The 72,089-nt window shown below is 36.9% G+C and overlaps 2 protein-coding genes and 1 long non-coding RNA gene across 15 annotated transcripts; all 3 read right to left on the reverse strand.

Annotated features, from left to right (window-relative positions):
- Nucleotides 1-11,785: 11,785 nt before the first annotated feature.
- LOC106380571 (YTH domain-containing protein 1) lies at nucleotides 11,786-14,566 on the reverse strand. Of its 11 annotated transcripts, XM_048747767.1 has the most exons (9): nucleotides 14,363-14,557; nucleotides 13,769-13,863; nucleotides 13,503-13,699; nucleotides 13,170-13,421; nucleotides 13,012-13,088; nucleotides 12,690-12,951; nucleotides 12,325-12,381; nucleotides 12,199-12,251; nucleotides 11,786-12,120 (listed from the first exon to the last, which is right to left on the reverse strand). In XM_048747767.1, exons 2-9 carry the CDS (start codon nucleotides 13,857-13,859, stop codon nucleotides 12,060-12,062), a joined length of 1,050 nt encoding a protein of 349 aa, XP_048603724.1. In that variant the 5' UTR covers nucleotides 13,860-13,863; nucleotides 14,363-14,557; the 3' UTR covers nucleotides 11,786-12,059. The 11 variants fall into 11 exon arrangements, with proteins under 11 accessions (XP_048603724.1, XP_048603723.1, XP_022552758.1 ...); XM_048747766.1 differs by having other exon boundaries at nucleotides 12,690-13,088; XM_022697037.2 differs by having other exon boundaries at nucleotides 13,503-13,863.
- A 9,413-nt stretch (nucleotides 14,567-23,979) lies between these two features.
- Nucleotides 23,980-40,506, reverse strand: LOC125581782. Of its 2 annotated transcripts, none has more exons than XR_007319472.1 (2): nucleotides 37,419-40,506; nucleotides 23,980-24,302 (listed from the first exon to the last, which is right to left on the reverse strand). It is a non-coding gene; the product is annotated as an uncharacterized LOC125581782 (long non-coding RNA). The 2 variants fall into 2 exon arrangements; XR_007319473.1 differs by having other exon boundaries at nucleotides 35,120-40,506.
- Nucleotides 40,507-60,662: 20,156 nt separating this feature from the next.
- LOC106379154 (magnesium dechelatase SGR1, chloroplastic) lies at nucleotides 60,663-62,696 on the reverse strand. 2 transcript variants are annotated; one of them, XM_048747770.1, is made up of 5 exons: nucleotides 61,879-62,696; nucleotides 61,503-61,676; nucleotides 61,338-61,394; nucleotides 61,227-61,264; nucleotides 60,940-61,141 (listed from the first exon to the last, which is right to left on the reverse strand). In XM_048747770.1, the coding sequence occupies exons 1-5, from the start codon at nucleotides 62,167-62,169 to the stop codon at nucleotides 61,135-61,137; spliced, it is 567 nt and encodes a 188-aa protein (XP_048603727.1). In that variant the 5' UTR covers nucleotides 62,170-62,696; the 3' UTR covers nucleotides 60,940-61,134. The 2 variants fall into 2 exon arrangements, with proteins under 2 accessions (XP_013674621.3, XP_048603727.1); XM_013819167.3 differs by having other exon boundaries at nucleotides 60,663-61,141; nucleotides 61,227-61,394; nucleotides 61,879-62,258.
- Nucleotides 62,697-72,089: the final 9,393 nt, after the last annotated feature.

Here is a 72,089-nt window from a genome sequence, read left to right on the forward strand (position 1 = left end):
TGAACGGGTGTGCCCATGCCAAATCCTTGGTTCCTCTGATCGAAGGAAGGGTCCGACAGCTTTGGGATTCCATCGAGGTCTCGGAGGACACGGCGGAAGCGGGAACCGGTGTTGGTGATGAAGGTGCCGGAGTCGCGGATGGAGAGGTGGACCAGCCTGCGAGCTCGTTCGGGGTCTCCATGTCCGGGTTCTTCGACTTTGAGCTTTGAGGATTGTTGGGATTATTTCCCTTAGTTTTATTTCGAGGTTTGATGTATCTAGGCTGAGTGTGGCCGTATTTGATTTATGTGTGTTATGGCCTTGCGAGGCTATGTTAACTATGTGTTTGAGACCGGCCGTTTGGTGGCTTTGGGTCCTAGCCGTTTTTTGCGGCTTTTATATATATGATGAATGATTGACATTCTGTGCGTTTTAATTTATACTTCTGCCAAGTGTGAGGGAAAGATACGAGTAGTCACTTCGTATCTTAACTGTTAGTTTATCGTCTTGTTTGTTTGCTCTTACTGAACGAGGGCGTTCGGAAACGTTTAGGAGTTTCGCAAAGTTTCGTGAGCGTATTAGATATAGACGATGGGACATGTTTTTAAGATCTCGTATCATGTCTTGAGATGTTAGTGGACCAGTAGGACTGGGTTTAGGGCAAGACCTAGGTTTACATTCGGCTCTAAGGCTGTGTGACGACTGATCGGCTCTCGTTTTGCCTGTGGGCGATTTCCACCTGGTTCTTTCCGATTTAAAGTCCGCGACTTGGCGCCGGCTTATATGACTTGTATGGAACAAACCGAGCACTCTCCAGAGACCGTCTGGAGTGCTGGCCAAAATTTTGGATTTCTTGTATAGCGCCCTATGGTATCCTCGTCGGATGTAAGAGAACCTTTACTTTTACGAAAGGTTAGACTACGAGTTCTTTTTTGAGAACGTTTTGGGTTTGTCCGTCGGGGCCAATCGATGGGCAATTTGTTTTTTTTTTTTAGAGTCGCAGACGGACCGTGTGTTTGGATAATATCTCTCAAAAATATTTACGACGTCTCGCTTTTTCCGGAAGGTATATCCTTTGTAGTGAGAAAGTTACGATCTTCGTTTTTAGAGAAGATGTATTTGGTCTTGTTTGACCATTGATACGCAGTGATTGTTGTTTAACTTAGTTCCCATCCAAGGACTGCTTGAAAGGTATGCGTGTTTGGAGACCCTTGTCTTGGGTGTTTCTCAGGTTAATCTCTGATTGTTGTGGCTTATTGCAAGTGAATCGGAAGACCGAAAAAAATGAGTTTTACTGGAAAAGTTTTGAAAATATCGAGTACAAGTGTGGATATTCCGAACTTTGTGGGAGTATACGAGTATACGTACCCACTCCCCCCCCCCCCTTTTTGGAGAGGGGGATAGCTGAACTTGTCAATAGGACAAGCTGCCTACGTACCTCTTTCGAGGATCAAGCCATCTCGTAGTTCTGCTTTGTTGTTGCGGGCGTTCCTACTCGTTGGATAGGGCCGTTTGTGTTACTTCGGCCGTTGAGGCTTTAGTTAAATCGGCGGCCGTTTCGTGAGTCGGGTTTTCCGCTGGTAGGGCGATGGACTCCGGGATCGCGTCGCTGTCCGGAGCCGTTGCCTGGGCGAGTGATTCTGAATCGCTCTTTGTGGAACCTTCGGGAATACTCTGAGTTTTCTTGACTCGCTTCGGGCTAATTGCAGGGGTGTTCCGAGTTTGTCGTAGCTTATGCTCGGCCAAAAAGCAGAGCCTAGATTGTTTCTGGCATCCCCAGATTACTACTGTTCCGTTTGGTGTTGGAAACTTGATGCTAAGGTGGTAAGTCGACGGTACCGCCTTCATTGCGTTGATCCATGGGGTTCCCATGATAACATTATAAATGGCCGGGTTATTGACTACGGCGAAGTCAACGATTTTTGTGACTTCTCTTGCCATGACCGGAAGTTTGATCGATCCGAGGGTCATTGATGTTGTGCCCGAAAAACCGGTCAGGGGTTTTAGATCCGGGACGACTTCCCCGAGTTCGATGTTCATTCTCTGGAGAGTGTCGGGGAAAATGACATTGACCGTGCTGCCTATGTCGATGACCAGCGGGTCGCAGTGAGGTTTATCGAGTCCGATGGTTTCCTCTGTCCATGAACATGGAATACTGCTTGAGAAAATCTGAAGCAAGTTGGAGGAAATTTCTGATGGAATTTCGTTTTAGGTGAGAAAACAATTCGAGCGCGGCTCCTTTGAGGTTTTCGACGAAGAGGAGGCAGTAGCCAGCGTCTCGTTCGCGTTCCTTGAGTTTGCACCTCCCCATCGCGATCTGGAAAGACTGAAGGTGCGCTTTCGGGTCGGTGGTGCCATCGTAGATGGGAATTTTGATCTTCCCTGGGTCCGAGACGTTGGTCTCAGTAATCCGGGCAGTGAACGGGGTTTTGCGTGCTTCCTCGAGAAGTCTGTCGATCTCGGGCGCAGCGCTTGTCGCGTGGTGGATTTGTGATTTCACCGCTTTCACCTCCGCTGCGGTTTTCGCGATGTACTCGCAGAGATCGTGGATCTCATCAGGATTTCTGGCAGCCTTGCGAGCTCGTCTGTGTTGGCTGTGGTGGATCCTGGCCTAGAGGTTTCGGCCAGCTCCTCTTGTTCTACCCAATAGAGGTTTTCTTCTTCCTCGGTCATGGGTCTTTCGAAGGACGCGTCCTGCCGAGCGGACTGGCTTCGCGTTCTTCTTGGGTGGATGTCAGCACCGTCGTCCGAGTGATCGGACTGGTCGCTTATATCCAGATCGATGCGCTCGATTTCTTCTCCTTCGTTGCTCTCGGTAGGAGGTGGAAGTTTCTCCGCATTTGGCTGTGCACCTGGCTGGAGCGTTTCATCAGGGTTTTGGCATGAGGAAGCCTTGTCCGCGTGTGCAGCTCGATTGCCCGGAGTCTCAAAATTAAGTCTTCTACCGCTGCGGGCTCTTGTAGTCCAGCGCGGGGCTTTGCTCCTGGCCTTCGCCGTTAAGGTTTCCACCTGTTTTGCGAGAGAGGCCACGAGTTTTCCTTGTTCGTCCGACTTTTTCTGAGCGGAGGCGAACATTTCCTTCATCTGGCCTAGTATCGCGGTGTCGGCAGTGACCGTTGATACGTTTCCAGTTGGAGTTTTATCAGCGTTGGCATCGACGGGAGTCCCGTCGTGCGTTTGCGGGTCTTTGTCAGCGTTGGTCGTCATATCGGACTGAGCGTGTGTGGTTGCGAGAGAGATAGATCCGTACCCCCCCCCCTCCTTCTAGCGCTAAACTGTGGGAACCGAAATTTGCACCGTCGAGTTTTGTTAATCGGAGCAAAGCCAAGTTAACCTAGTCTTCCCTGAAGGTCCCGGTTATCTGTTGGGCCACAGACGACACGATCAATATGAAAGAATAAAATGAAAATAAGCAGAAAAAGAAAATAAAAGGATCTTATTTCCGAATTCGCGTTTGAGCGTGAACAACAAGTAAAGACCTAGGCTACAAGAGCTGTCGGTACTTTCGCTAGTCTAGCGACCTAAATCTAAACTAGTTGAGTCGCAGCTCGATTAGTAAAAACGGAAAAAGATGCCTAAATTGCTCTAAGTGCTAAGTTGCTCTGATGTGCTCCGATCTCCACTCCCTCTTTGTCCTAGGTCCTCCTTATATACTCCTCCTTAGGTCGGTTTACGTCTTCTTGGGCCGGATTTGTCACGAAGCAGGCTTTTCCATATTTCCTTCTTCTTTGTGATTATCTTCGGAAATTTGACATTTATCTCTTCCCGCGGATGAGATAAACCGCCATACCAGTTTTTGGGCTCAAGTCTTTTGGGACCATAGATGGGCCGTTGTCCGCAATTCGGACCCTCTTTGGGCCGTATCGAGACTTAAGCGTTTTTACGATTTTACTCGCGAAGTAGCCGTTGGTATAGGCATGGTTCTTCCAACGGAACCCTTTTTCTTCGCATAGCCGAGGTAGTTGGTGTTAAGTTAATCGTAACTTGTTCTACTACGAAGAATAGAAAACCGTTCGAGAGATATAACCTTCCCAACTTCCCGAATACTTTCGACGATGTTTTTTAGACGGAACATTGGTGTCGTATCCACGGATCCGAAGACTGAGTTACGGAAACTTCGGACGAAGATGCATGGTTATAGGATGGGACCGGGTTTGGAATGGTCCACGGAGAATTGGCCGCGCTCGCCGGGCGAGCTGATCCGTGCCACGGTCGAGCTCGCCGGCGAGCCGACCGGCAACACGATCGTGCTCGCCGGGCGAGCTGGCTCGTATCACGGCCGAGCTCGCCGGTGAGTCGACTGGCAACACGGTCGTGCTCGCCAAGCGAGCTGGCTCGTGTCGCGGCCGAGCTCGCCGCCGAGTCGACGGGCAACACGGTCGTACTCGCTGGGAGAGCTGGCTCGTGTCGCGGCCGAGCTCGCCGGCAAGTCGACCGGCAACACGGTCGTGCTCGCCTGGCGAGCTGGCTCGTGTCATGGTCGAGCTCGCCGGGCGATCCGTTTCGGCTATTCGTTTTCTCGGCTTTTGAAGTGTTGACCGAGATTCGGTTTTTCTGAGGACTTTCGGACATCGATTCCGTCGTTACCGATTTTGACCCCAACAGATACCATCATTTCTGTACTCAAGTTGTAATCCCAAACATAATTTTGTTTTCCCGAGATCTTTCATCTTAAATTTTTCTTAAGGTATTCAACCGTTTGGGAAATCTCTCCAGAGGTTCCTAGGATATTCAGATCATCAACATACGCTGCTATGATCACGTATCCTTTGTTTTCGAATTTCTTAATGAAAATACATGGACTGATAGGGTCATTTCTATATCCCTCTTTCACTAGGTACTCACTTAGTCTATTGTACCACATCCGTCTGAATTGTTTCAATGTTGTTCTCGAGAACTTTCTTTGTTTTTTAATTCGATACCTTCTGGGACTTTCATGTAAATTTCATTATCCAGTGGACCATATAGGTATGCGGTTACAACATCCATTAACCGTATATCTAGACCTTCTCTTACGGCCAGACTTATCAAAAATCTCAAGGTCGTAGCATCCACCACATGGGAGTATGTCTCTTCATAGTATATTTATGGTCTCTGTGAGAATCCTTGTGCAACAAGTCGGGATTTATACCTCACGACTTCACCATTCTCATTTCTTTTTCTCACAAAAACCCATTTGTATCCAACTGGTTTGATATCATGAGGTGTCCGGATTATTTGGTCAAATACACCTCTTTTTCTCAATGATTCTAACTCCACGTTTATGGCTTCTTTCCATTTAAGCCAATCTGGTCGTTGCATGCATTCATATATAGACGTGGGTTCATGATCCTCATTATCCATAAGTTCAAGTGCTACTTCATAAGCAAATATATCATCCATGTCGACATGTTTTCTGTTCCATTGTTTCAAGACATAGTTTATTGAGATCTCATTATTATCTGCACCATCAGTACCGTGAATCTTGGCGTCCCAAGAATCATTGTTTGGAACATCAGGGCCGGCCACATCAGGTCCGGCCATGTCTAAAGCCGTAGGGCTAGACGCGGCCACGTCACGGGCTGGATCGGCCGCGGCCATGTCTAGTGTATTATGAACCTCGGTTTCATTTTCTGCACCTTTCTTTGTTTTCCGAGGGTTCTTATCTTTGGAACCTATTGGTCTACCACATTTCACACGTTGTCTAGACTCTATAGCAACTTGATTGTGTCCCTCTTGAACATCAATTCTTATTGGTGCATTAGCAGCTGGTATGTATGACTTAGTCACACTTTTCGGGTCAGCAAAGGAATCTGGCAATTGATTAGCTAGCTTTTGTAAATGAATGATCTTTTGAACTTATAGATCACATTCTTGAGTTCGAGGATCTTGCCAAGTTATGGATGTTTGATTCCATGAGATTTCTTTTACCATTTTACTGTTATCTCCCCCTAATGTTGGAAGTTCGGATTCATTGAAATGACAATCCGTGTATCTGGACTTAAACAAATCACCCGTAGTTGGCTCAAGATACTTTAAAATCGTGGGGTCCAACATATATCCTCATCCTCCTTTGAGGTCCCATCTTTGTTCTTTGTGGTGGAGCTATTGGAACATAAACGGCACAGCCAAAAGTCTAAAGATGGGAAATGTATGGCACGTGACCCATGAGTAATTGTGATGGGGAATATTTGTGTTCACTAGATGGCCTGATGCGTATGAGCTCGGCCGCGTGCAGGACAGCATGTCCCCACGCTGAGACCGGAAGTCTCGACCTCATGAGTAATGGTCGAGCTCTGAGATGTATGTGTTTTATAAATTATTCGGCCAGGCCGTTCGGTGTATGTACATGTGCCACGGAGTGTTCCACACCCCCCATGGACATACAATAATCATTAAACGCTTGGGAAGTGAACTCCCCAGCATTATCTAGGCGCATAGTCTTTAAAGGAAAATCTGGAAAGTGAGCTCGTAATCTAACTATCTGAGCAAGTAACCTGGCAAATGCCAAGTTTCTGGTCGACAGGAGACAAACATGCGACCATCTAGTGGACGCATCAATGAGGACCATGAAATATCGAAATGTCCCACAAGGTGGGTGAATTGGTCCACAGATGTCTCCTTGAATTCTTTCCAGAAAGTTTGTAGTCTCTTTAGTCTCTTTAGTGACTTTAACTGGTGATGGCCTAGAAATGAGTTTCCCTTGGGAACAAGCAACACATGATAGGTGCTTAGGGATAATTCGTTTCTCTTTAAGGGATGGCCGTTTGAGTTCAGGATCAGTTTACACATCATGGTCGAACCGGGATGGTCAAGCCGGTCGTACCATAGAGTGAAATTGTCGATTGGCTCTCTATTAAAAATGGCATTGGCCTCGATCATACTGACTTTAGCCTGGTAAAGACCAGTAGATAGTGCGGGAATGGATTCTAAAACTTTCTTATTGCCATGGACGATTTCAAAGATTTGAAGGGATTCTTTGTTTCCTTCGCCCGTGGTTTCAATATGAAAGCCATTCATTCGAATGTCTTTAAAGCTTAATAGATTTCTCTTAGATTTGGGTGAGTACAAGGCATCTGATATCTCAAGATGTGTACCCATAGGCAACAGGATGTTAGCCTGGCCATGACCCTCTATGAGACTAGCTATTCCCGCAATGGTGGAGATGTTGGCGTTTTTCAGAGTTAGGTTTATGAAGTATCTCTTTTCTTTTAAAATCGTGTGGCTTGATCCACTGTCCACAATGAGTACATCCTTGTTCTCGTTCATTTCTAAAACAAGATTCAAAAGGATGCTACTTAGAGACTTCATATAAAATCATTTCATTTCTTATTAAGTTTTCAAGTTCATAGAAATGACAACATAGAAACACCAAAACATAGAATTTTTAGATTACAAATGTCGAAATCAATCTTCAGTCTTTAAGACAATCTGAAGTTTCATAATCCATAAGATCGTCCTTCTCATGATTGAAGTCGTTTCCATCATCTTGATAGGTCATATGGGCTTCAGGATTCTTCCCTTTCAAGCTCTCTTGATAGAGGTCAACTAGATGCTTCGGAGTCCTACAAGTCTTAGCCCAATGATTTCTCATTCCACACCTAAGACACACTGATTTGCTTGAGTTGGTCGAGTGTTGAGATTTGAATGAAGATCCACGGCCGTGACCATGACCTCTTCCAAATGAGCCACGGTCACGCCCATGGTCTCTACCATGTTGATTCCCTCGCCCGCGGCCAAAGGAGTTTCATCCACGTCCACGTCCGTTCCACTTTCCTCGACCACGGCCATTATGGCCATTTCCTTGGACGTGATGGGATTCTTTATTGTCCTCTGTCGTGTGTGCTTCAGGTAGTGGAGCCGATCCAAGAGGTCTCATCTGACTGATTCTCATTAGTAATTCATTGTTCTTCTCAGCGAGTAAGAGACAAGAAATAAGATCAGCATAGGTTTTGAAACCTTTCTCACGGTACTGTTGTTGTAACAATACATTGCTTGTGTGGAAAGTGGAAAAGGTTTTCTCAAGCATATCCTGATCTGTAATACTTTCACCACACAGTTTCATTTTAGAAACGATCTTAAAATTATACTCGTCCACAGACTTATAGTCTTGGATCCTGAGATTCGTCCAATCGAACCGATCTTTTGGTAAGATCACCGTTCTCTGGTGATCATATCTCGATTTCAATTCAGTCCAAAGATCTAGTGGATTCTCAATGGTTAGATATTGATCCTTGAGACTCTCAGCTAGATGATAACGAATGATCAAGATGGCTCTGTAACGATCCTTTTCATTGGCATTATTGTTCTCGGTGATACATTCACCGAGACCCTTGGATTTCAGGATGATCTTAGCATCAAGCGCCCACTGAAGGTAATTATCTCCAGAGAGATTTAGGGCAGCAAAATCCAGGTTATTGATTTTCGACATCTGAAATCATAGATTAATATTTTTTTAAAGATCTTTTTGGGAATAGTTTCAATGTTTAAACGAATAGGTTTTAAGTTCAAACAATTAATCAAATCACACGGCCAAGTTAAGCCACACGGCTATGAGTGCAATTGGTTCACTCTTATGCATTTAGTTTGTGGTATAATTGCAATCCTAACATGGTTTCTATCAGTTCATACATGATGCAATCAAAACACACAAACACTCGGCCAAGCAAAAGAACAAGCCACACGGCTATTTGATTTGATTCAATGCCATTCCTAGAATAAGTTCTAAGTGTAATTGCAATCAATCAATGTGATCAAGTTATGGTATGAATGCAACAAGGCCACACAGCCACGAGTATGATCAGATCTAGAACAATTAACCTAGAATGCAACAAGGCCACACGGTCACAATTCAGATTCGATTTCAAAAATAATCTAGACTAGGGTTTCAGTTTAAACAAGCCAAGCAAACTCAATTTATTCAGAATCAAGTTTAAACAATCTTAATCAATAGTTCTAGGTGATCAATCAATCAATCAATCAAGATTCAATTTTAAACAATAAAAATCGATTTTTCAGTTTTAGGGTTTTAGGGTTTCGATTTCAATTAACAAGCAATTTCAAATTCAGGATGATCAATTCAATTTCAATCAATCAATAAGTTTTAATCAATCAATTTTTTTTGAATTAGGGTTTAATGATTTTCGAAAATTTGATCTTTGATCAAAGGGATTTGATTTGAGATTCAAAACCTTTAAGGTTCTGATTTTTATTGATCAATGGATCAATCTCGTTTTTATGTTTTGGGGATCGAACTTATAGAGCTTCGATTTACTCATCGAACTTTTAGAGCTTCGATTTACTCATATAGGGGCTTGATCTATAGTCCTATGGCTTTATCTTAGAGATTATATTTTAGGGTTTCATTCTTTACAATCAACAAGATTCGATTCATGTTCTTAGAATTCGAATTACCTTAGGTTAGTAGATTGTAGAAACCGGACCACCAAGAGAGAACCTCGAGCTGGACAGCGAGCTGGAATGGACACGAGCTGGCTGCTTCCTATCGGGTCGCAAACGGTGCTGAGGTTGCGAGCGGCTGATCAGGGAACGCGAGTTGTTGCAGTCGGGATCGCGAGCGGCTCTGATGTGAACGGGAAGCTGAGGTCGTCTTGGATCAGGAACGCCTTGGGACTGGAGCTGATCAGGTGGACACGAGCTGGAACGCTTTGCAGGAACAAGAGACGCGATCGGGGATAGGGTTAGATGCGATCGCCGGTTAGGTTTAGGTTTAGGGTTTTATCGATTAGGTTTTAGGCTCAGGGTGTTAGAGCTTCGTGCTGGTAACGTGTTGTGAAACTTAGGATTTAGAGCTGTAAGTTTCTGTGTATTATTAATGAATAAGTGTTCCCTTTATATAAGGGTTACAAGAGAGATAAATGGAAATACAAGAATAGGAAAGATTACAAATCATAAACATAAACGAATAAGGAAAACATAGATGTAGCCGCCTCTCTGTCTCCTCAATAGGCCGACTCTCTCTCATCTCTCTCTCTCTCCTGCGGATGGGCCGGTTTATGGACCGGGCCGGTTATGGACATCCATCAATTGATTTATAACACTTATATCATAAGAGGAGTTTTTCTTTTTTTTTGCTAAATTATATTCTACTAAATTGCATGAGAATAAAAAAGTTTACAAAGCCTGGTTTAGTGGCAAATGCCTTACAAAGAACCAAAGCTATTAGCAGCCCAACTAAAAGTTTACTTGCCCAAGCAAATTAGTTAGCCAGCAGAAAGAAGACGGAGGATTGAGAGAGGATGGGTGATATAGAGTTGCATATCGCCCTAGGAGGAAGTGAAGAAGAGATCAGTGGTGCCATGCTTGGAACAAAGATGAAGAGAATTGTGGATCTTCAATTCGAATTGCCGCAATCCTTAAGTTGATGGTTTTACCAATTTCCTTGATGTTAGCGGATGGGTGTCTGAATCTGTTTCTATGGAGTCGACCGTTTCGTTCTGCCCAAATGCAGTAGATAAGTAGCCTGCCAAGCCAAAAGCGTTAGTAGTCTGATGTGTTGCGGTGATTTCAGCCTTTCCAGATCACCGAGTAATACATTCCAATCTCTTGGTGTAGAGAAACCCGCTCCTCCTGCAATAGAGTGCCAAAGCTCCCAAGAGTAAGAGTAAGCGTAAAAAATGGTCCCTTGATTCAAGATCTGAATTACAGAGGATGCAAGTTGGATCAGTGTCAATTCCCCAGTCCACCATTCTGTTTTTGGTAGGGCATCTGTCAAGGACAAACAACCAAGATAAGAATTTGTGACGTGGAATTCCCTTCGAGAACAAGATCTCCTTACACCAAGGGACTCATTGTTGCCTCACACGCAGAAGGTTATAGATTGCCATTGTTGAGTAGACATTCGATTTATTTCCATCAGGCATCCATTCTAACCTATCCATGTCATTGGTCAGCGATAAAGTAGCGAGATATGATAGAATATTAACATGTGCTTCTGATCTCGCAGGTGGTAGTTTCTAATTGCCTAACTCCCATAGTTCAGCCAAGGTCGTTGCGCCGGAATTCCAGTGGTGCGAGAGCTTTCGCCTCGAAGGTATTTGGAGATGTTTCCAAAAGGTGACCAGTTACTCGACCAGAAATAGCAAGTTTCGCTGTTTCCCACATCGTGTTTGATCCAATCAAAGACGGTGCCGCGTTGTAACAGTAAGTAGTTAGCAAGCTAGGAGTTCTTCTGTATGGTGTTTTTTTTTTTAAATATGATATATTAATTTAATCAGCCCCAAAAATGGGGGATCGGAACAGTACACTTTGCCAGCGAACTGGGAAACGTCACGGCTAGGTTGCATACAAGAAGAGTGTAGCTAAACACTCTAGGACTTCTGTGAGATACTAAGTAGCCCAAATAGAGTTTTTCTTGAAGAAGAGTAGCCAGATCAGCTTTGTCGCAGATGCGGTGTTGCAAGAGACCCAGTTCTTCAAACCTCGTTCCTGTTTTTGGAGCGCAGACCTTGTCCCAAGCAACTTTGGAGGCCCCGCTGCCATCCAGTTTTCCTTTTCATAAGAACTTAGACCACTTTCAATGGGGTTCTTCTCATTGGAACTCTTAATATATATATGTATGTCTCATTTTAAGAACATTTGTCTATGAAGTTCCACAAAAATTGTGGACACAACAAATAGTTATACCTATATAATATATACATACTTATATATATATACATAATACATATTTTAAGAGCTCCAATGGGAAAAACCTCCATCAAGGGTTCTCTTAGAACAAAGGGAGTCAATTTCCAATAAGAGGAGTTTTCTTTTCATAAAGTTATATCAGTAAGGTTCTTGCTTTGTTTCTTTGTACCATGACAGCTTGAGAACTTATCTTTAAAACGAAATCACAAACCTAATTCAGGGTTTAGATTTCCAAAAGCTTTAAGCGTTGCCATATTAAAAACTGTACAAGTTTTGGCCAAAAAAAAAAAGAAGAAACTGTTTAGCTACACTCTTCTGGTTTCTGTAAACCACCAGAATAAATGAACGTGAATACAGCATGACGACAACTTCTCCATCACCATGCTAGCGAAATGGACAAATTCTTGGGCGTTTTTGATGCAATCTTAGTGGTAGAGGTTCGAGCTTGAACACTAGGATGAATCCCGTCCTCTCTTTCTTGATGATGACCGGTCTTTAGAAGAACCATTGCTTCTGATTAAATGCCAGGGAACAGACAAACTAAGAAAAATGAAGCTGCTCTTGATTCAGTAGCAGGTTTAGTAAGCTTACCCATCATCTGTTTTACTTGATGGCTCTTGTGTGGCATGCGATTGTGGAATCACCTGCACAGAAAGAAAGAAAGTCAAGCCATAGGTTTAGAAGAGTGAATATTAAACAACGATGGACAATACTGACAGGAAGACCAAGTTGTCTCATGCATCTGCTGTGGATTTCAACGTATTCTTCATAAGACTGCAAAAACAACAACAAACAAAAGAAGCAATCACAACACTTTGTCAAAGATTTGACAACAACAACAGCAAAACCAGAGCTCATGATGCTTCTTAAGAAAGCCCCTGTTAATGCAAAACTTGAGCTAAACCCTGAGATATATATAAGTAATATAGTTGAATATGGATCACAAATATCCCGGATGTTAAAAAATAAAGTAAAACAACAAATGTCTTCACCAAGTTTCCAGTTGTGTGCCATAAGCATCTTTCAACCAAACCAACAATATGATTTACAAACAGATATGTTACAAGCAGATATGCCACTACCATGTTAAGAAAATCATCATCGGTTAGGGTATTCGCTTGAGGGCTCTCCAAAGGCAAACCCCATGAGTTGAATCGTAAATACTTTTCTTGCTCTACACCATATCCTCCCTGCTGTGCAAGATGGAATCTGCTGAGGCCATCCTGGTTTGAGTAGACCGCAGGAGGGTAATGGCCCCACATATTGTTATTGTACTCTTCGTCTCCTGAGGAAGATGGAGGTTCCACGCGAGACCTTTTTGTTGAGTAATCATCCCTAGAAGAGCTGTCACACGCCAATATCAAGAACAAGCAGATATAAAGAGATCTAAGAACCAAACTATACCTATTCAGCAAACCGTCATCGCAGCTATGCGCATCAAGGAGTTCACAAAGTGCTTCACCAATATCTCCCGGCAACTCCTAGAGAATGCACACATTAAAAATACTTTATTTTTTCTAGCATTTAGGAGAGAGACACTATCTTAGAAGTTAGGGTGTTACCTGGCAATCGCGGCTAATCTTAACAGGCTTGTAATCATTCAAAGGATTCTTGAGATGAAGTGTTTTCTGAAAAGGCAACTCAGTCAGCCTCAACCATTTCACTTTAAAGCTGCGTCCCCAAGGGTTGTTCTTACCACCTCCCTGACTCCATATGTGGTCTCGTCTCCAACCCACAGGAGACAGCATCTCTGCATACCCTTGGAAGAATCCGCTCATGTTCACGCTGAATATTAAAACCACTCGACCAGAGTTCTACAACAAATAATCAGTATATCAAAAACCACTAAATGTTAACATTTATATTTAATCTTTTATCGAGGAGAGGTTTCTCACATGAAAAGCACCTTCAAGTATAGGCTCATTCATGACTTGAGTAGCCCATATCCCTCTCTCAACCGAGAGTTGAATATTGTCGTAGTTTAGACTTTTGATGATGAAGTATCTCGTTTGATACCCTGGTTTACTCTTGTTCTTACTTCCAAGAAAGTGACCTCGTACAGCATTGGAGGGCTTACGATCTCCAGAACTCTCTGTCCATCGTAATTCAACAAACACAGTTAAACAAGACAATGAGAATAAACTGCTAAAAAGAAAGACACCTGGATCATCGGAGTTTGCTATATCTTGTTTCCAATCAGTCAAAGAAGAATCGACAACAGATACATTTTCCTTGGCAGTAGTAGAAGACATGCCTCTGTATATCCACAAAACAACAAAAGGATACCAATCAAATAAAAATCCACACTGATCAAAGAGACCACCACAAAATAAAAAGTCACTTTGAACTTTGAAGAACAAGAGTTTGCTCAGTGCATCACTTAAATCATAACCAGAGAGATGTTGACACAATCAAAATCGACTACTAGAATGAGAAACTAGTGTAGTTTGTAAGATTTTTACCAAATCAAATAGCACTTCTAAATAATAAGTAAGTTTAATTAGTAATCATTAGTCTACCACAAAGAGAAATTAGTGTTCCTGAAGCAAATTAAAGGAAGTTCGACAGTAATTGTCCACAAGAACCAAACAAAAACCCAGAAACCTTAATTCAATGTGATAAATAAAATAAAAAACAATAAGCCATTTCGATACAAAACCACACTGTAATTCTTAGAACGGTAACGAGATCAATTTTAACAGACGACGTTTACAGTTAACAAAAGTACAGTTAACTGTAATTATCGAAAACGAACCTTGATAGTATCTAAAAAGCTTCTCGGACAGGCAGGGAACGAGAGAAACCCAAGTGAAGAAGACACGAGAAGCAATTGACTCTTTTTCCTCTTACTCAAATCCAATGAAAGCCCTAATCTTCTTCTTCTTTTATTTTCTTTCAGTTTTTTCTTTTCTTTTTTTCTGTCGATGTAGTTCTCAATTATGGTAGAGTAACGTGTAGGTGAGGAAAGGTGTAAATTGAACGGACAGGATCCGATTGAAGATTTAAATCTAACGGTTTATCAGGCTTTGGTTATACCGCTGGTGGTGTATTGTATAGACGGCCCACTCTATTAATAGGCTCACCCGTTCGGCCTTCAAATGTAGATAAGCAAACCAACCAGTCTAGCCAAACCAGGTCCTAAAATACTTTGAGGAAAACTCAAGGTTAGCTATGAGTGTTCATAACTCATGTGTATTCGCTTATGGGCTAAGGCAGGACAAGATGGATCAGAGTCAAGCTCAGACTAGTCTGCCTTTTGGGTTCTTTCATATCCGGTATATAGGTGTACCTTTATGTGTTAATAAAATAAAAAAAAATTGACGTTTGGAAAACTAAACTCTCTCCTATGCTGGTAGACTTCAGCTCCGTCCATCGGTTATCAATGGGATTACAAAATTCTGGTCCAGCACAGTCGTCATGCCTAAGGTGGTAACCGATGAGAGAGATTCCATGTGTGGAAAATTCCTTTAGAAAAGTAACTATGAAGCTCAAGCCTCGGCAAAAGTATCATGGAAATCGTGTTGTAATGAAAAGAAGGAAGGTGGTTTTGGACTGAGAAATCTAACTGCTGAACAGCGCTTTAAAAGTTGATTTACATTTTGTGCTTTGGGTGTCATTGTTTATTTGTGAGGTGCTAAAAAGAAATATGAATAATTTATGGGTTATTAATATTAAGAAAAAAACACTCTTGACTAACGAAGAAGATGATCCAATAGAGGTCCTTAGCTTACCCCTAGATTAAATAAAATCATGAGAATGTAGAGACTTGCTACCTCTAATCATGGAACTGGTCACCTTATGGAAACCTTTATGCCTATCTCAACCATCATCATCGTCTCCCTATTGCTATAGATTGTACTCTGGTTGAACTGTGGGAAAACAACTTGTGGATGCCCCCTCCAGCATGGTCAGAAAAGCAGGTAGGGATTCTATCTTTCCTTTCACCTTTGGTCATATATGAGACACCTCAATCCTACTCTTTGGTTACCAAATGGTGTTAACTCCTCCTACTTTTTGACTGGTCAAATCTACACTTCTTTGTGAACCTTTTCAAGAAGTAGACTGGCATCGAGAAGTATGGTTTTCAGGGGGCATTCTAAAGCATAAATTCCTAACATGGCTTGTTGTGCTTAACTTGTGACCGCCTTCTCTAATGGGGGCTGAATACTGACCCATGTGGTCTTTTAAGCAACACTCACTTGGAATTCATCCATATGTTCTTCACTTGTGACTTTTCTTGGTCAATTTGAGAGAGACTTGATTCTACCAATTACTTCTCTCCTGAGAGAAAATAGAACTTGTTACTCGCTTAACTATTTGGTTTCAAAGGACAAAAATTCCACAAAATTTTAATTCTACTCATCTGGCAATAAACTATCTACATGTTATGGAAGGAAAGTAATAATCGTTTTCATCGGTAACATTTCACCTCGTCTCCCTCTTTTGTCAAGACATCAAGATCACAGTCGAAAGAACATGATTTCCAGCATGTACAATGATAGACTAGCGTTCTCCTCTGCTTTGATGCAAGTTTGGTTTACACACTAATACAGTTTCCCATCCTAACCTCGAACTCTCTTGACTACTTACAAGGTTCTCTCTACCTAGAGCTCTTAATCTATCATTACTATTGACATGTGATTCAAGTTGGTTTCTCTATTATGTTAAACATGGGCTATTTTAAACATTTCCAAAAGACACTCTATAACTTCAAATATGAAGTTTTTTGTTCTCCGAAAATGAATTTTGAAATTTCAAATATCAAGTTTTGAATAGTCACTACTCAAAATTTCAAATTTGAAGTTTCATATTTTTATTTGCATTTTGGTCATTTCAATACATATTACATTTTATGATTCTTAAATATATTTTCGTTTATCATTTTAATACTCATTTTTTCATAAAACTTTTAAAATAATATTTTAAATATTTTGAAACCAGATTTAGATAAAAAAATATTACCAAAGAAACTTAACAAATGCACTGATTGATTATATATGGGAGTATTATGAAAATAATTTTATAGAATAACATGCCTATAGAATAATATGATATTTTACTTGTAATTTAATACTAAATTATGTATTACTATGTAAAATTCTATATTTAGTGTACATTTTATTAATTAATATTGTTGTAGTATTTTTATATATGTGCTAGTTAGTTTCATGGATTTAAATTAATTATGACAAATATAAAAGAGCATAGTATAAAATATAAATACTTTTGAAGTTAAGTTTGAAGTTTTGATTTTGGAGAAGAACACCTTTAAACTTCAAATATGAAGTTTTGTACAAAATATGAAGTTTTACAAACTTCAAAATAGAATTTTTTTTTTTTTTTTGAGATGCTCTTAGCCAATGGACATCGCCTTGTAAAAAAATTTTATTCTCATTTTAAGATAGTAAAATTCTTTCTCAAAAAATATCTGAAGTAATACTTGTGTCTCTCTTTCTTGCTAACTTTTGCGATTTTTAATGACTGATATTTTTGTTTTCTATTATAGTTCGAAACTCTCACGGGTCATATGTTCCGCACACTTTACATTGAGGTCTCACCAGGTGGACAGGTAGGTTAGTCTAAATCTTTTGTTTGATGTGTCTATTTATCTTGACTTTCTTGTGTAAACACACTGGTCTTACCAGAGTTGTAGGCTTCTATTATGACTCCTAATGGTGATACACTGCACCGCCCTGCACCACTGTCAATAGTAACTAAAATTTCTATATATACCTATGTTTCTATATGTTTTTTTTTATTACTAGAACCACACTGTAGTTGTTCCACAGCTGTCCCGCACGTTATCATTCGGACCCTATACGATGTTATCTCGTAAATAGAGATATGTCTTTATCAGAGTTGTAAGCTTCAAGAAGATCTTTATGCTTTTTGGCACTCGTGCACGTTATCTTCCCAATTGCATTATTTTGTGTATTTAGTGTTTTCTCTCTTACTTAGTTACTTAAGGATATATTTAACTGAGAGTTTAAAATGATTTGTATCAAAATTACAAATTCATTATTATTATTCATAAATTTTAAAAATTCATTTAAAATTCACTATTATTGAAAATATTTTAAGTTGTAGAGTTTTATGGGCTATACTAAAACAAGAGATTTTAGTATTTCGTTAAAATCTATTTTGTTTAATCAATATTTTAAAAAACTCTTTCCACATCAAGTGTTATTAAACATGAGATTTGTGCATAGCTATTGAAAGTCACTTGTAATCCACTGTTATTCTATTAATAATGTAAATAGTATATCAACTGTAGACAATATTTTGGTTAAAATTTTGTGATGATTTTCAGAGACTTTGCCTAGATTTTTACCTAAAAATAGTTCCTGACATCCCTATATGTGTTATTTGAACAAATTTGAAAGACAAAAATGAATAGAACGGTAATATCCATATTCTCCAAAATAAAATAATAAATAATAATCTTGAAATTCCCATTTATTAACCCTCACAAATAGTCTCCAAACACCATAATTCCAATAAAAGAGATAAATTCTGAAATATCGATAAAAGCATAAAAACTGCAAGTTTGAAAAAGAAATAAATAAAACGCCCAAATCACCAACCCGATAGCAATCACTCATGTTTGCCAGTCTCGCCTTAAAGGGGGAATAAAGGAGGGGGGGGTAACATGGGAGTCACTCAGTGAGGTATGGGATGCTAAACACGCAAACCACTGACTTGAGTAATAGAATTCCCACTATGGAAGTTTAGCTCTAACATGAACACACACGATGCCTAAAGCATCACACAAACACAAACAATGCGATGATAGCACACAGCTAGTCCATACACCCCGCATTTCCTCATAAGGATATAATACTCTGCATCACTAGTAAAGTATGTCTTTGTACCCCCGCACACCATAATATGCGTAGATATGCAAACGTCTCTACACCCTCCCACACACACACAATCTGCGTCGCTAGCTCAGACATCTCTGGGCCCCCGCACACCATATCTGCGTCCCTAACTCAGGCATCCCTGAGCCCCCACACACCACATTTGTGTCGCTAGTCCAGACATCTCTGAACCCCCGTCCACCATATAATCCCTACTATATATATATATATATATATGTATATATATATAACATTACTTAACATCATACAATGCAAACAATAGTTGAATCCTCTAGATCCCTATTTCCAGTTTACATTAAATATCCTAACTATCACACAATACTCAATTCAAACAGACGGATCATGATTCGAAACTAAACTAACATAAGAAAAATTCTACACTTTTACGAGATTTACGGAATAGACCCTCACCTTTGCCACGGGTTCTAAAGAAACCTGAGAAAACACCAAATGACCTTGACTGCTCTAAAACATCAACTCTGAACTCTCGTTAACTTTTTGATCCCTCCGCTCAGAATATAGTCCTATATGTCCTCTGTTCGTAGCCACCGATTTTACTCCGATCGGACACCATTTGATTCGCCAAAATAGGTTCATCTCTAGGCTGGTCGCATACGCAGATGACAAATTTCCAGACTGAAAGCTTTTGTTTTTGCCGACCGTTTCTCACTTACACCGAGAATGGTCAGAACTGTCTCTGCAACTCAACAACTTTATTCTTCGCCAAGAAGCAATGTCAATATTTCATAACCGTACCTCGGGTTGACGATCGGAAAGATGATATAGAAAGCTGAAAACGGGATATTTCCAATGATATAACGCTCGTTTCCTGGTTCTTTCTATATTAATGGGAAAAACTGATGAAGTTGACTGTCGGCGGATCCGATCTCAAAACTTAGTTTCAAAATTCTTGGTTTTGATCAACCGTTCTTCTGTTCTCCCAAAACATGTCTGCTGAGCCTTAATCTCTCTTTTCAGATGGTGTGATGGCTCTTCGTTCATGGTGGATATCTTTTGCTGCTCCGGTGACATTCCAACATGGTTTAGCTATTCCAAAAGTCTCTGCCAAAGGCCACCACAAAATTTTTTTATATATAAGAAGAACTTAGGGTTTTCTGCAATGTAACTGGGTTTTATTAGGCTAAATTTGTCTGAGCCAAGATTTGAGTCGTTACAATTCTTCTCCACTTACGAGGAATTTGTCCTCGAATTCAAATCTTACATGAAAAGCACCTTCAAGTATAGGCTCATTCATGACTTGAGTAGCCCATATCCCTCTCTCAACCGAGAGTTGAATAATGTCGTAGTTTAGACTTTTGATGATGAAGTATCTCGTTTGATACCCTGGTTTACTCTTGTTCTTACTTCCAAGAAAGTGACCTCGTACAGCATTGGAGGGCTTACGATCTCCAGAACTCTCTGTCCATCGTAATTCAACAAACACAGTTAAACAAGACAATGAGAATAAACTGCTAAAAAGAAAGACACCTGAATCATCGGAGTTTGCTATATCTTGTTTCCAATCAGTCAAAGAAGAATCGACAACAGATACATTTTCCTTGGCAGTAGTATCAGAAGACATGCCTCTGTATATCCACAAAACAACAAAAGGATATCAATCAAATAAAAATCCACACTGTTCAAAGAGACCACCACAAAATAAAAAGTCACTTTGAACTTTGAAGAACAAGAGTTTGCTCAGTGCATCACTTAAACCATCACTTACGAGGAATTTGTCCTCGAATTCAAATCCTAAGCCAGTTGTCCAATACCGTCCTAAAAAAATCTCTGGATAGTCAATCTTTATCTGAGTCTCGGTCTCCCAGGTTTTCTCGTGGATCTTGTCTCTCTCTCACAACAAATTTTGACCAACATAATCATCATCCCCTGAACTCTTTTACTTGCCAATTTATATTATCTACTAGCTGGCAAGGTGCATACACTTTTTTTTTTACCATGAGCACTTGGCGGCTGCTGCAAAATGAACTCTGGCTCTCTCATGACTTTCCTCAAAACTGACACTTGGAACACATCATGGAATTATGACAACTCCGCTGTTAACTGCAAACTATAAGCCACTGCTCCAATCCGCTCCACAATTGGGTACGGTCTCATATATCTCGGTTGAAGCTTCTTTAACTTCTGCGTCTTAGATCCTCTCAGAAATGTCCTCATTTTCAGGTATACTAAGTCTCCTACCTGAAACTCCAAATCTTTACTGTGCTTATCTGCATAACTCTTCTAACGATCATGAGATTCCTTAAGCCGAGTCTTGAGCATATCTACATGCTTTACCGTCTCATGAACCATTGCTGGTTCTAAGTCTCGCCGCTCCCCCACTTATGTCCAACAAAGTGGTCTACGACAAGGCCTACCATAAAACGCCTCATATGGTGCCATCTCAATATTCGAATGATAGTTGTTGTTATATGCAAACTCTGCTAGAGATAAATACTTTCCCTAGCTTCCTTACCAATCTAGGACACAAGCTCTGAGCATATCCTCTAATGTCTGAATAGTCCTTTTTGACTGCCCATCTATCTGCGGATGATATGATGTACTCAATGAACCCTTGTCTAAAGTACCTTCTAAAAGGCTCTAAAAAATGTCGATGTGAACTTTTGCATCATGATCTATACAATGCTGACGAGAAATCCATATAACCTCACAATCTCTCTTATGTAAATCTGTGCCAGCTGATCATCACTGTTTGTTTTCGTGATCGCTAGGAAATGGGCTGACTTGGTGAGTCTATCCACAATCACCCAAATAGCATTCCTCCCACAATAGGTTTTCGGGAGTCCAGTCATAAAATCCGTTGTCACCATATCCTATTTCCACTCTGGCAATGGCATGTTCTACAATAATTTGCTAGGCACATGTTTCTCAGTCTTAACCATCTGACAAGTCTATCACTGCGATATAAATGTAGCAACATCCTTCTTCATATCAGGCCAATGATAATAACGCTTTAGATCTCTGTACCTCGTAGGTGTCAGCCATGCCAAAATTGTAGTTGTCTTTTCAAAAACTAGAGCAACTCCTGCTTTTGAAACCATATGACCAAAAATTTCATTTTTGTTGTTCTATTTCCACAAGCTACTACTCAGCTAGCAAACAACTGATTCTCTCCAAGCTTACCAAATACAATCCATAAATGGTCAAATGCTTCTCTCTCAATAACTCCTCAACATGCAACATGGAGGCAATATAATCTCCCCAATGATCCATGAATATGCACTCTTGCCCTCTTACAAATCAACGCTACTCTATGTCGTAACAACCAATCCATCCCAAGAATGGCATCGTACTAGTTATACTCTAGCCCTGCTAGACCCCCACTAAACTCGTCAACTCCGAGTAGAACTGGAACATATTGATGAATACAAATAGCTTCCAGCGTCTTTGTGGAGCTGCAAGAATCTTCATAACTTAAACACACTCTGAAATGATCAACACATCCAAAATATGGCAAACCAAACCAAGTGTAACTCCATTATAAACACAACGCAAGATGTCGCACCCCCAATCCAAAGCGATCCCTACGAGTTTACAAACTGAACATACATACAATAGTCAATTGACTCATACACAAGAATAACACTTGCCAACCAATGGCTCACCTCTCATACCAATTAAGCTCCAGTAACAAAAACTCATGGAGTGATGGCTTAAAGTTATGTGGTGGCGGAAACGTACATATTCACTCACGGACAATCTTTGAAAACGACTGACGAACTGATAAACACCTGAACCATATGACAAACTTTGACATCATCAATATGTTGAACATTTGGTTGAACCTTGTTAGCCTAAGGTCGAATGACGATGATTTTACTCATCAGCATAAAAGAGACAATTGAGTTATAATTTACTGAACGAGAAGGTGCTATTCGTTTTATTTTAAAAATTCCTAAATCCCCACTCATATTTTGAATATAGTCTAAACCGATTAAAATCGAGTCCCCACAAATCACCATCCCGGGTCAGAGTCGGGACAGAACCCCACTCTGATACCAAATTGTAATATCCACATTCTCCAAAATAAAATAAAATATAATAATCCTAAAATATCCATTTATTAGTCCTCATAAATAGTCTACAAACACCATAACTCCAATAAAAGAGATAAATACCGAAATATCGACAAAAGCATAAAACCGCAAGTCTGAAAAATAAATAAATAAAACGCCCAAAACACCAATCCGATATCAATCACTCATGCTCGTTAGTCTCACCTAAAAGTGGGAATAAAGGAGGGGTGAGTAACATGGGAGTCACTCAGTGAGGTATGGGATGCTAAACACGCAAACCACTGACTTGAGTAATAGAACACCCACTATGTAAGTTTAGCTCTAATATGAATACACACGATGCCTAAAGTATCACACAAACACAAACACAAACAATGCGAAGATAGCACACATCTAGTCCATACACCCCGCATTTCCTCGTAAGGATATAATACTTTGTGTCGCTAGTGCAGTCTGTCTCTGTACCCCTGCACACCATAATCTGCGTAGATATGCAAACGTCTCTGCACCCCGCACACACACAAAAAAATTTGCGTCGCTAGCTAAGACATCTCTAAGCCCCCGCACACCATATATGCATCGCTAGCTTAGTATGTATATATATATATATATAACATTACTTAACATCATATAATGCAAACAATAGTTGAATCCTCTAGACCCCTATTTTCGGTTAAGATGAAATATCCTAACTATCACATAAGACTCAATTCAAACAGACGGATCATGATTCGAAACTAAAATAACATAAGAAGAATTCTACACTAGTATGAGATTTACAGAATAGACCCTCACCTTTGCCACGGGTTCTGAAGAAACCTGAGAAAACACCAAATGACCTTGACGGCTCTAAAACATCAACTCTGAACTCTCTTGTTAACTTTTTGATCTCTCCGGTCAGAATATAGTCCTATATGTCATCTATTCGTAGCCACCAATTTTACTCCGATCGGACACCATATGATTAGCCAAAATAGCTTCATCTCCAGGCTGCTCGCATAGGCAGATGACAAATTTTCAGACTGAAAGCTTTTGTTTTTGCCGACCGTTTCTCATTTACACCGAGACTGGTCGGAACTGTCTCTGCAACTCAACAACTTTATTCTTTGCCAATAAGCAATGTCAATAACTTCCTAACCGTACCTCGGTTTGACAATCGGAAAGATGATTTGGAAAGCTGACAACGAGATATTTCCAATGATATATCACTCGATTTCTGGTTCCTTCTATATCAACGGGAAAACACTGATGAAGTTGAATGTCGGCGTATCCGATCTCAAAATTTGGCTTCGAAATTCTTGGTTTTGATCAATCGTTCTACTGTTCACCCGAAACATGTCTACTGAATCTTAATCTCTCTTTTTAGATGGTGTGATGGCTCTTCCTTCATGGTGGCTATTTGTGGTTGCTCCGGTGATACTCTGCAGGGTTTAGCTAGTCCAAAAGTCTCTGACAAAGGCCAACACAAATTTTTCTTTATATAAGAGGAACTTAGGGTTTTCTACAATGTAACTGGATCTTATTGGGGTAAATTTTTTCAGGCAGAGATTTGGGTCGTTACAAAAACATTACAGAAAAAATATGGAAACAAGAGGTTGGAATTATAGCAGAGTGGAAGGAGACGATCTTAAAGACGATGATGGCAGTCAAGACGAAACTTTTGATACCTCTGATCCTGTATCAAGACGAAATTGGTGTAGAATGCTCAGTTTTGAATCCAACTTCTTCTTCATACGCAACAACTCAGCATCATATCAGCTCTTCTCTCGTCATAAGGGACCTGACAGAGAGTATTACAAGAGCTCATCATATATCTCTACATGTTTAGCTTATCCCTCGTTCTTTATATTCTGTTGAAAACATAAAGAGTGATGATAATGGTTTGTAGAATCCACTCAAAAGAAAGAAGAAACAGTACATTGCAGTCAAAGAAATTTGTGACGACATGAGCTTGGTTACGTATAACCTAATAGACGCTCCCTAGAGAAATTTGCAGACCAAAAAGGACTAGACTTAAAAGTGGATCAGAGTTCATATCTTAGAGGAGAATCTGAAGGTAACCAAACACCTTTTCTCCACAAGACCACAACTTCATTTACTTGTGTTAGTGTCTGCATATGTTTCAGAGAGTGAAAGAAAGAAAGCCTCACCCTTTCAAGGGAAGTCAGTTAAGTCCATCACACTTTCTGCTATCAAAGAGATAATACCCTCAGTACACGCATAATTTCCATTTGTTTTTCGTTTTTGAAATTATAGTTTCATCTTTCCTGGTACACACGAGGTTGTCGAATCTCTAATTGCTGACTACATGGTTTTAACAGTGTCTTCTTGAAATTAAAAGAGTAGATGGAGTGTTACAAAAAAAAAAGAGAGTAGATGGAGTAGTTGCAGTAGAATGCAGATAGAAAAAGCATAAGTATATTGACCAATTGTTTTGTTTTTTTGTATGATAAATATGAGTAACCAGGTATTGTTTCCAGAGTAAAACATTAAAGAATCTAATTTTACTTCTGTTATTTAATCCAAGTTACTCCAAAACATCAAACTTTCAAAAAAATCCTCACTGCTTGACCATCTGAGAAGAATATGGTTCTAATAAAAGTGTAATCTAAGTGTGAGACTATTGAGTAGTAGAGTTTGAATCACTACTAACATTTGCCAGTTGCAATGCATTGTCATTTGCAAGTTGCAATGAGTTCTCAGGTATGCTATGAGTCCCTTGACTGACTTGCCATGAACTTATCTTTGAAGTTTGATCCAAGTATCAAATGTATTCCAATGTTGGTAATATATTCTTATATACATTAATGCCCAGAAGTTTAATTTCTTTATGCATATACGTTATCACTGATAAGTATATTCGTAAGCAAAAACTATATTAACGAGAACTATATACTCAAATTACATAAACAACTTCGAAATTTATAAAAGATATCTTAACAAATAACCTATATATTTTTAGTTTTTAGTTTTCGTCAAAACGAGCCAAATAAACTCAAAACTCACATAAATCCCACTGTAATTAAAACACTATTTTAGAACTCCTAGTTTAATATGTTAAGATACATGGACTTCTAACCTAAACCCAATTGGTGATAAATGGATTGGTACATGTATTATATATATATTGTTTAGGATCTCTTCCAACTACCGATGTGGGACACTTTGTGTCTAATACGCCTCCTTGAAATGATGGCTCTTTGAGCGTCAATCTCGGAGTGTCTGCGCAAGGATCGATAGGCCAACTTTGGGCCAGATCGATGTGGATCGGGTGGGACAGCGTGGATCAGGCTCTCATACCATATTAACCTAGATGTGCTTCCAACGTAAAACCAATTGGTGATAAGTGGATTGACTCATCTATCTTATATATTACTTAGGATCTCTTACAACTACCAATGTGAGACACTTTGTGTCTAATACAATACATCTCTCGTAAAGTTTTTAAGTAATTTTAGTGTTTATACGAAGTTTCCTAGTTAAAAAAAAGTCAAATTTCATGGTTTTACACCATGTTTGGGATTGCGCTAGGCGTAACGCGTGTGGTCGATATGGATTTAGCGAGTTAAGAAAAATTCGGAGAATAGTCGGAGGAGTAATTTTAAATATTTTATTATCCTTATTATTAGTATCTGTACAACAACTTAAGAATACCGTGTAGTAAAGTGGTTTTGTAACGCCCCGACCATCCACAGCTAATGGGCCACTCACACCCGCACTATCGGCCCGTGCCATTGCTCAATTATGGTGGAGTTCCAATCCACCAAAAAGAGGAATACACTGGGCAAAATGGGAAAAAGTATGCTTACCAATAGAGGAGGGTGGGATGGGTTTCCGTATGATCCATGAGTTCAATCTGGCACTACTGGCAAAACAATTGTGGAGGCTAGTTCAATATCATGATTCACTGGTTGCCCGAGTCTTATGGGGAAGATACTATAGATTGAGTTCGCCATTAAGAGTAATCTGTGCAAGTAGCCCATCATATGTGTGGACTAGAATTTCTGCTGCAAGGAAGCTTTTGCTACTAAGAATCAGACAAAAGACACATTCTGGTTATGACGTCAAGGTGCGGGAGGATCTGTGGATTCCAATGACACCTGCTAGACCAGTTAACCTTGTAGCACCAGTTATGCATCCTAATATGAGAGTCAGCGATCTCATTAATCAGGAATCGAAGGATTGGGATGTTGGTTTACTGGAGAACTACGTCAATCCTGATGATATACCACTCATAAGGAGTTTGGCCATAAGCTCAACTCATCGTCGCGATACGTTTGTTGGACTTACACAAGGAATGAACAATATACGGTCAAATCTAGATATTGGATAGCTCAGAATTGATTAAAGCCAAAAGAAGAGAAGGAAGTATTGGGGCCATGCATCACTAAGCTTCAAGCTTTTGCTTGGAAGATAAAGGCGCCTAAGAAGATGTGCCATCTTATATGGCAATTGTTGACTGGTCATGTGGCAGTAACGAGAAACTTAGCAAGGCGCAAAATGAGGTGTGATAACTATTGCCCAAGATGTGGAGAACTAGAATAATCGGTAACCCATGCAATATTTGAATGCCCGTCAGCTCTACAAGTTAGGTCTTTATCATCAACTCCAACAAGCCCTGGATTATTCCCAGTACCAAGCGTCTACACAAATATGAACTATCTATTATGGAGGAAAAACAACATTATCGAACCTGAACAAGACATGGATCCTTATCCCTGGATTATCTGGTATATTTGGAAGGCTCGGAATGACAAACTCTTCAGGGGGATAGTCAGAGATCCTCTGGAGCTAGTTCGGCATGCAGAAAGTGAATGCCAAGCCTGGTACAATGCAAACAAGTTGGTACCACTAGAGATACAAGATAACAATAATGAGGAATTCCAAGTCATAAGCTTGGGTAACATCTACTTGTTAGATGGATCTTGGACATTCTCTGCTCAATTTAGTGGATGTGGATGAGTCTGGATGGACAGTAGTGGGAATATCCAACTTATGGGGACACGAAACTTCACTCAACGTGAATCAGCATTGCATTCGGAAGTAGAAGCACTGCGATGGGCGATGAAAAACATGCTTCAACATTCAACATGCCAGAACTTTGGGACATACTGCAAGGAGCTGATTGCAATGACTAAGGAGCCTCATGGTTGGCCAAGTTTTGCAACGGAATTAGAGAGGATAGTGACGCTGCAGATATGCTTCCCGGATTTCAAAATCACTTATGTTCCACGAGCGCGTAATCAGATTTTAGATTTCTTAGTCAAAACTGCTAGATCCTTCCATATGGAATTACTTTTCATTGGTTATTTTATTCCGGTCTAGATACTCAGATCATCTCAAGTTTGAGTAATAGAATGACCGTTCGACGTTAAAAAAAAAATTGAATACACCACCTAATTTTTTTTTTCATTGTTTGTGCAAAGCGAAAATGTAAATGCCCGACAAAGATAATCTTGTCTTGATTCTTTTCCATTATTTTCCACGTGAAGGTAAGCAGAACTGACCAGGTCCCAGTTATTAGAGTCCAGTTATTAGGCATTTAGCGATCTGGTTACGAAATATGAGGGTTTATCTTTATCATAATATTCAACTAGACGGAATGTAGCATCTCTCTTCCGACTTTCTCCGTTTTATTTTGCAAAAAAAAAAAATAATAAATAAATTATTTGGTTGTGTGACTATCATCATTCGAGGAATTGAGGCCGTAAGTTAACGGTTCAATAAACGTGGCCAAAATTGTTTGGCTTGCGAAAAGACTAGTCTACGTTGTTGTTGTCCCACCAACTTCATTTTTTATGATCAGGACATATGATATATATATATATATATATATATATATATCTTTGTTACTATGTATATGAATTAAATATTAAGGTGTATTACCTTTCAAACCTAGCTACATTACAAAAAGTTTTGTGATTTAACCGCATAATTATATAAGGAAGAATTAGGCAGTTTATGAGTTTATTTTACACTCGATGAGACAGCTTGTGCTACTAGGGTAGTTTTTCTTAACCAATCTCACTTCTTAGTTAACTAAATAAGCCTATAACTAAAAGATATCACCTTAACTAATTTAATATCTGATTTTTGTGGGATTTATTCAAGGTTCTTCGTAGCAAACAAAAGGAAATGGATCACATGTATCATCTTTTTCGTTTCTTCCTCTTGAGTCACTACAAGAAAACAGCGGTATTCTAACGGACATTCCGACGGAAAATGAAATCCTCGGAATATCCCGAGGAATTTCCGAGGATATTCCGAGTAAACACAAAATTTGGTTTCCTTGGAATTTCCTCGGAATATACCGACGGACTTCCGAGGAAATATCAATCCGTCGGAATATTCTTATGGATTACCGACGAAAAATGTATTCCTCGGAAAAAACCGATGAATTCCGAGGATATATTATAGCCGTTAGAGAGCCGTTGGGGGATTTTAAAAATTCCGAGGAAATTCCGACGAACTAGCCGTTGGCGTCGGAATTCCAGCGGAATTTCCTCGGTCTGTCGGTAGAATTTCAACAATAAATACAAGCACCCCTCTTCCTCTTCATTCACTCCATATCGTCATCCTCCCTCTTACTCTCTTTACACATGAATTTGATTCATAAAAAACATGTCTTCTTCAAATTATTTTCGTTCTTGGATCGATCGACCTCATTTGGATCCGAACACGAGATTGCTTACGGAAGAATACCAACGAGGTATAACCGAATTCATGGGGTTAGTTCACCGACAACCGGAAGCAAAAACAGGTATGTTAAGATGTCCTTGCTCTAATTGTAAAAATAGAAAGGTTATTAAAAAGTGGGATGTTTGGACTCATCTATATTTGAGTGGGTTTACACGAAGTTACAAAATTTGGTATCATCATGGGGAAACTGATTATGAACATGGTAGTACTAGCGAACCTCAGCCAGCGGTTAGATTAGAAGAACCAATTAGAACGGATGTAGATTATGGTGTAGGTACTGAGTAGATGATAAATGATCATTTTAGAGGGGAAGATTTACCCAATGCACAAGCTAGGAGATTTTATGATATGTTGGATGCTGGAAAGCAACCATTGTACGAAGGTTGCATAGATGGTCATTCAGCTTTATCATCTGCTACAAGATTGATGGGCATTAAAACAGATTATAATTTGGCTGAAGACTGTGTGGATGCGATTGCTGATTTTGTAAAAGGTATTCTACCCGAAGATAATGTAGCTCCTGGTTCATACTACGAGGTTCAGAAACTCGTAGCTGGTCTTGGTTTATCGTATCAGGTAATAGATGTATGCAGCGACAACTGCATGATTTATTGGAGGGCGGATGAACATCGGGTTACATGCAAATTTTGTGGGAAGCCTCGTTATAAAGATACGAGTGGAAGAGTTCCAGTGCCATATAAAAGGATGTGGTATTTGCCTTTGACGGAAAGGTTGCAGAGGTTGTATCTGTCTGAACGCACAGCGCAACCAATGAAATGGCATGCGGAGCACTCAACAGATGGTGAGATCAGACATCCTTCAGATGCAAAAGTGTGGAAGCATTTCCAATCAAAGTATCCCGACTTTGCGTATGAGAGAAGAAATGTCTACCTTGGATTATGTACTGATGGTTTCAGCCCGTTTGGCAAGAGTGGAAGACAATATTCTCTATGGCCAGTCATTCTTACACCATACAACCTACCCCCAAACTTGTGCTTGCGACGAGAGTTTTTGTTTCTCTCGATTCTCGTTCCCGGACCCGAGCATCCTAAGAGATCACTTGATGTGTTTCTTCAGCCACTAATATATGAGTTGCAACAACTATGGGCTCAAGGTGCTAAAACATACGATGTTTCGTGTAAAGAAAACTTTCAAATGCATGCAGTACTAATGTGAACAATAAGTGATTTTCCAGCATATGGTATGTTATCTGGATGGACAACGCATGGAAGGCTATCATGTCCATATTGTCAAGATAACACTGATGCTTTCCAACTAAAAGACGGAAGGAAAACATGTTGGTTTGACTGTCACAGGAGATTCCTACCACCTGATCATCCATATCGTAGGAGTAGGAATTTGTTTACGAAGAACAAGAGGGTGTTTGACAGTCCACCTCCGGAAGTTGGTGGGAAAGATTTGAAGACACAACTAAGAGATTTTGGTGCAGAAAGGACGCCAGACGTTGATGGACATGAGCGTTTTCCGGTAGATGCTGTTGGAGACCTACATAACTGGCACAAAAAAGTATTTTCTGGGATCTGCCATACTGGGAGGATCATCTGCTAAGGCATAATTTAGATGTCATGCATATTGAGAAGAACTTTTTCGACAATCTCATGAACACGATCCTTAATGTTCAAGGTAAAACAAAGGATAATTTGAAGTCAAGACTGGATTTAGTCGATATATGTGCTCGTTCAGAACTTCATGTTGATGAGAATGGTAGGGCTCATTTTCCCATATACCGACTTGATGCAGAGGGAAAAGATGCGTTCTTTGATTGGATTCAAACGATGTGGAATTTCTAGGCGGTTACGCATCTAATTTACGTAACTGTATCGACAGAAAGGAAGGAAAGTTTACTGGCTTGAAAAGCCACGATTGCCATGTAATGATGCAGCGCCTCCTTCCGTTTTCCTTCAAGAAACTATTACCACGAAATGTTCATGAAGCAATTGCAGGGATAAGTGGTTTCTTTCGCGATTTATGCACGAGATCAGTGACTCTTGAAGGTATTGAAAATTTGAAGACTAACATAGCCGTGATTCAGTGCAACCTTGAGAAGATATTTTCTCCCTCATTTTTTTATGTTATGGAGCATCTTGTTATTCACCTGGCAAGAGAATTGGAACTTGGTGGTCCTGTGCAGTATAGATGGATGTATCTGTATGAGCGGTATATGTTCCATTTGAAGAAGATGGTGAAAAATTTAAGTAGGGTGGAAGGTTCTATAGTCGCACAGATGATCAATGAAGAAACTTCAAACTTTGTCGAGTACTACTTTTCAGCAGAAGTTCAGACCAAAAACAGAAGACCTACTCGGCATGATGATAGAGGCGAACGGGCAACATATCATGTTACGGTTCCAGACATTTTCGCAGATGTTGGACGACTTAGCGGAAAACCAAAGGACCGTCGACTTACTGAGCAGGAGCGGGTAAACCAAGCCGCCAAATATTTCGCGAAAATTGAATTAATGTTTTCCGAGGAAATTCCGACGGAAATATATAATTTTTCCGACGAAATTCCGACGGACATTTTCCGTCGGACGCCTCATTTTATTAGGTCGAACCAGATCTTCTTCCCCATTTCTCTCTTCCTCTCTCCGCCGAAGCTCTCCTTCTCTCTCACCCTCTCCGCCGAAGCTCTCCTTCTCTCTCGCGATTTCCGCCCTAATCCTCCTCAATTTCAGTCACTGATCATGTATGAACCCTATCTCACTCTCTTAGGTTAGATTTGTTAGGTTTTTAAGTAGATTTGATGATTTTGGAATGATATTTATAGATTTTTGTTAGGGTGAATGGTAGGATTGTGTAAAATCGAGTTTGATTATGGTATTCACTTGATTTGGAATTTTTTATTTAGTTTTTATTAATTTTGTGATTAAAAACTATTATTTGGGATTTTTTTTTTAAAATATATATATATATATATATATATATATATATAATATAAATTTCTATATTTATTAAACATTTTTAATATTATTAAAACTATTTTTTGTTTATTAGAACTATTTTTATATATTTATTAAACATTTTTAATATCTATAAAACGTTTTTTGTGATTAAAAACTATTATTTGGGATTAAAAAAAAAGTTATATATTTCTATATTTATTAAAATTTTGTTTTTTAATTTACAGGTCTAATGATGATCAGACCCGGCCTCGACAGTGTCGTGGTCGTGGTGGTACGGGGAGCCAGTCTCGGGATTCCAGCCATTTTCAGGATTCCGCTTCGCCCCACAGCTCCTACCATACATCTCCCTCTGCTGCACCCGCTCCTGCTCCTCTCGCTCCCGCTGCTGCACCCGCTCCTGCTCCTCCGGGTCCTCCGGGAGTGATGAGTGTTGCGGAGTTGGTTCGACAGCCCGGTCGTGACCATCTTCCCTATCTCACTCCGTATCCACATGGACGGAGTCAAACATGGTAATTAAACGGATTTTTTTCATTAAAATTTGTTTCATTATTAATAATTTGTTCTTTTTATTAGGTTCAACCGATCTGGGAACGGGATCAGCACATGGATCAACCGTATGATGTACTCGACCCTCGACAAGGGACATCCGACTTTCACTGACTTCCCTACCGACAAGCAGCATCTGTGGTTTCGTCAGTTTGCGGTAAGTATTCTAATTTTTTATTATATTTTTAATCTTTAATATAAATTTTCTACTAATTATGTTTTTTTTAGCAAGAATTCAACTGGAATTCCGATAAGACGCTCTTTATCTATCACCACTTCGTCCATAAAGTTATGGACAACTATGAGAAGCAGATCCACGAGTGGAAGAAGAAGTAGGAAATCAACAAGGTTGTTTTTAATTTATTAAACAATTTTTTAATTTATCAAACTATTTTTTAATTTATTAAACTATTTTCTTTTTTTATTATTAAAAGGTCCCAAAGTCGATAAACAACACGGTCTGGACGGAGTTGTGTGCGCATTGGGATAAGGAAGAGACGAAAGAAACTTCTTCCACCAACTCCACCAACCACAGGAGCGACCGTAAAGGGAAGGGCGTCTTCAAGCATAACTTGGGTGCTCAATCTATTGCCACTCTGGGGGATCGCATGGTAAGTTCAGCCGCTTTTTCTTCAATTATTTAAGTTTTGAAATTTTATTTTTTGTTCATTTCTTCTAATTTCTAATGTTTGTTTAATTTATGTTTTTTTCAAGGCGGAAGAAAATGATGGCGAGCCGGTTGATGATCTCGCCCTAATGAAGAGCGCGTATACCAACAAGAAGACCGGCCAGATTGATGACGGTCTTGTGAGGGAAGTGGTCACCCCGGTCCAAACTCAGGTGCAAGACGAAGTGTCTCAGCTTCAAACCGAGGATAACGATTCGACGGCTTCGACCAACTTGTCCCGGTTTCGAATCAACGAAATCGTTGAATCGGTAAGTTCTTTTTTAAAAGTTCAATTCATTTATTTCTTGATTTTTATTTTATCATCTTTTTATATTGTTTAAATTTGGCTATTTTCTATTTCAGTCGGTTCCAAAGAAGAAGGGACGTTTGGTCGGTTTGGGTCTTCGCTCCCGGTCGGTTCCTGCTTCTTCTACACCACCGCCCTTTGTTGATCCAGAAGTACTTACGGCTCAGTTGAAGGACAAGGATGATCGCATATCTTTGTTGGAGACCCAGATGGCGGCTCAACAGGCGGGCTATGAGGCACAGAAGAGGCTGAACCAGCAAATGATGGAGATGATGCAGAGGATGTACCCGAACGAGGTGTTCCCGAACGTGCAAGACCCGTAGTTTTTTTTTTTCAAAAACTCGGAATGTTTTATTTTTATTTGTACAACTTTGAATATTATCTAATATGTTTTCAATTTTATTTTTAATTTTATATTTTCGAATTTAAATTTCAAAAATTTATTTTTTTTAAAAAAAAATTAATTCTTTTTGAAATTCCGAGGAAATGAATCCTCGGAAATTTCCGACGAACATTTCCTCGGAATATACCGAGGGACTCCTTCCTCGGAATATAACGAGGGACTCATTCCTCGGAATTTTCCGAGGGCTCCGTTCCTCGAAAATTCCCGATGAAAATTCTGAGGAACATTTCATCGGAACTTCCGAGGATTGGACCATCGGAAAGTCCATCGAAATATCCCGAGGAAGTTCTCCCTCGGTATATTCCGAGGACCTTTCCGACGAACTGGTGGTCCTCGGAGTTTCCTCGGAAATTCATTTCCTCGGAATTCCGTCGGAAATTTCCGAGGGATTTTCGAGGAAAAATGAATTTCCGAGGACTTATTTCCGAGGACTTGTTTCGTCGGTATGTCGTCGGAATAACGTTACTCCGACGACATACCGACGATTTTTTCCCTCGGTATGTCGCTGTTTTCTTGTAGTGAGTTCCTTATTTCTTTTTGTAAATTGAATGTTCTTTTTTTGAAATTTTTTTTGAAGAAAATATGTTTATAATCAGTGTTTTTATTATTCAATCTATGTTTTGAGATATGTCAAGATATATTTTTGATGGAACAAATCGTTCAACAAATCAGAAACCAAAAAAATCACTTTAGTTTGAACTTTTAAGATTAAAGCCATGAATTAGGATTGAAAGCTATCACATCTGGGTAAAAATACATAAAAAACAAGTTGAGAATGTAAAGAATTGTGGAAAATAGGCGAGATAGGCGGAGATTAGGGTTTCTGGTCGACAATGGCTAAGGAAGAAGATGAGGTTATTTTTGTAATTTTGCAACATTAATGAAAAAAAAATCGTGTGTACATTACATTCAAACTGTACATGTGTACACCTCATTTTGTATTATACATCGGAGTGATTGTGTACACATTTTTGGCTTTTTTGTAGGTTTTCTATCTAAATAACTAAGCCCCTGCGACTTCATGAACTCAAGATAATGTTAACAGAATGTACCTGTGAATTTTTTTACCTTCTTCCCATGTACACACAGGATCGGGGCATCTTTGATTTATGACTGAACCCAAATATCATCCTTCACACCTTGTTTAAGAGCTTCTAATTAGTGTGTGTGTGTTTTCATGCTAGTTTCATGTGTACATCAACTTCATAATGTACATATGTACATTAACTTCAAAGTGTACATGTGTACACTTACATATGTTCTTTAAACTCTTAAATTCAACCAAATTTCACCATACTTTCATACAAGAGTAAATGTATCTAACAAAGTATCATGTGTACATGTGAATTCTTGCTCATATATCTTAAAAACTATCTGGTTTCTACGTATTATTGTACAAGTTTATTAATGTACATATAAATCATTGTACATATGGATAATAATAAATTTGTGTACATAGTATATTGTACACATTAAATAGCTTTTAAAGTTACAATTTGGCACATGCCTCATATATGCCTTACCCCAAAGAAAAATATGTTTAATGACAGATTAATTTTGATGAAAATTAATTTTGTTTTAAGAAAGTAAGATTTTCAGATTTTTTTTCTTATTATATACAGATAGATTTTCTAAATATAATCGTATTTTTAATATGCATGAATACTCTAGAAAATTTTTCTTTCGGAAACGGATGAAGTATTTTACAAATTAGGTAAAATGAGTATTTTAATTTTTTTACGCACAAAAGTGGGATTTGTGATTAAGTTGCAAAATAAGATTTATGGTCCCCACAAAAAAACAATATATGGTTTTGGTGAAATTTTTTACAGTGTACATGTGAATAATTTTCCAAATTGTGGTATCATATTTGCTTTAAAAGAAAAGTCGTGTGTACATTACATTCAAACTGTACATGTGTACACATAAGTTGTATTTTACATAAAAATATTGTGTACACAATTTTTGTTTTCTTGTAGGTTTTCTATCTAAATAACTAAGTCTTAGTCAAATCTAATGTAAACTAGGTGTCTTCCTGCACAATATGCAGAAATAAAAATTTTAAAATTTAAATTATATTTAAAATAAAATTTTGTTAATTTTTATATTTTATAATTTGTTTACAATATTTAATTATTATTTTAATTTAATTATATGCAAAAAATAATATAAAAAATTAAGTAAAAATTTATTAATATATTTCACATTATAATTTTGGAAAGATTTTTTATCTATATCTTTTGGTTAAGATATAATAAATCAAATTCTATAAGTTAAAACAAATTTTTAGGTATATAATTATCGGAATTTAAAACTAAATAATATTTCTAAAATTTGTAGATATTAAAAAGAAGCTAATGGTGTTGAGATAATAAAATTACATTTTATAAAAAAAAACTGATTTTAAAGAATTTTTTAGTAACAAAAATTATATAATTATAAAAATGTAACTATATAATATTTCGAAAATTGTAAAATCTTAATATATTTCTATTTCTAATATTTATATTATTTATTGTTATATTAATAATGATCAATAAGTTAATACCATATTTATTATTATATTAATTGTCATCTATAACTTATTACCATATTTTAAAAAACTTACTAAAAATATAAATTAACATTAAATGTAAATGTCTATGTCACAATTTGCTTCAAGCCATGTCATCATTGTTAGTATGCCATGACATTTTTTATCTTTCAAAATTAATATGGTGATAACACATGGTAAATGACTTCTCAAATAATGTCTAAGAGATGTAAATCGTTGTACATGTGTACAATGAAATTGTGGTATAAGGTATCATGTACATATAAATACATACATATAGCATTACAACAACATACACAAGAAACAAGAAATGATTCATTCTTTAGGGGAGGACAAAGACCTACTACAAAACCAGATTTATGTTACTCATTCTCCGCAAAACATTGTGGACAAACAACAAACTAATCACACGATGAAATACTAGATTGATGAAATACTAAATTGATTATATCCCGATATTAGATATATAGAAAATAGTCTACAGCATTGATACTAAATAGGTGCTTTAGTCTGGTGGTTATGATGGTTATGCTCTACATCATGTACGTCGGTTCGACTCGCATAGGCAACGCGTTTGGCTTCTTTTTAATGCTTTCTTTAATAAGTGGTATTTTCGTAATTTTATCATCTTCTTTCTAAATCAATTGGGATTTTCTGCAATTTCTCTCTACAGCCGCTAGCCATTATTTTTCCATTATTCATCACTTTTTTTTTTCATTTTCCATGTTTATTATATCTCAAGCTTGTAAAAATTTCATTTAAAACTCTATTTAAAACGTCTAAACTCAGAAAGTTACCTTTTTTTTTTAATTTGCCCAACTCAGTGGCCGAATTGAAACAAAACACCACAGCCACAACGACTCCAGATGGCCACGGCGGTGAAGATGAGCGTAGCGGAGTGATCCGGAGGTGATTTGTTGACGACGACTAAGGCAGCAACAAGGAGACCTCGAGTTCAATTTATGTGTCTCAGTTTTCATTTACAAACGCTTCACATGAGACTTGAGCAAGAACAGAGAGCGTGGTGGTTTGGTGCTCACGAGCAGATCTTAATTTGGTGGCTATTGAAAAAAATTGCTATAAACAAAACTGGAGAAAAATTGTGAGAAGGTAAAAGAAGTGGCTCCTTCTAAATGATACTTTAGTTACGCTGGTTAGAAGAGAATATAATGAGTTAAAGAAAATGTCTGAGGAGCACAAACTGTCTTTTAATGTAATTAAAACTCAGAAACTGACCCTAAGTGTAAAAAACTCATAATATATACCCATAGCGAACCAAGATACTGAAGCCTAAACAAGATAATAGAATTCTTACAAGGGCCCAAGGTCATTCCGTTTGTTTAAATTATAAGACCCGCGCTTTTATTTGTTTTTAAAAATCTGATTTAAATAATATGTTGTTGTATATTACAAATAATTTCTTGGACAATCAGCAGATTTGTTACTGAATCGCCAAAGTCTTAGAAGGTTTGTGTTTGATGTCTCTAAGCTTTCTTCAATTTTCTTTTCGGTTGTGTACATTTGTTTGATTGTCATAGATGACCTAACTAAATCGGTTTGGTTGGAATAGTGGTGACGTATGAAATGATAGATATTGTTGTATTTATAGGTGTAGATTAGCCAACTTTTTATTCTAAATGGACAATATATTATAGGAATAAAATTGTTTAGTTTAGGAAGTTCCTATATTTTGGTGTTATTAAATCTTTTGAAATTACCAAGAAGTTGAAACTAACAATTGATATGAATATGTCGATTGAAATCATAACTATATATGGATTTAAGTTACAATAAAATAGGAATAGTAATATTTAGTTGAAATATTTTTAAATTAAATAGTTTTAAATCGTGTAGATAGTACATATAGAGCGGCCCAAGTTATAAGAGATAATATATTTATTACTGATTCATATAAGATTGTTTAATTGATATTTAAAAAATGAAAAATAGATATTTAGGAATATTTTTCGTTTAATCTAAGAAAATACTATATTATTGATCTAATAAAATCTTTTAAATATGATTATATCTGTATGATTGGTATAAAATGGACAATATATTTTTAGAAATATATTCTTGTAGTTTAGGAGTTTCCTCTATTATTGGTGCTATCAGATCTTTTAAAACTGCCAAGATAAGGATACTAATAGTTGATCTCAACCTGTTGATTAGAATACGTGGATTTGGGAAAATTATAATAAATTTATAATTTAAAAATAATCTCATAATTTATCAATAAAAACAGGGTTGATGGTCTCATAATGATCTCTTAAATTCATTGGTCCTCATCTCTCTATTGAAGACAAAAGAATCAAAGCCGGCGTTGTATGGCATTATATTTGATATCTATCACCTTTGTCGTCTATTTGATACCATCTCCTTCTGTTATGTTCCTCGTTTACAAAACACTGAGGTCGACAATGTGGCAAAGTTGGCTCTCTTATGTGCTGATGTACCTCCTATGGAGTGAAAGACCTATTTAGTTTAATACAAGTAGTTTGATCAAAAGAAAAGAAAACAGGGTTGATGGTTTTGTTTTGGAGTTTGGATTTATCGTTCGGGGATTAGCTTAGAATAATATTTTTACAAATGTCAAAATTGATACATTGTGATTTCAAGCATATTAAACATATTACTTTTTTCAGCATGTAATAAGTCTAATTTATAATGATATATATATATATATTTGTATTCTTCGCCTTGTGCTATAAATTATTGTACAATGGAAGAATGAATAAGGCTAAGAAGATTATAACGTTCACCATGTTCTAGGTTTAGAAAATATATTTAGTTTATTTGTGATGTTGTAAGACTACAAACTTATTAATGTTCAAATCATATTGTATTAATTATATTAAAACGTATAGTGTTGCAAAATATATTGTCATATTAGGAAGTATAAATAACTATGATCATTAATGAATTTCTAATTAACAATTAAATGACAATTGGCAATTAAATGATAATGGTATTGCAATGTAATTATATATGAAAACCAAAGGCAAAATCCTAATAGAGATTTTGCTTTAATATTGCAAAATATATTGTCATATTAGGAAGTATGTATAAATAACTATGATCATTAATGAATTTCTAATTAACAATTAAATGACAATTGACAATTAAATGATAATGGCATTGCAATGTAATTATATATGAAAACCAAAGACAAAATTTTAATAGGAATTTTGCTTTAATATACAGATATCATATGTCCTAGTCATAAAAATGAAGTCTGTACGACAACAACAAAGACTTGTCTTTCCCTTCGCCAAATAATTTTTGCTCACGTTTATTGTATCGTTAAATTATGTCCTCAATTCCTTGAATGATGTTGCGCATACAACCAAAATACCAAATGCGTTTTCTGTCTGTTTCCTCAGAACCCATATGCCAAGTCACATATGCTGTTCTGATAAAGAACGAAAGAAAAGAAAAAGTTCATTTTTTAAAACTAGTTTCGACAAAAGATACGTTGCACTTGAATAGTTTTATTTCACCTCATATACAGTCTGTCGACCCTGACACTTATATGCCTAGAAACTCTGACAACTAGTGTTAACCGTAGAGAAATGTGTCGATATGTTTTGAAACTTAATGTTACATCTAGAGGATGAATGTTACATGACGTACCGACTCGGTTGCATCAAGAGTATAGCATCAAGTTATTATGGATGTTACATCTGATAGTGGATTTAGGCCTATGAATTTGTATAGTCTAGGGTTTTAAATGCAAGATGTTGGTATATACATCTTGTATTCAAATTAACTTTAAATTTGTACTCTATAAACTCAATATCGCCTCCAATAATAAGATCTCTTTTTGCCCGTGGACGTAGTCCTAGAGATGAACCACGTTAAATATATGTGTCGTAGTTACATCGCTTTTATTCATTTGTTTCCGCATATGTACCTTCTCACATCCGTTACAACAAATTGGTATTAGAGCAAGATTTAGGATTGGTGATCTGGTGAGAAGATGTATGGAATAATCGCGAAGATCGACAAGTTTGATTGGAGAAATAGCTTCAGCCTTTGCAGATCAAGATACAGGCGTTGCTGAAGCAACAAGGCATCTGGTGACCATTGTCAGAGAAGAAATCTGAAGGAGCTGATTTGGAGGCTCTGGAAGAGTAGGCATTCTCAACAATTTTGTTGTGTTTAACATACGAGATTATCATCGTAGTGTAGGATGAGAAAACAACTACTAGTTTGTGGCAAAAGTTGGAGAGTTTGTACATGACAATCTCCAGTGAATAAGCTACTTTTGAAGCAATGCCTCTTCGCCTTGCGTATGCAAGAAGGTATTGATCTTCACGACCATCGTGACAAGTTAAATTTGATATTACTAGATATGCGTAACATCGATGTTAAGGTGGACGATGAAGACGCGACACTAATCATGTTGGTATCTCTGCAGAACTCCTTCGAGAACTTTGTGCAATCGTTCATCGTTGGCAAAAATACAGTTTAACTGGAAGAAGTAAGAACAACGTTTCATAGTCCGGAATTGCGCCATAAGGCATCCATCTCAGGGACATATAATCAAGCATTGGGATTGTTTGTTAGTGGCGTGAAGGGACATGGGAACATAAGGACTTCGAAAGATAAGAAGTCGTTTCCAAGGGGTCCTAAACCATATGATATTTGGAACTATTGCCAAGAGAAGGGACATTGGAAGTTAAACTGTCCCAAGATGAAGGAGTAACAGTATGGGTCTGTTGCAATAGCCGAGGATGAAACCAAGTCTGACGATGACATCTCTCTTGTTGTGCATGGACACACACTCTTCTGATGTGTGGGTTCTGGATACGGGAGAAACCTACCATATGAAAACGAGGAGAAAGTGGTTTTCAGAATACACAGAGGTACTTGACATCAAGATTAAGACGACAAATGACTTTGTCTGCAAGATTGCTGGAATCGGCTCAATCAAGCTCATGACACATGATGGTAGATTCTGCACATTGAATGGCATGTTCCATCAATGACGAATAATTTGATATCCGTGAGTCTTGTGGACAGTACAGGGTTTGAATATTCGGTGGCGATGGAGTTCTGAATGTCTACAGGGGTTCTGATGTGATTCTGAAGGGTTTCATGAATGGTCCTCTGTATTTGTTGAAGGGTACAACGATTACCAGTTCAGCTAATGTCGCATCGCCAAAGATCCCAGAGGAAGATATGACTAAGCTATGGCATATGAGGCTTGGACATATTGGTGATCGTGGGATGCAACATCTGTCGAAGCAAGATTTGCTTCGTTCTGATATTGGTTTAGAATTCTGCTCGGAAGAGTTCAAATAGTCTTGTAAGGATGTAACAACTGCCAAGCATCTTACAGACAGGGGAACACCACAGCGGGATGGTGTTGCAAAACAAATAAACTAAATAATGCTAGAGAGAGCGATGTGCATGCTTTCGAGTGCTGGTTTGGAGAAGCGGTTTGGGAAGAAGCAGTTAACACGGCTTGCTACTTGATAAATTTTGGTCCCCACACAAGCATCGAGTGCATGATACCTTCTGAGGTGTGGTCAGGAAGATCTGCGGAATATTCACTTTTAAGAGTGTTTATGAGCTACGGTGATGGAATCAAGGGATTGAGGGTCTGGTCTCCATCAGAAAACCGAGTGGTTCTAAGTATGAATATTGTATTTGATAAAGCATCCATGGTTAGAAGCTCATGGTCCAGTTCAAAAGCACAGAAAGGTAGCACTGATAAACAGGTGGAGGTGCAAGATGATCATGAAGTGATCGATGTGCAGGAACACAAAAAATCAAGAGGAGTGTGTAGAAGATGTTCAGTTGGAGTCTACGGAGACTCAACCGCCAGATGCTACAGAGCGTAGCATCGTGAAAGATCGACCAAGAAGGTTTGATGTCAGTCCACCAGAGAGATATCACTTTGATAATATGGTGGGTTATGCACTTCAGGTTGCAAAGGAAGTGGATGCGTCATCCACTTACATGGAAGCTGTTTCTAGTCCCGAGTCTAAGAAACGACATGTTGCAACAAGAGACGTGGAGTCTCATCAAATGTATCATACATGGAATCTGGTCACATTACCATCGGAGAGAAGGGATGTTACATGCAAGTGGGTCTTCAAGATTAAGAATGGAGCATCACCAACAGAAGGAGTTAAGTTTAAAGCTCGGGTTATTGCAAGAGGTTTTAGTCAGAGAGAGAGAAAGTAGACTATAATGAGATATTCTCATCGGTAGTCAGACATATTTCCATCAAAGTGTTGCCAGCACTGGTAACACGTCTGGACTTAGATCTTGAACAATTTTATGTGAAGACAATGTTTCTTCATGGAGAGCTAGAGGAGATATACATAACTCAATCCGATGGTTTTTGAGTTCCTGGAAAAGAAGACTATGTATGTAAGCTTTTGAAGTCGCTTTATGGACTTAAGCAGTCTCCCAGACCATGGTACAAGAGATTCGACAACTATATGATCAAGTTGGACTACATCAGAAGTCCTTATGATTGGTGTGTCTATGTGAGCAAGTTGAAGGATACAACTTTCATCTATTTGGTGCTCTATATGGATGACATGTTGATAGCTGAAGAGAAGATATGTGACATCGAGAAGTTAGAGTTTCTGAAGTTGAGATGAAGGATTTGGGTGCAGCAAAGAAAATTCTAGAGATGGAGATCTTCAGAGATAGGGAGAAGAAGTTGTTCTTGTATAGAAGGCCTACATTAATGAGGTGTTGACAAGGTTCATGATGTCTCTAGGTGAACCTATCAGTATTGCGTGCACTGTAAATGTTCATCTCACCATGTATATGGTTTAGCCTGTTGGGGCATCTGGTCCGAAAGGCCATTTGGCCCGTTGGGGCATCTGGTCCGAAAGGACATCTCGCACGTTGAGGTATCTTGTCCGAAAGGACATCTGGCCCATTGGGGTGTCTGGTCCGTTAGGACATATGGTCCATTGTGGCGTCTGGTCCGTTGGGACATTTGGCCCGTTGGGGAGTCTGGTCCGTTGGGACATCTGGTCCGTTGGGACATCTGGTCCATTGGGACATTTGATCTGTTGGGACATCTGGATGATGACAAACGTCTGGCTCTAGTTAAGCATCAGGCCATTAAACGGCGTCTGCTTTGTCTTAGCAGTACATCTGGTCCAAAGGGCATCTGAGGCAAAGAGAGCGATGGTACATCTGGAGCAGAGAAGCGCATATGGTACATTTGGCACTTGAAGGTGCATCTAGTACATCTGGTACATCTATGATTGGGAGGATTCAAGCCAGGTGGAGATTTGTTGATATGCCTTGAATCTGAATGTTACATCTAGGGGATAGATGGTACATGATGTACATCATATTGACTCGTTTGAATCAAGAGTGTTGCATCAAGTTATTATGGATGTTACATCTTATCGTGGGCTTAGAACCATGAGTCCGTATAGTCTAGGATTTTAGATGCGAGATGCTACTATATACATCGTGTATTCAAAGTAACCCTAAACTTGCACTCTGTAAGCCCAATGTCACCTCCAAGAATAAGATCTCTCTTTGCCCATAGACGTAGCCTAGGGGTAAACCACGTTAAATATATGTGTCGTAGTTACATCGCTTTTATTCATCTGTTTCCGCATATGTTCCTTCTCACGTCCGTTACAACAAAATGAATTCAGTATCTATTAATGTAAGAGTAGTGTAATAGCTTTTTATTGTTAATATAATTCTCTGTTCGGGAATATGCATCCAAACCTAACAAATTAAGAAAATCAAAGATTTATCTTAGAGTAATCAAAAATTAAATTTTAATATTTTTATTTTATATTCCGTCACCTAGCATAATATTTATACATAATATCTAGAATTGGTAGGATCTAACCATAGACTGTAGTGTTTTTTCTTGAAGATAAGGTATCCAGGCGATATTGTCAACTTCAGTTTAGTAAAACATGGATTGGGCGTGATGGTTTACTGAAACTGTCGTCATGAAATTGCTAGATGGAGAAAGACTAATCCGCTATATGAAAAGAAGAAAATCAGTGAGTTTCATCAAGCTTTGAAACTCAAAAGGAAATAGTGGAACCGTGCAAAGACGAGGAGGATTACTAGCAGAGTTTGAATATTGGCACACATCAAGGTATTTTAACACCAAATTTTATCATGCTTTAACGAAACAACGCCATGCTCGAAATATGGTTGTGGGTTTACACGTTGAAGGTGGACACTGGATAAAAGAGGAAAAAGGAGTATAAAAAGTAGCAGTGAATTATTTTGATGACTTATTTCGTATCACTTCTCCCTTATAGTTCTTCGAAGATAATCTGGACAAGATCACACTAAGCATCACTCATCATATGAATCAGAGGTTGATCTTGATTGTGACAGAGGATGGAGTAAGACAAGCGTTGTTTATGATGCACTCAGAAAAAGTTCATGGTCCGGGTGGAATGACAACATTTTTTCCAGCACTATTGGCCTATTATTAAGAGGACCTACTTGATCTGGTAAATAGAGAGCTTTTATCAATAAGTCTTTGTAATGTAGGATACAAGATCATTTCTAAGGTTTTATGCCAAAGGTTAGAATGGTTGCCTCCCAAGATTTATCTCGGAAACACAATCAGCCTTTGTATCAGGAAAATTGATCTCAGACAACATCCTTATAGCTCAAGAAAAGTTTCATGGGTTAAAGACCAATAAGTCATGCCAAAACAAGTTCACGGCAATAAAACGGATATGAGTAAAGCGTATGATATGGTGGAGAGGCTTTTATCCAGGTTTTTCTCCACAAAATTGATTTTGATCCTCAATAGATCCAACTTATGATGAAATGTACATCTTAAGTACAATATCAAGTACTATTGAATGGACATCCAAAAGGGCTCATAATCCCACATAGAGGTTTCCGACATGGCGATCCACTTTCTCTTTACTTATTCATTAAGAGAACAGAGGCCCTAATCGCGAATATTAAAAAGGCTGAAAGAGAAAAACAACTGACAGTAAGAAAGGTTGCAAGAACCTACCAGTTGATATCTAAACTGTTCTTTGCAGATGATAAAGTCTCTTTTTTTTTGTAATGTACAAAAAGAAGAATGCCAAATCATTTTGAAGATTTTGAAAGTATATGAGGCAATGTCTAGTTAGATGATAAATTTTCAGATATCTTCTATTCAATTTGGAAGTAAGATTGAGAAACCTATACGGCATGAGCTACGGGATATATTAGGGATTCAAAATATAGATGGGATAGGATCATACTTGGGAATGCTAGAGAGCTTGGGTGGATCAAAGACTCAAATTTTTGGTTTTCTTCTGGACCAGTTAAACAATAGAGTTAATGGATGGACTTTCAAAATTTTCACAAACGGGGGGAGAGGAGGTGGTTATAAAGTTAGTGGTTACTGCTTTACCAAATCATCTAATGTCTTACTAGGTGTTTTCCTGCACCATGTGCAGTAAGGAATTTTTTAAATCTAACTTATATTTAAAAATAAATTTTATTTAATATTATAGATTTTACTTTTTTTTTACTAATATTTAATATAGATTTGATATATATTAAATCAATTTGTATAAAACTAATAAAAATAATATAACATCGTATACTTATCAAACATTTAGCCTAAACAATATTTATAAAATTTTTAGGTATATAAAAAACTAAAGACCTTAGATTAGATATTTAAATTTTTAAGAAACTTTTGAAAGCTTTAGTAATACAAATTGTATACTTATACAAAAATAACAATATTTTGAAATTTGAAATGTTATATATGAATATATATATTTTATAGATGATGTATGAGCTATTACCATATTTAAAAAAAAGTTTACCAAAAAGAAATATCAATATTAAATGTAATATATGAATTATTACCATATTCTAATAAGTTTGCCAAAATTATAAATCAACATTAAATGAAATTATCCATGTCATATTTTTCCGGAAGCCATCTCATCAATTTTAGTAGTCATGTCACATTTTTTTTGTGAAATTGATTGTAGAGAGGACATGTTGCAAAATCACTTCGCAAATATAGTCTAGGGGATTTTCGACTACCAAAGGCCATAACGAAGAAATAGACGACGGTGATGGCACAATTTTAGTGGAGTTCAGGACGAAATACAAAAGGTATGCATTAAAAATCATGGGACAAGTATGTCACTATAAGGGTGAAGGAAGGCTAGGGTTTAAAGACCTCACGGATTCCAATACAGCTATGCTGGGAAAACAGTTTTGGCGTTTGATCGAGAAGCCTAAAACCTTATTATCTCGAGTTTTCAATTGGCAGTATTCCAATTTTGTTTCACCCCAGAAACTGATTAGATCATACTCACTGTCATATGGAACAGTATTGTATCTGCTAGATATCTATAATAAAAACCTCTATGCATAAAGATACTTTATAGTATTAGTTTTAATATTTATATGTTTCTATTTTCTCTATTTCATTACTATTACAATTTGGATTTTATATAAATTAAAACTATGAATTTATATTTTTTGTTGATTTATGACATTGTGTTCTTAGAAAAACGGAAGCGTGATTCCAAAACGGAATCGTAAGATTCCAAAACGGAATCGTAAGATTCCAACATGTTTTTAAAGAGAATATTTTAGAAACGTTTTGGAAGCGAAATTCTGTAAGCTTCCACAAGGTTCTGATTCCGGTTCCAAAGCGGGAAGCGGATGTCCAATGAAACTTCTGGGCAACCTAGATCATTAGGAGGACCAGAGTGATATAGAGCTGAGTAGGTTCATGACATGATCGCAGATGCATTTTTAAACAATAGGAAATTTGCCAAAATAGAATGAAAAGACAGATTTTTGTCCCTTTTGTATAAAATCTTTTTTTGTCTTTATTTTCTCCTTTTTACCCTTTTTCTTTTTCAAACTTAATGAAATAGATATTTTTATAAATCAAAAAATTAAAAAATAGAAATAATTGATTTAATACTCATATACACAAACTGATATATTTTTGGGTTGAAAATTTTGTTAAATTAAAATTTTAAATTGGGTTGAAAATTTTGTTAAATTAAAATTTTAAATTATCTTCTACAGAAAGTAGATTTTATTTTCTACGAAAAATATCTTGGGAGAAATTGAATTTCAGATTAAATAAGTTAATCTACTTTCTCTAGAACCAATTTTCTACTTTTAAATAAAATTATAAATATAAAGAATGCGAAGTCTACGCATTATAAAGGTAGCTACATTTTCTCTGAATGCAGCTTCACTTTTATGAGAAATTCTAAAGTTTTAAGTATACAAAATCTAGGCATAACTCAAAAGGCTACATATGATAGAATTTGATTACATGTTAGTTGTCTGTTCTCTACACAAGATACATTTTATGGATAAGAATAACAATATTTCTGAAAATATGGCAAGTTCAGTTGCAAAATATTCTAAAAATATTTGAAAATCTTTTTACTTCCCTAAAACGTGTTTCAGTATTTTTTCTTGTAAAAAAATAAAAAACGATTTTCCTATATTTATTTTGATTTATTTTCTAAAAATTTATTTTCAAAAAATAAAATAATAATAAGCAGTTTGATTTATTTTAAATAATATTTAAGAATATATATGTAGATATTTAAAATGATAATATTAGATATATTTTCATTTGTTTCTTTAGATTCAGATATATTAAATCAAATTGTATAAAATTGTAAAAATGTTTTTATAATTATCAAAAAATAAAACTAAACATAATTCATATATAAAATTGATTTGGGGACTTTTTTCCTGTTTCTGGGTTTTTAAAATTAGATTTTGATTTAGTTTTTTTTTTGGGGGTCAAAATTTGTTTTTTTAATTGATATTTAAAAGTGAGTTTTAAAATTGTTAATTGATAAAGTAAAGGTTAGATTGAGGATTTTAGAAAATATTATACTAAAGGCACTATTTTAGGTTGGTTTTATATTTAGGGGACAAAGAGATTATTTTTTGTTGTATTATGGCATTTTTTTAAGCAACTTCAGCAAGAGACAAAATCATTCAACTTTTGTATGTTTGTGCTGGTTCGATGGGATTCTATTGTCCATGATGACTATCCTTGGCTAATTCCGTTCTGGGAAATGATTTGGGAAATGAGAAGTTTCTACTCAACTTTACTACGGAAGATGACCTAAACTCTGTTCTTCGACAGGGTCCTTTTCACTTCAACTTTTGTATGTTTGTGCTGGTTCGATGGGATTCTATTGTCCATGATGACTATCCTTGGCTAATTCCGTTCTGGACTCGTTTGATTGGTGTTCCATTGCATCTATGGACAGAGAACAATCTGAAAGAAATAGGTTCTCGGCTGGGGCATGTTCATCAGGACACAATAGAGCTGATCGAAGGCAGAATGCTCATGGATATAGATTCTCGACGTCCACTAAAGTTTGCAAGAAAGGCTGAATCTCCAGAAGGAGATGAGGTTACGATCGAAATCAAGTATGAGATGTTGTTCAAACATTGTTCTACTTGTGGCATGCTCACCCATGAAAAGGAATATTGTCCTTCCCTTCATCGCCAAGGCGTCTTTGCACGGGTACATATACAAGAGCACCGGCCACAACAGCAGATTGTAAAGAAGGAGCTCCGGACTACTGCTACGCTTTCGCAAGCGATGGTTGCTGCCCAGGACCACAAGGCTTCTCGTTTTACCAGCCCGAGGTACGACAATGGTAGAAGAAAGTACGACTTGGAGGAATCTCGTGAGGCTTACAAGGGCCATGCCGATAGGATCATACGTCGTCGGGATGAACCGTCTAGGAGGAGGCATTATGGAGGTTCGCGAGTGGGTGCACGTCCTTATGATCGACACAGCGGATTAACCTGGAGTGAAAAGAAACACCAGCCTCACCATGATAAGGAGGTCGCACGTCACCGAGAGAAGAGAGCATCGGCTGATCTACTTGATGGTTCTTATGGCCATCAAGCGCGCATGGTGTCTTCATCGCCGGGGGTAAACGGCAAAGTCTCTCCATCGTCATCTCATGTGCGCATGAGTCCTGAGCAGAAGAGCTTGGGTGCGACTGTTGTTACGAGGAGAATAGCTAGTGCTATTGTTACGCCATCTCGGAGTGTGCTCAGCCTTGACGGGAATGTAACTAAACGTTTAAAAGGGACTCCTAGGTCTCTAGCGTTCGATACTTTGACGGAGCAGGATCCTAAAGCGGCTAGGGAGGATGACCAGGTGATTGAAGCGCTCAATTATATGGACATTACGGATCAGATAGATGGTGGGTTGATGGATTGTGAAATGAAAAATGATGACTTGATGGGTTTGGAACTTGCGGAGATGGAGGATAAGACATGGCATGATAGGGCCGATAATGGTGCTGGTCAAAAGTCACAGAAGTTGGCTGCTAAATCGTCGAGGCAGAGTAAGCATGGTTCCAAATCGAGTTCTTCCTTGGTCATTCAGACAAAGAAGTTTGAGATCCTTCTTCGAGGATCTCCACAGAAGAGATCATCTTCGTCTCTTGTAGTTCGTGCGCCTGGTGGAGCTGGAGGCTCAAGACGCCACCACCATAGTTCAAAGAAACAGAAAACTGGCTCATCTAAGAGTGATGGTTCGATGGGGTCCAAAAACCCATCCCACCATGATCAATGAGGACACTCAGTTGGAACTGTCGATTGGAAACAACCTCACAGTTCGACGCCTTACGGAGATGTGTCAGAAACATCGCTCAGGACTTGTGTTTCTTTCCGAGATGAAGAATAGGAGGCTGCTATTGCAAAACATTCAGGCCGACTTAGGATTTGATCACTTGTTTACCGTTGAGCCACTTGGTCTCAGCGGAGGTTTAGCTCTTTTATTTATGGATGATTTTCAAGTTAATGTTTTATTTTTCGAATAACAGAATGATTGACATTGAGGCAGTCATTGATGGAATAAAAGTATTTATGACGTTTATTTATGGAGACCCTGTCTTAGAACGTAGAGAACATGTTTGGGAACGTCTTACGCGTTTCTCAACAACACGAAATGGACATTGGTTTTTGATAGGTGATTTTAATGAGATTATTGATCATAGCGAAAAAGAGGGAGGCAGAAAGCGCTCTGATAGCTCTTTCTTGCCTTTCAAGTAGATGCTAAGTGATTGTGGAATGCTGGAATTTCCATTTACTAGGAATAAGCTTTCCTGGGTTGGAAAAAGATCGGGAGGGACAACTGTTAGATGCAGATTAGATAGAGCTGTGGGTAATGAGGATTGGCATGAAAAGTTCCCTCATTCAGCGGTCAAATATCTCAGGCTCTGGGGGTCGGATCATCGTCCGGTCCTAGCAGATATTCTCACAAAACCAGTACGGAGAAAAAAGAAGTTTAAATTTGATAAACGTTGGTTGGAATGAGGAGTTAAGGCAAGTAATTCTGGAAGGATGGAAGTCTGAGGACCTCCCTCCTGAAGCGAATATAATGGAACATATTGCTAGCTGTCAGAAAGATTTGAGCCAATGGAGGAGGCATAATAATGTGAATTCAGAAAAGCTAGTGGAGGAGCTTAAGGAGAAATTTGAGGGTCTTTATGCGAATGATGATGCTACTTGTAAGGAGATATCAGAAGCTCTAAAGGAACTATCTACTGCTCTTAAGGCATAGGAGTTGTTTTGGAGACAGAAAAGTAGGGTCCTATGGTTAAGGGAGGGCGACAGGAACTCAAAATATTTCCATGCGCTAGTAAAGCAAAGGAGAGCACGTAATAGGATAACTCAGCTCCTCGATGAAAATGGAAATATGGTGGAGGATGAGGAGGGACTAGTAGCCTTTGCTACTAGCTATTTTAGGCAAATATTTGAGTCTTCTAATCCAGAGGATATAGCTGATGCGCTTGCAGAGGTATCGACGACGATTACTGGGGATGTAAACAAAAATCTTACAGCTCCAGTAACTGAATGGGAGGTCAAATTAGCTTTGTTCGCTATGCACCCAGAGAAAGCCCCAGGACCAGATGGAATGACAGTCATTTTCTACCAGTAGTTTTGGGATATTGTTAAAGACGATTTAACTCGTATGGTTAATCAGTTTCTCTTTGAATGGACAATGGCGCAAGGGCTGAATGACAAGAATATCTGTTTGATCCCTAAGAAAACAAAGCCGAACGAAATGACAAAGTTTAGACCTATTAGTCTGTGTAATATCAGCTATAAGATTATATCTAAGGTCTTATGCCAAAGATTGAAGAAGGTTTTGCCACAGAGGATATCTCAGACCCAGTCAGCCTTTGTTGCTGTAAGACAGATCACAGACAATATCATGATAGCACAAGAGATGTTCCACGCTTTGCGAACAAAACCGGGGGGGGTGGGTGGGAGAGTTAAGAGAATGGCCATAAAAACTGATATGAGCAAAGTATACGATGGGATGGAATGGTCATTCATTGAGGCAGTCATGAGAAAGATTGGATTCTCGGAGATATGGATTGACTGGATTATAAGATGTATCACTTCGATCAAGTATAAAGTACTCATGAATGGTGAGCCGAGGGGAAATATTGTTCCTAGGAGAGGTTTACGTCAAGGAGATCATTTGTCTCCTTTCATATTTATTCAATGCACGGAAGCGCTCGTTAGCCTTCTTAATCACGCAGAGAATCAAGGGAAGATAACGGGGATGCTTGTCGCACGCGCTAGCCCCTTGGTACTCACCTTCTCTTTGCTGATGATAGCCTTTTCTTCTGTAAGGCGGAGCCCCGTGAATGTGAAGAAGTTATGAAAGTAGTCAGGACATATAGAAAGCATCAGGTCAATGTATCAACTTTGATAAATCCTCTTTACTCTTTGGTAAAAGGATTCCAGCGAATGATCGACAGCAGATCAAAGATACACTTGGTATCCAAAACGAAGGCGGAATGGGTTCCTACTTAGGAATCCCAGAGGATATTAGCAGATCAAAGTGTAAGCTATTTGCTTTCTTAATAGAAAAGCTACTACACAGAGTGAATGGTTGGACTGGTAGATGGTTGTCAAAGGACTGGTAGAAAGCATCAGGTCAATTTATCAACTTTGATAAATCCTCTTTACTCTTTGGTAAAAGGATTCCTGCGAATGATCTACAGCAGATCAAAGATACACTTGGTATCCAAAACGAAGGCGGAATGGGTTCCTACTTAGGAATCCCATTAGAGGATCAAAGTGTAAGCTATTTGCTTTCTTAAAAGAACAGCTACTACACAGAGTGAATGGTTGGACTGGTAGATGGCTGTCAAAGGGAGGTAAAGAAGTCCTAATTAAATCTATCTTGCTAGCACTTCCGACTTACGTCATGTTCAGCTTCCTGCTCCCCTTGGAGATATGTGAAAACCTAGCGAGTACCATTGCACAGTTCTGGTGGAGTTCGAATCCGGCAAAAAGAGGAATCCACTGGGAAAAATGGGAGAAAATGTGTGCGTCTATAGAAGAGGGAGGAATTGGTTTCCATATGATCCATGAATTCAATCTATCTCTTCTAGCTAAACAGCTCTGGCGACTTGTTCAATTTCCAGATTCATTAGTGGCGTGAGTTCTTAGGGGGAAATATTATCGCCTAAGTTCGCCTTTGCAAACTGGAGTAGTGGATACCCCATCGCATGTATGGACGAGTATTATAGCGGCGAGGAAGCTACTACTTTTGGGTATCAGGAGTAAGGTGCATTCAGGATACGAAATTAATGTATGGGAGGACCCCTGGATTCCTTCGACGTCAGCTAGGCCAGCTCGATCGAGAGTCCCAGTTGTACACCCCAAGATGATTGTTAGCAGTCTTATAGATTTCGAGTCAAAGGAGTGGGATGCACGATTACTGGAACAATATGTGGATCAAGAAGATATTCCGATGATTCAGAGTTTGGCCATAAGCCCTACTCACTGACGGGATACTTTTTGTTGGAGCTACACCAAAAATGGTCAATATACGGTCAAGTCTGGATATTGGGTTGCAAGGAATTTGATGAGAACAGATGAGGATGTAGAAGTTTTACAACCCAGTATAACTAAGCTTCAAGCCTTTGCTTAGACAGTGAATGCGCCACAAAAAATATGCCATCTTATATGGCAAGTAATCTCTGGACAGGTAGCGGTAACAAGGAATCTGGTGCGCCGCAATTTGCGATGTGATAACTACTTCCCAAGATGTAGAGAGCCAGAGGAAACTGTTACTCATGCGATCTTTGAATGCCCACCAGCCTTACAAGTGTGGGCACTATCATCTACACCATCGAGCTCTCAATCATTTCTGTTACCAAGTCTGTACGCTAACATGGATTATCTGTTATGGAGGAAGAATAATATAATGAAGCCGGAAGATGATAGAGATCCTTATCCTTGGATAATCTGGTACATCTGGAAAGCAAGGAATGATAAGTTGTTCAGAGGCATAGATAGAGACCCATTGGAACTAGTCAGGTATGCAGAGAGTGAGTGCCAAGCCAGGCATAATGCGAAGGAAACTATATCTGCTCCTCTACAGGGACAGCCTGAAGAAGAAACACAAGCCTTAAGCTTGGGCAATTTCTGCATGGTGGATGGTTCATGGACCTCCACAGCTCAGTTTAGTGGAATGGGATGGGTGTGGAAGGATAGCATGGGGAAAATTAAACTTATGGGATCCGGGAACTTAACGCGGCGCGAAACACCTTTACACTCAGAGCTAGAAGCGCTAAGATGGGCAATGGAAAGCATGATACAACACTCGACCTGTCAGAGGTTTGAGACGGATTGCAAGGACCTGATTGCAATGTTACAAGAACCACAAGCGTGGCTCAACTTTTCAACTGAGCTGGAGATCATTCAAACTATGCGGTTGTGTTTCTCGGATTTCAAGATCAGCTATTTACCAAGGACGCAAAATGAGATTGCAGACTCGTTAGCTAGGACTGCACGTTCTTTTCATAGATCCCAATGTTTTATTGGTTGTTCTATTCTGGTATGGTTACCCAGACCACCTCAAGTTTGAGTAATAGAATAGCCGTTCGCTGCCAAAAAAAAAAACAAAAAAAAACAACTTCAGCAATTGATTTTCGGGCTGTCACTACAAAAAATTTATCTTTCATAGCGTCAGGAAACATCTATTATATATCTTGGATAACGTTGATGAAACCGTTAGATCTGTCTCATCTATAATATGTCCCCCATTTATGATAGCAGTTTTATAAACGCTATTATATTATAGGGACATATCAGTCAGTCTACATCAGTTGTAGAGAATTTCAATCAAATTGTCATTAGCAACTATGATGATTAATAATAAAAATATCACAATTTACGTGTTATGAATATTGTTAACATGACACATATCAGTCAATCTACGTCAGATGAATCATGAGTCCTAGAGATATTTGTTCTTCACTCCAGGTTAGTCTTTGTCTCCAAGCTATTGTAATCCTATATAAAGGACTCATTGTTCATGGAATAAGACACACCAATTTCCTCTTTTCTCTTCTTCACTTTAGAATACGTTATCAGCACGAAACTCTCTCGATCTTGAGCTAAGAAGTATAGAACTCTATTTTCTGTTATGTTCTTAATATTTATTTAATCCTTCTTCAATCCATGTTTATTATCAATTCATGGTTGTAATAGTGGATCTAATATTATCGATGCTTAATTGAAGTATTATTTATCGATACTAAAATCATGTTTATTATCAACTCATGATTCATGTAGCTTATTGAGTTTAAAAGTTTTTAGTCGATAATATTGATTTGGCCTTGTTCCAAAGAAAGTAAATTATTAGATCACTTTGATGGGATCGTATCGACTTTATAAGCTAAATTCAATCTCGTTAGTTTCGATATTTATGTCATATAGCTAATGAGATTTATCATTATTGTTTTACACAAGCTTAATGATTTATCGATTTTTATTTAGTTAACTCGAATCTTCGTATATATGTACATATAGTATGTATTTTTGTGCTTTTATTAACGAAATATAGACTTTCGCATAAATCGATTACAAATATTGATAAACTGAATAAATCTGTTCAATGAACAATCTTTGCGTATAACTGTTAAATCTACATTATCGTTTATACTTGATGTTAGGTTTTTTCACATATACTTTTTTGTTATTAAAATATTATTGGTGATTGGTTAATTTGAACTAACACCTACGTGTATATCTATGCAATCAGATTGCTTTGATTTTCTTTACCGTAGTCTAAACTGTTTAACACATATGATATGATATAGTAAAAAAGTTTATATTTGTATCTTGTTTTTTAAGACTCAGAAAAATAGAAAAATAGTGAGTTATTGATATAAGATGATAAATCACGCCTAGTTGATTATGATCATTTTTTTGAAGAGAATATGATATTTTATATTGAGAAAGAAAATCAACATGGATCAAGAAAGTGGATATAAAAGTGGTTGTAGACTTGAATGTGTAAATAAATAAGGTCAAAAGCCAAAGAGTTTCTTTTTAGAACTCACACTCTTACTTAAAGTTGAGAAAATAAAGATGGTAATAAATAAGAGATATGATTTCATTATCTAAAAATGAAAGAAAACTAGCGTGAACACAATACAAAGTACTACAAAGTGTATTGAATGTTCAAGAAGAGGATATATATGATGCTCCAGGAGAGTACATTATATTACTACACATAAGAATGCAATTTAATTTTTTATTGCATTATATTCTTATAATTAAGTCTCAAAAGTTAGAAGGATCTGAGAAATAATACATGATCCATTTAGGGTATGTTGTTGATTCAAAAGTGAGATTCATTCGAGATTGATAAATTTCTAGTATTATCATCTCGGGGGAAGATTTAAAGAATCTTACATTTTATATTAATCTAGAAGATTATGTTTACACTAAACTGAGATTGATGAATCCTTCATAAACTAAACCCATAGAAATTTGAGACAAATTGTACTGAGACACTAAGCGAAAAGAAATGTTAAATTCATTTCAAAACAGAAATATTTCTCAAGGCAGTAAGAGTATAGTTGAGAAAGTGTCTACATCCTCTTATAGATTATACTACACAAAGATTAGTGTAATGGAGATAAATATATTGTAAACCAGAAGTTTACAAAATATTTGGCATGAACCAGTTAGACCATATTGGTTCAGTAATGATGCGAAAAGATACATAAAGATTTATGTGAATATTCATTGAAGAACCAGAAGATTCTTGCGAATGATTTCACATAGTTGCTTGCTCATAAGATAAAACAGTAATACGGTTCACCAGCCAAATGAAGTTATTGGCATGAATAAAAGAGATGTTGATGGGCTGATCACCCACTATGCATCTTTATAATATTGGTGAATTCACGTCTTAAAAGTCTTGGCGACTATAGCAAATTCACTCGGATAAGTACTAAACGTTTTGAACAACACTAATTTGCATCAAGCCAACAAGTAATCACTAGTTCTCCCTGTAATTGGTATTGGGTCATAAACCAACCATTTTCCATCTGAGAATGTTGGATGTGCGGTATACATTCCAGTTGCTCTACATAGAGCTTAATTAAGAAGTGTTTTCAAATGAAGTTGGAATTATACGTTGGATACAAAACACCATTGTGTTACAAAAAAAAACAAAAAAAAAATACAAAACTCCATTCATACTTAAGAATTTCGAGTCATCACCGAAGGATATAAGTAAAGCTCGATTTGAATGCTAAAATTGAATTAGTACTTCCAATATAAGGAGGAGAAAATAAACAGCTGGAAAGTAAAATAAGTTGAAATTTATTATCATTGATCCTCGGACTAAAGATAATGTGAAGTCCAAAAGATAATTCTGTTATAGAGCTTAGTAAAGCAGTTGCCATACATATTTATTGACCCAAATAAATAGAGTGATCAAGTCACAATACTAGCCGTAAATGCTCCAATAAGAATTGATGTTCTAGAAGAACAATATCAAACTGCTAATAAGTCTAATTCACGCCTGAAGCATGGTAGACATGTTGGTTCCAAAGATAAGAATCCTCGCAAATGAAAAGGAGCATAAATTAATAATGGTCAAGAGGAAATGAAGTTTTCAATTATCTCCAGAAGAGACAATAAACATGACTGAAAGAAATTCAGGTACCTGAGACAATGAAGAGATCTCAATAAGTTATGTCATGTATAAAATAAAATTGAGCCGATAGGCAAATCGACGTCGATGATATTTATGTATGCAAAGTAGCAGTTGATATGTTAATAAGAAAGAGGATCATGAAAGAAAGTCTAAAGTGTACACAAAGAAATGATTGGCCAAATTAGAAAGAAGCAATAGACAAAGATACAAACTCTTTGTATTTGTGAAAAAAGAGATGTATTTGGACTAGTAGTCCATACACTAGAAGGTGTAAAATAAATGGGATAGAAATGAGTCGTTACACCAAAGTAAGATCAATATGAAATTGATTGTGAAGAGACATAGTCTCATGTGGTAGATGCAACAAACTACTTTCAATTCCTTATAAGTCTGGCAATGAAGGAATATCTTGAATATACAATCCACTAGAAAATGATAATCCATAAAAGATAGAATCCCTAAAGGATTGATGATATTAAAATTATATTCCCGGGAAATCTAGCTATTCGATCGAAGTAAGGAAAATTCACTTTCATGGGGTATATATATTAAAAGCTTGTATATTGTTGGTCCTGAAGTACAATATTTAAAATGTAATATGAGTAAGTTACTAATCTTTTTCATGATTGAAAGATGTGATTTCATATGACAAGGGATAAAGTCATAAAAGTACCTTTTATAATAAGAGCATAAATAACTCGTATGTACAAGATAAATGATTAAACGAGTGTATGTAAAGATATTTGGCTTGAAGTCCAGATAGCCTAAGAATTTGTTGTCTAAGTCAAAAGGAAATTATGGATCAGAAGTCTAAAGATCCTAGATATTATAGAAATCAAACGAGCTATATTCTGCTAAGCTCAATTTCGTAAAAAAGAGATATATTTGACCAGAATGCATATCCTGAAGATATTGCTTTCAGGGGAAGAAATATGATGATGTTTGTAGTTGTGATCTTTTTCCTTATCATGGTTTTTGTCCTATTGGATTTTTCCATGTCAAGGTTTTAACGAGGAAACAAAGAACACACAAAGAATAGACGCCCAAGGAGAATGTTACAATATCAGAGATGAAAGTCTATCATTGTTCTAAAGATAATCCAAGAAAATGATCAATCATACGAAGACTCATGCACTACCGAAAATGGCGATGTTGGTATCTTACAAGTTCGTTCAAGTGACAATTTCGCTGACTTATTCATTAAGACGCTAACCACTACTACTTTCAAGAAGTTAGTTCACCTTATCGGAGTGTGTTATCTCAAAGATCTTGATGTATGTACACATGAGATGAAGTCATTACACGCTGCACTTTTTTTTCCTTAACCATAATTTTTTTTCTATTGGATTTTCCTGGTGAGGTTTTTAACGAGAAAACATCTACGGCGTTTTAAAAACACTTTGATATAATGGACATCAAAGGGAAGTGTTATGAATATTATTGTGAAGTCCATATGGAAAGTCCTAGATATACTTGTTCCCCACTGCAAGTTAGACTTTGTCTCCAAGCTATTGTAATCCTATATAAAAGACTCATTGTTCATGGAATAAGACACACCAATTACCTCTCTTCTCTTCTTTACTTTATAATAGTATGGATGCAGTTGTTTAAATATTTGTCGGAAGACAACTTTTCTGCTAAGTCATACTATGCGATTCAAAAACTAGTTTCTTATATTGCATTCTCAAATGATAAATGTGTGCACTGAAAATATTATGATATATCGGAAAAGGATGAGAAATTACACAAATGAGGAATCTTTCATAAGCCATGATATAAATCGTAGGATATTTTGGTGGAATAAAGTAAGGTGAAAAAGGATGTGATATCCACAAATTATAGACATGTTAAAACATACATTAATCTGAGAGAACAACTAGAAAATGAGATGACATGGATAAATTCAGAGATTGATGGAGAGGTCAATCATCCGTTAGATGCAAATGTGCGTAAATATTTCAATATGGTACACCATGGTTTTGCGTAAAATATTTGTAATGTTTATTTTGGAATGTGTAAGAAAAGATATTTTTTTTAACCAATAATGGTTATGAAGTAAAATCTTCCTCAGACATATGTGCATTGAAAAGAAAGTTTATATTCTTGAGTGTACTAGTAACTGAGCCTAAGCAACAAAAGTGGGTAGTTGTTCTTTTTCTCCAAGTTTTAATACATGAATAAAAATGAGTTATGGTTTATAATCTTGTTTGATTGTTTATATATGAATATATTCACTTGTATAATGATCCCTTAAACATTATTTGAGATTTTTAAAATTTTGCTTAAATATCATTATCTTATTCATTCTCACAAAAATATGACATTGCTTAGTAAATAATTTGACAAGGAATTCTCTTAATATGCCATTTATAATCTTAGCAATAAAGCTTTTGACTTTTTTTGCAAGATTATTAAAATGAGATAGAACAATTGACTACATACCATATATGTAAATCATCTACAGTATTATTATTAAATTTTTAAAATAGCATAATTACAAGAAAACTTTCACATCAACTTGGTATTAAGAATTAGTCAACTTGGTATAAATATCTATTTTCAAAATTAAATAAAAGTGTATCTTAAAAATACAAAATTAAAATAATTTTAATTAGAATTCAAAGTTTTATGGAGATTTAAATATCCCTAAAATTCCTAAATCAATAAAATCAGCATAATAAGGCGATTAATTATTTTTCCACTGTTAAATTTATTTGAACTTATATGGGTTTGTTAGGAAATATCTAAATCATAAATATAGCAAATACTTATTTATAATTTATATTTTATAAATTATAACCAGTACAAAAAAATTAATATTAATAACTTCAAATTTTCATTATATATATATATATATATATATATATATATTAAATACTATTTTGCACATTGCGCAAGAAAACACTTAGTATATATACAAATTTAAAGTAATATACATAAAAATATTATTAGGATATACGATGATGTTCACATAACATAATTTAAAAAACGGAGATTTATGAGAATATCTCTACATTATTAGTTTTTTTTTTTTTTGTCATCATCTCTACATTATTAGTATCTACAATCTTTATTGCTAATTTTTTTTATCTTTCATTATTAAGTGACTAGAGGGATGTCATACATCTTGCATGTGATAATGTGTCACCAACCCTTTGATACTATGCAAAACTTGCTTTACTTGTTTCTTTTACGATTATAAATATACTTAGTGACATCATTCCTTCCGACTAGGGCTACATTTTCGTCGGCACCACCGTGGCTGGTGCCATGATAGTGAGTCCAAGGGATCATGCTGGCCGCAGGAAAACAACAGCTACACTCATTAACACAAGGCAGTTCCGGAATGCTTTCACATGTTAGAGTTCTACAACCATCCGGTGATGTCGCCTCCCGTAGCGACCCCCAACATTCTACCTTGTTATACTCAGGGATGTTGGAATGGAAATAAATCCAAACAAGAGCATTTTGTAGCTCAGGGTAATTGTTTAACAAATCCTCATCTCCATGTACGAATGCCTTCAACACCTATAATCAATTGGTCCGATATCATTAATACACAGCACATAATACATTAATCAAAATTTGGTTAATACTTAATAACAAGACGTACCACAGGTAATTCTTTGCAAAATATGAAGTATCGAAGCTCTGCAATGAAATCCAAAAGTAAATGTCCGCCACTTATATGGCAATGAACGTGAAGCGACATTTTACTTTTTACCTTCTTCCACTCGGCAACTACTTCGTCCCGGTACAATCTATTTGCCCATCCCTGCAACTGGTGAAACCGAAGACCAAAAGTTTACATCCTAAAGACTAATTGACTTGTTGAACTCTTATTATAATACTTTACATATGTTAAATGGACAAGAGATGAACGAATTACCTGAGAAATATTAATAGAGTGAGAAATTGCTAAAGTTAATTTAGCGGTGATGTCACTATGAGTGAGAGTGTAAGTTCTTGGGAGCTTTGATGGATGTTTCTTCTCATCAACTCCTAAGAACAATACATTCAATTTAGAAGCTTCGAAGATCGCCTGTCCAAATAATCTTGCAACCTTAAATCATTTGAAAAGAAAAGGAATCAGATCGAATTAAGAAATTAACATGAACACTTGACCAAGATACTACATAGCAGTGACAAAATATTTTCATTGAGTTGGTAGTAAAGATAAAAGCCACAAAAGAAGAAAAAGAAAATATCAGAAACGGTGGCTACCAAAACGTAACATTACTCAAGGATATGGTTGAGAATATTACAGGAATAAAAGATTGGTTCTTTCTCTTGGATCTTGTAGTATTGGGAAAGAGTAGGCTGCTTCCTTGTTTATCTAAAAAATACGTTTTCAGGTTTGCCGGGAACAAAAGATTCGCCATCAAACCACCTCTCTCTCTCTCTCGTTCTCTGTAATGTAGAGAGACTATCATAAAACAAAAATTATATGTTACTTGATGCCAAATCTTAGCATCTAAACTATTTCTTTGTGTGTTGCCGACCAAAAATATTATATCAATTGACATATAAAACACGTGTGCAACTACTAAATTCATATTCTAAAATAATACAAAGGATAACATTTTTTTCATAAGCTCTATCAGTTAATCACTCAGAGTTGGCATAGAAATTCCCAGCTCACGCCCACGATATTCTCATTCTCATCATCCGCTGTGCTAGGTTGATAATGACAATGAGACCATAGGATCTTGCTAGTCGACGGAAAGAAACATTTCATTCATAGGCACGTGGTAGCGCCGGGGTTGTCACAGTTTTTGCGGGTCCTATTTTCATCGTAGTGGTCCTGCATGGCCTCTCAAAGCGGTCCCCAACATTCGACCTTGTTGTACCAGGGGAACTTCGAACGAAAATAACCCAAACAAGAGATTCTTGTAGCTAAGGGTGGTTATTCAACCCTATGAATCAACATCTCCTAGACATTATTTGATAATTAAGTAAATTTTGCGTATGTGTCATGATGATATAACATATATACTAACAATTATAACATGACTTATGACTAGTTGTAACATGGACAATAACATCATTTAATGTTGATTTAAAATTTTGGATTTTTTTTGAAATATAGTAATAATTCATATATCATCATTAAAGTAAATATATTTAAATATAACAATAAATAATAAAAGGATAAAAATATAACAACATTTTAAATTTTTTGAAATATGATTAATTCTATTTTATAATCATAAAAATTTTATTACTAAAAAAGTTCTTCAAAATTTTATGCAATTTAAAATATTTTTTTATCCTAATACCATTAATTTCCTTTTGATATCTACAAATTTTAGAAATACTATTTGGTTTTACTTTTTTTGATAATTATACAATCTATACTATTAAAGCAGGATCCTATTGTCATAATTACCTTAGGGGTATGTTTCCTTCACTAACATTGCATGTTTCATCAAGGGCAATTAAGTAATATTAATAACAAATCTATATTGGATCATTATTTTTGGATCCAGCCCAAATCAAATCTCTCTTGGGCCATTTGAGCCTATTAAAAAATCAGATTCAATTCTCACTTTTTTTTTTCCTTTGGGCCATTGAGTCCAAGTTCAAATAATTTTTTTTCAACTATTCTTAATTATTATTTTTTTCTTTTCTTAATATAATTTAAGCATTCATAAAAATAATTGATTTTTTTTATTGAAAAGTATAAATCTTTATTAAAAGTATATAATTTTTTAATTAAAATATTAACCCCATAATAAAATTAATTTATCAGAGTTATACCAACTTAATTCATTAAAAAATAAAGTTTATTTTTTAACATAAATAGTCATTTAAAATGAAATCGATAAATAAAGATAAAATTTTTAAATCTTTTATAAAATAAAACACAAATATAGGATAATATGACATTTACTAAATATTTGTCAATTGAAAAAATAATAATAATAAACCCGCGCTTTGAAAGCGCGGGTCAAAATCTAGTCTATACTATTAAAGCAGAATCCCTTATAGGATTATGCCCTTAGTTTTCGAAGGTATTTACAAAAGAATACCATTTCCTTAAATTGATTTTAAAAAATTAATTTTGCCTAAGTATATTAGACAAATCGCAGGATTAATTGTCTAATCACTTTGTTTGCAGCAGCATTTATGAATCTATATTTACTCCTAATGTTCTCTCTTTATTTTCTTGATTGTTTCCTTTTTAAAATTTTAAAGACCACGTATTAACTACACTATATATATATATACGAACTTGGGCCAGCATAAGGAACTATATTCGAGCTTTCTTAATACTAGATCCCCGCGCTACGCGCGGATTTTGTGGTTATATTTTTTTTTTTTAAGATTTAGTATAAATATATGATATCGTTTGACAATTTTGTTCGAAAAAACCTACAGAATTTGAGCTTAGAATATATCTGATTTTATTGTCTTCTTTATTAATGTTTACAGTTAAGCATTTTAAATTTAATTGGAAAGAGTAAGAAATAAACCATACATAATCTAAGGGGTTTATGGTTTTATTTGGAGAATTATTAAAACAAAATTAATAATAAAGCATGTTAGCAGTGTAACTTTAAGAAGTAATATTCATTATGAGATGAAATAATGTTATAGAAATCTTGAAGCCATTGAGCTTAATACTACAGCCAACGATCGAGCATCTTGTTTGTTTTCTTAAGTTGAAGGTAATACATCCAAAAGTATGTCTATTTGTTCTAGTAGACAGTCGTAATAGAAAGTGCACTTCTTTCTTTCTTTGGGGCTGATTGATATATCATTGGAAGATTTGTGGTGCAAATTAAGAAGAAATGAGCTATACTCAGTTTTGTTGAGAGGGAAACATTGCATAATTACTTATGGCAAACATTGGAAGTACGTGACGGGTTCTCAATAAGTATATGAAATGTTGAGTCATTTTATATGCAGCCACTTGGATAATGTTTTAGAAGATTAATAAAAAAGTGTAGCTTACATCTTGTGAAGATAATTTTGTGTGTTTCTCTCTTAAAAACAGAAACATAGGACTGTGCAACCGGAATATATTATGTTGTTCTTCTCCCTCTCCCGGAAGTAAAATCCTCTCTTCTCAGAAGCAACATAAAACGTAGCATTCAAAACACTTTTATTCATCAGTTTTTTTGTTTATCTCTGTCGAGTGTTAAAGATTAATTTTCTTACTCTTATGCTATGACAAAAAGTATTGTCGTAAAAATGTGTCTGAATTTTAGTGATCCAAAACAATTATATATTCCAAAAACTAAAATAATAATTTTTAATTATTATTATTTTTATCTTCGTCAGATGTTAGTTATTAAATTTCTAACTATTTTGATATGAAAAAATTTTATCATAAATGTGTTTGGAATTTTGGTGATCCAAAACATTTATATAACAGATTTAAAAATAAACAACTGATAACATAGTTTTATTTGTCCATTATACTTAAACCTTTTAAACCGATAAATAAACTGTTATAGTTTAAAACTTTGATTTGTTTTTCAAAAATATTCAATAGCTATATTATTAACTACTGTGTTTATTCTGGTCATCAAACAAAATACTATATTTTCTTATTCCTCTGCCTTTTGTTTTTGTAACACAGACCTCTGCCTTTTTAAGCCAATTCAAAAATGGCTCGTAAGATAAAGAACCAAGATAAGTGGATCAGTGAATTAAACATATGATAAGCAACCAAAACTTTAACCAAAAACAAAAAAAATATAGTCAACCAAAAAGATATACAGACTCTATAAACTTTTTGTATAAAAAATGTCTAACTCACACAGAACTACAGAAGTGTATCTTCTTGAGGGGACCAACCTCTTCTCCTCATCTCATTGAGAAATAATGCATACCATGAAAGACAAAGGAACAATGGAGGGACCTTAGTGACTAAATATCAATCGACTCAGACTTGTTATCCGAAATATCATCTGTAATAAGAAGAGATCATCACCACTAAAGAAGATAAGTAGAGAAAGACGCTTAAATTACAATAATTTCAAACGCTTAGAAAGTGATGCATACTATATATATGGAATAGCAGCCCATCCTTCTTTTTAAGACACGTATGAGAACCTCTCCATCCCAGCGCCACCAGTCTTTGTGTTTGATTCTCCATCTTCGTCTCCAAATCCAACAGATACACGAACAAAACGTTCTACCACTGATTGATACTGTGGGAAAGTCTTTTCGGCTATCAGCCCTTCGAAAGTTGATCCAGGCTTCATTGCTTTAGACCGAGTTTGAGGCCGCGTAGCTGGTGGTTCTCTCACATGTGGCCCATGAGTAGTGCAAGAAGAAAATTGAAGCCAGAATTTCTTTCCCCAAAACTCAAAAAATAAAGCTGCATAAGTTTAGCTGCACCAGAGGAACAATGGCTTAATGGAGATCAGAGGCCATGGAGATTAGGGTTGTGAAAGTTCTATATGTATTGAACCTAGACACTGTTATATAGCGAGGTTGTGGAGAGTAGGGAAGATAGAGAGGTGTCGATAAACCGGCGAAGATTTGTTGTTGGAGAGGAAGAAGAAGCGTAAGAAAAAGAAAGAGAGATTGGATTGGTGACATGGCAGTTTAATTGGTTCTGAATATTTTTGTTATGTGTCATGCCTAGAAATCTTTCAATATAATTCATTTTATATAGTAGAGATTAATGGTGGTAGAAAAAAAAGGAAAGAAAATCATTTGAATTAAGGCAATTCCTGAACAACTTTTAAAAACGTTTTTGTCACAAAAAGATCTCAAGAAATAAAATGACCGAAAATTTTAATTTCTACATCTTACTTTATAGATATATAAATAATAATAAAATATTTTTTATATAATTTCGAAATATATGTTTTAAATTTGAATTTTTGTAAAAAAAATTTGAATTATTATTTTTGAAATATTTTTTTTTAATTCGAAAGTGCTTTTTAAAACTATTTTTACAATTTTTATTTTAAATTTTTAATATTTTTTTCTATTTTTTAAGTTGTGATTTGCATTATGTTAAAGTTGTGCTTTGTATATTATTATTTCATTCTTCAATTTGAGTTTTTTGTATGTGAGTATATTTTATTACATTGATTTCAAAAATTTTATGGGTATAGATGATATTCTCAAAGTTGAGTACTATGAGTATAGATTTTAAAAATTCATAAACCAAAAACAATGGAATCTCAAAATTTCATAATTTTTCTAGAATTCTTTGCCAAGTAACCCCCTTAGTATAAGGTGCTGATGCAAGTGATTCTGATTTCACTTCTCAGTTGCAAGTCATTGTTCAAGATCTGTAAACCACATAGATAATAATAATTAATAATAGCACACTTATGTAATTTATAGGAATTAGACTTTATTATACACGATGGATAAGACAGACATGTTTCCAACACGTCTGAAATATCAATTATTAAAATAGAGGAGACTAAACTAAAAGCGCGTACTGAACATGCAGAGGCTGGAGGAAATTGAGGACGCGGAGCGCCACCACTAAATCTCCAGCATTACAGATTCCCTCTTTCTTTGCGACTTGGACACCGAAACTAATCATGTTCCCAATCGTTTTCGAATCCGCCCCCATCAGCGGAAGGATCCCACGGAACACCAAGCCATGACTGGCCACATGAGACGACCATTTAAAGGACTCCAACATCGAAACAACCAAGAGAACAGGAACGCTCGGCCTGCACCTGGCCACAAGATTTACCGCAGCCTTGGCAGTGATAATGATAGCCTTTGCTTTGGGGTCTCAGGCGTAAGTGGCTTTCTTCGCCATGATGGGGAGTACTTTTTATAAACACACAACAAAGAGAGAGACAAGAGTATGGACCTTTGTGTCGAGCATGACGGCGCAGAGGATACCAGTGTTCCGTATGGCGGTTCTGAGATTATTGATAGTTTCTTGGTGGTGTGCGTGAGACCCCTCAGAGAAATCGAATCGGGCTATGTTCATACCAGCTTCGAGAAGCTTCTCTATCATCTCAACAGATCTAGACGCTGCTCCAAGTGTCCACACCATCTTAGTCTTTGCCGCTCTTTTCTTAATATTTTGTTCAACTTTCACGTACGCCATTCTGGAAAATCCCCTAGGCTTCTTTTTTAATAGAGAATTGTCCGTTTGTGTTTGTGGAAAAAAAAATATATAATCAGACAACGGAGAAATGGATCTGCCTTGTCTGAAAAGTAACAACCTTTGTTTTGCTTCTTATTAGGGTTTCACGGAGTCAAACGGCGTAAATTTTCAACAGCAGCGGATCTCCAACGGATTGGGCTACAACTCCTGCTTGATGGAGAGGAGAGGAAGATAAGATACGACGTAGAAAAGAGGCGGTGGTGCTAGATGACTTTTTTCTCTGCGTCCGCTTGTGATGGCGGCTAGGTTTTTTTCTTTTAAATACACCCGAAACAAAATAAAAGGATTTATAGGAATGGGCTTAAATAAGAGAACAATGTTAGATCAATGTATTGTTTATGTTTTAATAGTATAAAGCCCATACGTAAACACAATCGTAAACTTTAAACACAAAAAAATGATCTGATTGGTCATAAAGCCCAAACGTAAACTTGAATCCCAAAAAAAAAATCTGATTGGACGAATATTTTTGATGACGTGGCATTCTCTGGATACAGGATATGCTTCTTTTAGTATTGTGACTAGATACTTTATCCGCGCTACGCGCGGATAATATATTTAAATTTGTTATATTTATCATTTTTATTTGTATGTGAATTTTTCTATATTAAATTATATATAACTAAATTTTAAATTTGATTATTTTTATATTTTTAGTTTGAAGTAAGTATTTCTATTATATGTAACACAATTAACTAATAAAATATAAAGAATCAAGTTCGAGATTTTAGAGTTATGTAAAAAAATATAATTATTTATAGAACGTAAATTATCTTAGTTTAAAATATCGGAAATAAATTAAGGAAAAGAAAAAGTACTCCAATAACCTACTTAAAATATAAAACCCATTTTTTTAAAAAAGCGTACTTAATAATATTTTTTTTACGTGTAATAGTTGAAAACTGACTATTGAATATCGATCTAAAATATTATTTTAATATATCTAAAGGTAAAATATTAATTGTAATAAACAAATTTTGAATTTTGTAATATTACATGAATTAGAAGTCTTTAAAATCTAAAATCTATTTTATTAACATAATATATATTTTATTCATTTATTATTTTGACGTTACAAAATATTGCTTTAGTTTTATTTGTATATTATTTTTTTTCTAATTTAGTTTCTTTTTTAGTAATTTTAAAATTATCAAGAATATAATATATTTAAAATTATTTATTTAAATATATCCAAATATGATGTCTCATTTTTATATGTGTTTGCGTTGAGCATATTTAATTTGTAATTTGTATATTTAATAACACCTTGTTGCGTGTCGTTCTATAGTTTTAATAAATGTGTTATTATTTCATTTTTATTACTACTAACATGATTTTTTAGTGATCAGTGATAATGTATTTTTAACATTATGTATTATATTTTATCGTATATTTTTTAACTCTTCATGCTAGCACTTTTTTTTAGAATCATTTTAATTAGATAATATGTTAAAAGATGTAAATAAAAATGTGTATAATGTAAATTTAGACTTTTTAGTGTAACTGAGCACTATCAATTATGTAAATTATATTATGATTTTATTTTATTAAATCTTTCTTTCTGTGTATATTTTTTGTTTTATTTTATATTTTTACAATATGATTGCCTTATTCTTTTTTTGATGAAATGTGAAATTTATTGATCAGAGTAGAAAGAGTAGAGTTTTACATGCTTTATGGGAAACTATAGGAAAAGGATATACATATCGAAAGAAAATTATCTAGGCTGTAACTTCAAACCAACGTCGCATTAAACCTTCAAGCTTATGACCAGCCTTGTGTCGAAGCGAAGTAATCCTGTTCCTTACCGTTTTATCAACGATTCTGATCAGTTGGTATGCTGTCCGGAAACCAGTGCGATGCCTTCTCCCATTTCTTTCCTTCCACAAGAGATATACGCATGTTTGGAACGCCATTTTTAGCAAAATCCTGTCCAAAAGGTGAAGTGTGTTGCCGCTGACATACCGTAGCGTGGCCATCCATTCTGGATCAGTCCTATTTCCGCTCAACCTGCTCACTAGCTTGTCCCACACTGTGAAGGAATAAGGACAAGCGAAGAAAAGATGATCACGGGTTTCATCCCTTTCACCGCATAATACACAACCTTGTTGAATGCCCCAAACTCTCATTCTATCACCTGTGGACAATCTATTCTTTACCGCCAGCCACACTATAAACGAGAAGCGCGGAACTCCCTGTGTAAACCATATACCTTTGCTCCAAAAGACATTAGGCTTTTTGTCTCTGATTTGCTCCCAAGTGCTTGACGAGGAGAAGTAAGGCTTGTAATTATCATCAGAGTGCTTCCACAGCGCGACGTCAGGTCCTAGTGATTCGTGGGGAAGCTGTACACTACGAATGCGGTCGGTAAGTTCATGAAAGAGGCGACTCCTGTGACCACGGATGTTCCAAAAAGAGTTTGTGACTGCATCCCGCACCCTGGCATGGCGAGCAACTCTTAAGTGGCATGTGCCAATAGGGCCAGTGATATCAATTAACTTCCCTACTTGTAGCCAATCATCAACCCAGAAGAAAGCAGTCTGTCCATCATGAACTTCAAAACGTATGAACTCATAAACCTGGTCACGAAGTTTCAATAGTTTCCTCCAAACCCATGATCCTTTCCCATCCTCCCTTACATCCCAAAATGATTTTTGTCTCAGTAAGTATTCCTGGATCCAGGAGACCCATAGAGAGCTTTTTAGCGAGAAAATCTTCCATATTAGACTCATTGCGAAGACCTTTGAGGAGTCCCGAAGCTTCCTGATACCAAGACCTCCTTCCTGCTTAGGACATCATAGATCATCCCATGCTACTTTAGCTTTATTAGTCTGATTGGGAGAACCCGACCAAAGGAAAGCGCTACACATGTTTTCAATTTCATATAGACAAGCCTTTGGAAGGATGAAAGCTTGACTCCAAAAGTTTACTATGCTCGAGATCACGGACTTTATTAGTTGTAGCCGGCCAGCGTAGGAAAGACATTTGTTTCTCCAAGAAAGCATCCTTTTGCGGACCCTATCAATCAAAGGTTCATAGTCCTGCTTCATGAGGGCCTTGGTGGTGAGTGGCATACCCAAGTACCTAACCGGGAGCTGTCCGACCTTGATCCCATAGAGCGCATCCTCTCGTAAGACCTCTCTTATCGTCTGACCCGAGGCAAATATCGATGACTTGGTTGCGTTAATATGAAGGCCTGAGATGCTAGCAAACTTGTCCATGACTGTTAGTACTCCCCGTAGTGACCTAACAGACCCATCAGTAAACACAAGAATATCATCAGCGAAACTGATATGCGTGAGCTTAACTTTTTTACATAGCGGATGATAGTCGAACTGATGCTCGTACGCTGCCCTGTTCAACATCTTGGATAAAACGTTGTTTAGTATGACGTAGAGATAAGGTGAGAGAGAGCATCCCTGGCGGATTCCACGGGCACTTGTGAAAAAACCCTCCAAACTCCCATTGACAGACACAGAGAAAGCCGCAGTAGATATACAAACCCTTATCCAAAGTATAAACTGTGGAGGAAGGCCCATAGCTTTTAGAACCGATGTGATGAAAGACCACCTAACCGTGTCGAATGCCTTTGAGATATCAAATTTTACTGTTGCTCTATCAGAATTTGACCCTTTGTGATATCCATTAACGAGTTCTGATGCAAGAAGGACATTTTCGAGCATCAGCCGACCCTTAATGAAAGCCGTCTGATTTGCCTCAATAGCGTCAGGGAGTATAGTTTTCAACCGACGAGCAAGCACTTTGGATATTACCTTGTATATCAAGTTGCAGCAAGCAATTGGCCTGTAATCTTTCATGGTCTGCGCCTCCTCCGTTTTGGGTATTAGTGTCAAGATCGTAGCATTGATCCCAGTTGGTAGAAAACCGTAAATGAAGAAGGACTGTACCGCTATGATGAAATCTCCCCCTATCACAGACCAAGCCGCTACATAGAACTCTTTGGTGAAGCCATCTGGACCCGACACCTTATCGTTAGGTAAAGCTTTCAGTGCTGATATAATTTCTTCCTCAGTCACAGGAGCTACAAGCCCTGCAGCAGAGCTAGCCGGACAGCGATAGGTTAGAAGGTCCTCCAGCATGTCTTCCGAGTCTACCTCTGGACCCTGCTGACCTTGGAGGAACTTTTGGAAATGTTGGACTGCTTCCTTTTTTATGTCGGATACCTTTGTTAGCACCTCACCTGCCTCAGTTACCAGTTTTTTAATTGTGTTTCTAGACGTTCTTGTCATCACAGCTCGGTGGAAGAATACTGTATTTTGATCTCCAGCTTCCAGCCACCGCACACAGGATTTTTGACGAAAGAACTTTTCCTCGATACTGGCCAATTTGTTCCATCTAGCTGACGCCTCT

This window comes from Brassica napus, chromosome C2 (genome assembly GCF_020379485.1).
Source record: "Brassica napus cultivar Da-Ae chromosome C2, Da-Ae, whole genome shotgun sequence".
NCBI classification, from domain to species: Eukaryota; Viridiplantae; Streptophyta; class Magnoliopsida; order Brassicales; family Brassicaceae; genus Brassica; species Brassica napus.

Excerpts from the sequence above, each read along its gene's own strand:
- LOC106379154 (XM_013819167.3), bottom strand. The coding sequence starts at position 62,169 with ATGAATTTAGTAGTTGCACACGTGTTTTATATGTCAATTGATATAATA. Across the intron at positions 61,395-61,502 it reads ACTCTATTAATATTTCTCAG|TTGCAGGGATGGGCAAATAG; the intron begins GTAATTCGTTCA and ends CGGTTTCACCAG. Across the intron at positions 61,142-61,226 it reads TTTGCAAAGAATTACCTGTG|GTGTTGAAGGCATTCGTACA; the intron begins GTACGTCTTGTT and ends AATTGATTATAG.
- LOC106380571 (XM_013820356.3), bottom strand. The coding sequence starts at position 13,859 with ATGTCTTCTACTACTGCCAAGGAAAATGTATCTGTTGTCGATTCTTCT. Across the intron at positions 13,422-13,502 it reads TACTTGAAGGTGCTTTTCAT|AACTCTGGTCGAGTGGTTTT; the intron begins GTGAGAAACCTC and ends TATTTGTTGTAG. Across the intron at positions 13,089-13,169 it reads AGATTAGCCGCGATTGCCAG|GAGTTGCCGGGAGATATTGG; the intron begins GTAACACCCTAA and ends TGCATTCTCTAG.